Genomic DNA, 52,500 nt, shown 5'->3' with positions numbered 1-52,500 from the left:
GGTAGAGGATGGTGGGCAGACACACTGTTAATAGGTGCGCAGACCATCACTGAGTTAGGTTCGCTTCACACGAGACCCATTTCTTTTTATTTATCTATTTTTCTCTTTTTTTGTACAGTTCACTTGCAGCATGACCCACAAAAAAAGTGACACCAGGAATAACACACTTTCCCTGCCTTAGGTGAACCATGGATAGCGCACGGGGGGGAAAATAATTACCCACCTGCAGTGCTTCATAGATGTCCATAATGGTTTAGACTGCACACGTTCGCCAGTTGGTAGTGCATGCAACGGGTGAATGATTCTCTACCGTTTGGGAATAGGGTCGCTTGGGCACTGTGTGAACGGTCTCCTCGTAATTAGATTTGATTGATTTCATTAGTTTTGTCATGAAAAAGTTGTGTGAAGGTAATCTTAGCAATTACCGCTGTGCCTGTCCACCATTTTTTATCATTATTTCCCTTTTCCTTCTCTTCTATTTCCTTACCTTCCTCTCCTTTCATTTCCTCTTTTTTTCTCTCTATCGTTTTGTTCTCTTCTCTTCCTTCCCCTTTCCTTCCTTCTGATCCCTTTTCTTGTTTTCCTATTCTCTATCTCATCTTCCCTTTTATATATTTTTTTGTTTCCTTTTCTTCCCTTCCCTTCCCTTCTCTCCCCCAATCCTTCCACCGCCGCCGCTCCCTGCCGCCCTAATTGTCCTTGATTACAGGGTGCGCAGACCAGTCCATTAGCTGCAAATTTTAATCTTGGGACAGCATGATGAGGCACGTGATAACCTTTTTTTATAATCTGTAATAGTTTTCGCTGCAATTTATGACGGGGCTGGGGAGTTGGGGGAAGGGGGGAACTGGGCAAACTGCATCGCTACAGCCTAAATATTATGCGTGTAATTATACCGTAATAAATCTGAAGGGCCTCATTTTTTACTCACAATTAACATTATTTTAAACAAGAGGTGGACAAGACTAATGGTTGTCATAATAGTTTTCATAATAGTTCCAAGAATGTTTATTACACCAACAAATCAGGTTCATAAAAATACACACACACACACACACACATATATATATATATATATATATATATATATATATATATATATATATATATATATATATATATATATATATATATATATATATAATTTCTTAAACAAGCAACAGTATAATCTTTTGAGCTCCTTTGGTATCGTGCTTATGAAAACAAGCTCAATGTAATTACATATTTAATTGTTCGTTCGTGCGTTGTTACCTTTGACTTTTTTTTTTACACTATTGCCTTTTCAGCATGACTATTTTGTACTTTTTTTTTTTTTGTTTCATCCAAATGGAATTAAGTTAGAGCTTGTCTGTGTGTGTGTGTGTGTGTGTGTGTGTGTGTGTGTGTGTGTGTGTGTGTGTGTGTGTGTGTGTGTGTGTGTGTGTGTAATTCACCACGGTTTCCTACTGGTCACCCAGCCAGTCTTCCCCATTACGGAGCGAGCTCAGAGCTCATAGACCGATCTTCGGGTAGGACTGAGACCACAACACACTCCACACACCGGGAAAGCGAGGCCACAACCCCTCGAGTTACATCCCGTACCTATTTACTACTAGGTGAACAGGGGCCACACATTAAGAGGCTTGCCCATTTGCCTCGCCGCCCCGGGACACGAACCTGGTCCTCTCGATTGTGAGTCGAGCGTGCTAACCACTACACTACGCGGTGTGTGTGTGTGTGGTTCCAACATTGATTTTAGCCGCTATGACCTGACTTGACCAGACCTAACCTGACCTGACCTGAACACACAAACAAGCAGTGTTACAGTAGACTGAGGAAAGGAGAGGGCAGCATGGAGGTCTGTCTGTTGTAGGAGCAAACAGACGAGAGTGAATTACTACCGTCAGGCTATTAGGGAAGCAGCAGGGGGGTGTATTTTTAGAGGAGGAAGATAAGTGTCCGACATTGGGGCGCGAAGGGAAAGGAAGGAAATGGAAAGTGAAGAGGGGAAAGGAACTTGAAGAGGAAGTAAACATTAGTATCGAGTACTTTATTGACACACGCTAATAAAAGACAATAACAACCAACACTCACACAACAGCTGTTCAATCCTTTTTCTCTCGATCTGAGTCTGACCTGCTTGTTTGGGAACTGTTAACTCCAAGTGTTTACACAGAACCCTTATGGCACATACCTTTGGAATTCTGCTTCTTGATGTGGTTAAACAGTGACTGAGTCGAAGTTAAGAGATAGATATTTAAAGTCAGGCCAAGGGCGATGCAATGCGTTACGTGGGTGAAACGAGGCGAGCAGGTGATGGAGGTGATGTACAGTAAGCAGTTAATGATTTATCGCAAGTCAAAAAACTGTATTTACAAAACGTTTTAGTGTTTAATTTCGGCAGCTTTCTACAGGTTCTAGTGGAAGCTAATATACATTTTTTTTCATGAATATTTACGTGATTTCATTAAATTAGCAATGATTCTGCACCATCAATCGGAAAATTACCAGTGGAGGCCTGATTTGTCCTTCTTGTGACGTATGGAAAGAGTAATAATGAAGGTCATACGCAAATCTAATCTCCAACTCCACTCTTGGCTCCCCATCCTTTGTCTATCGTAATCCATATTTACAGAAGATATTTGAGATTATATTAATTATGTTTTATCTCCTTCCGACTTGCTTGTTATTTTCCCCCTGTCCTTTTTATTTCCTTTTTCTTTCTTTCCTTCCCTCCTGTTTTGTGCCATCCTTTTCTTCTTATTTTATTTTTTTAACCCCCTTCCTTGTTTTATTCTCTCTCTCTCTCTCTCTCTCTCTCTCTCTCTCTCTCTCTCTCTCTCTCTCTGATGTTTCTTCTTAACTGTTTTGTGTATTTATTTCCTTGTTATCTTGTTTACTTGTTTCTTTCTTTATTTCTTTTTCGCTCTTTTTCTATTTTTCCCTAATAACTACCATCATGCTCACAGCTCCCATCTTCGTCAGGCTCTCCAGTGCATGGGTGGTGGTTATGGTGGTGGGGTGGCATAGGAAACATCGCAGGTTAAGTGATGATGCTTTGAGTGCTACACATGCGCTAATATTACCTTCCGGTCATGTAATAGGTAGATAGTAGTGATCAATGATGACTATTGCCCTTAATAAGAAATTTATAACGCCTTGAAGGGAGAGGAACATGGTGTCAGAGTTATCAAATAGTGAATTAGCCGTTAGAAGAGGCCTCCGCCACATCACTGCCTGCCAAAGTGAGGGTTTGCATTGGTTCTTTAAATAAGGCAAGCACTGGTCTGAGGAGAACTATTGTTTGTATCATGCAGATGTCAATTGATTCCCTAACCTGTAAGTTATTGCCTCACACTACTACGGTGACAGTGAGGTTTTGGGCAAGATTGTGTGTTTGCAATAACAATGATATAACATTTCGGTTTATCTATCTTGCAGTCTTAGCGCTGAAAATCTACGATACAATCCGCTTATGCACTAATATACATATTATATCTTATTTATACGCTCATTCCTATGGAGATACATTACGCTTTGATATCATGACTGGTAGATGGCACCAGATCAATCCAGTAATTGGCCTAAAATGGTGAAGTCATTCATTCTAATATGATTTCAGATGTGTGATGGTCTAAAAGCATTTATGTTTCTTGACGATTTACTCTTCTTAACAAATCATGCGTGGATATTTCTAATTATTAATCCGTGTTACTTCAGTGTGTGTGTGTGTGTGTGTGTGTGTGTGTGTGTGTAAATGGATAGATGAATGGATGGATAGAAAACTAAGTTTCAAGCAAAACAGAAGAAGTGTAGGAAACCTATTGTAAATGGTGTGAAGATTGAGCGTGTCCTTAACTATAAATATCTGGGCGTACAATTAGGTTACAGGAATGCGAATTATTGTATTGAATATGTTAAAAATATGTGTGTAACTAGACTAGCACCTCTCAAAGTTCTAGCGAAAAAAGGGTCAGGTATTGGTGTGCCTGTTCTTAGAATGTTTTATATATATGTGATCAGATCTCTTATAGACTATGCTTCCCTTGTGTTGGTTCAATTCAATTCTCAGCAGCTTAGATGTCTAGAAGTTATACAAAACAAAGCCATGAGAATAATTTTAGGATGTGCTACTACAACTAAGATAGAGGTATTAAGGAGAGAATTGAGTCTACCCAGTGTTGTTAAGAGAATAGAAGAAATAACGTGCCGTACAGTATGTCGTATAGTGTGTAATGGTACAAACTCTCTCCAAAGAGATATAGTGACTTTATGTAATGGTGATGATGTAACCAACAACCCATACCTTCGAAAAATTTGTAGGGTTTTGCAGAACTTTGATGTTATGGATGAATTTAAGGTGCTTATAAAAAGAAATTGCTGTACTGCTTGGAGTTCATATAATGTTAATATTGATATTGAAAAGCTAAGTAAACCAAAAGAACAGTGGTGTAAATATGAGCTTAAAGCACACTTTCTTGAAAAGTTGTTGCAGTACCCACGTAGAAGGGTGGTACATGTGTATTGTGATGGCTCAGTTGAGGGTACCAAGACAGGATGTGGGGTGTTTGTACGGGAATTTTCTACTCCTGATGAATTTAAAGACTATGAATTTTCAAAGAGATTGCCTAATAACCTGTCATCAACCAGAACCGAACTATATGCTATCCTGGAAGGCCTTGATATTGTTTCATGCATGGATAAAAATATTTATTTTTTCATTGATAGTCAGAGTGCATTGTATGAGCTTGTGTCTTCCTCCCCTGCAGACTGTGATATTACAAACAGGTGTTTAACTGTTATACATAATCTGGAGAAAACAATATACATGTATATTTTATATGGGTTCCATCCCATATAGGCTTATATCTTAATGAAAAAGCAGATAGTCTTGCTCGAAGAGCAGTTAGAGATGATGACAGCGTACCTGATAGTGAATGTACATATAGTCGTCTAAGGTCAATCCTTAGAACTAATGTTTTGCTACCATTGATAATGATCTTGATAAATGTTGTGAGATGGGTAGTGCAAGTAGTAGGCATTATAAGCAGATTTTAAATAATTCAAAGGAGTATACATATGGCAGACACAGTCACATGATGGACTTAATTACTATGAGACTTAGACTTGGATATAAATATTATTGGGAGGTTTGTAGAGGAGCTGAACCTGAGCCTTGTGCTTTATGTGCAAGGCCGGGAGGTCACTCACTACAGCACTATGTACAATACTGCCCACTAATAGAAGAGTTCAGACCGCAGGGACACTGGAACCATTATGATATGATCATTTATTTCATAGATAATAATGTCATACCCAAAATCATTAAAAAACATCCATTGTTTGCCTATATATGGTAAATAATGTGATACTGCAATAACATTTGTATTTTCTGTAAACTTTTCTTTATTTTGTTAAAATTGTACTGTACAATATTGTAATACTAACGGTTTAGGGAATAGTTGGCAAGATCCGACTTTTTCCTTTGTTGTAAAACATCAATAAAACTATTGAATTGAATTGAATTGAATGGATGGATAGATGTATGGTTGTTGAAATTAGAGCATTGTAGTTCTTAATTCCTCATGAACTGGCACTCAGCTTCTTTTTTTTCTCTCTCTCAGTTTTGTGTTAGGTACCCTTAGCTAATGATTCTCTTACATTTTTTCTTTATCAAAAAATGTTATATCAATCATTTCTAAAACTTAGCGATAAACAAATAAACAGTTAAGTGATAAAGAATTACTGAGATGGCTTTAAAGTGAATTCGAAGTATGTCTTCGAAGCAAGCAAAACCACGATACACATGAGCGAGCCGGTAGACGATATCGTGGAAGGGAGAGCATCGGACGTGCGGCTGTGAGGTCGTATCTCCTGCTTGTGGTTCCTCTTCATTTTGTTAATAGGTTAGTGAATGATCTCGAAATGTTGAGCACGTCATGGTTGAAGGTTGAGGTAACGAGGAGTGCCTCTGGATTCCGTGTGTAGCAGAAAATGGATGGTACGAGTATATTCGATCAGTTCTTCAGCCAATGTGATAAATCATTCATACGTGTGGAGGAAAAGTCTAGATTTGGTGTTGGAACAACATTTGTATCAGTATGTGAAATGAGGCTCTCATTTATAAAGGAATTGTCGTCTCAATTGTAATTCAACAGCATCCGCAGATTAACAAAAAAAAAAAAAATAAAATAAATAAAATAAATGGCAATAAGAACCTATGAAAACGAGTTATTTCGAGTGGTAATTACTTCTACAGTACCATAGTAGTTTGCTGGTTCCTAAGTTCTCAAATGCTAATACATAATGTGATTTAAATCCATGTATCTCAAATTCATTCGACAGTACTGGTAACGAGAAATATTGAATTTAATGGTTTTTAGTCTTCTGTTAGCAAGGAGAGACTTCACGAGAGTAGGTACTTGTCCAGCTAGGGGGCACAATGATCCAGATGTAGTACTTACAACTCAGTTATTCACCACGGTCGTCTGCTGGTTACCCAGCCAGCCTTACCCCTACGGAAAGAGTTCTGAGCCCGTATAGTAACCGATCTTCGGGTAGGACTCTGTGTGGTGGGAGGGGGGGATGCAAAGTGTGATTTGCATTAGTGTTGATTTCGTAGTACAGGTGAATATAAATTAATTGAAAAAAAAAATTAGCTGTTAAGTTAGTCATGTGGATACATGGGTCAATTTACAGTTTTACCCAACCAACGATTTTCTGATGTGGCTTATGTGTTTCTGGTGAGATGTAGTGAATTGATTGATTGATCTACATCACTTCCGTCACAAATGCGTTAGGTTAGGTTGGGTTTGCGACGGAAGTGATGTAGAACATCAATCAATTCACTTCCGTCGCAAACCCAACCTAACCTAACACATTTGCGACGGAAGTGTAGAACATCAATCAATTCACTACGTATCTCACCAGAAACACACAAGCCACATCAGAAAATCCTTGGTTGGGTGAAACTGTAAATTGTCCGATACATGTACCGGGAGTGCGTGTGATAACATTTCGAAGGGGCCAAATATTTAGAATTAGTATATAATGTATTGTGTACTCGTAAGTGTATCTTTAAGTACTGATGACGAGGTCGCTGTGCGACTGATACAGGATAACCTAGATGGGCCCTGGTGGCCCATTGTTATCCTATTATTTGTTATGTTATGTAAACTATTTTCGGTCCCCGATGATACAACATTGCCACACAGAACACCCACACTAGTCCTATGAAAGGCACGCCCAAAAAACTAGGCACACATCATGTAAGTGTAGGCTATTATAGTGCCTTTCTATTCACGTCAGTTACACGTGTAGCACTAAACACCCCACTCACTAACACGCTGAAATCTCAAACATCCCCATGCTTATCATAAATAGGCACTTGTATGCAACAATCATGGATTGACTCACTCTGATTCAGTTGTTCAAATGGCACACCAACAACAATACAGATAAACGTATAACGAAACACACCATACTTCTCCCGTTACTTGTTTGTGGATATATGGGTGCTATGCTCAATTCCTGTTCTTATTGCACCTTGTACCCTTACCAGCTGTGTAGAAAGGCAGTGAGATGAGGGCAGAGGGCCCATTCAGTGATTCTAGGCTTGTATCTTCCTCTCCTCCCTCTGATAATTTCATGCCTTCAATTAAAATTCTTTGTAATGATGTTTTCCATGTCTTCACTGGTCTAAACCCTTGAAAGGCTTATGGTCCTGATTGGGTCCTATTGTTCTCAAAAACTGTGCCTCCGTGCTAGCACCTTCTCTGGAAAAACTCGTCCAACTCTACTTATCAACTTATACTTTTCCTTCTTGCTAGAAGTTTGCCTTCATTCAGCATGTTCCTAAAAAGGATGGCCTTTCTAATCAATCAAACTTTAAGCTTCAATCTCTTGCATGTCTAAAGTCTTTAAATCTATCCTCAATAGGAAGATTCTTAAACCTTTTTCAATTCACAATCTTTTATCTCATTCCCAGTATGGCATCTGTCAAGGCCACTCTGATAATCTTCTGGATTTCCTTACTGAGTCTTGGTCATCCTCTTTTAGAGATTTCGGTGAAACGTTTGCAGTTGCATTAGATATATCAAGGTTTTGTTAGTCTGGCACAAAACTTTGCTCTCAAAACTGCCCTCCTACAGTTTCTATTCGTCTCACTGCAACTTTAACTCAAGGTCTTTTCCAAACTGTTCAGTTGCTGCTCTGGTAGACAGGCATTGTTCTTCTCCTAATGCTATTAACAGCTAGTGGTGTTCCTCAGGATTCTGTCGTGTCACTCACTTTCTTCCTATTATACAGTAATGATCTAAACCAAACTTCTTGCCCTATCTACTCCTACACTGATGATACCACCCTACACCTTTCTACGACGTCTTTACAGAGACAACCAACCCTTCAGGAAGTTAAGTTTCAGCAGGGATGCCATAGAACACTTGACCTCTGATCTTCCTAAGTTTCTGATTGGGGCAAAGGAAACTTAGTAGTGTTCAAAAACTATTCCTTCATGTAAACTTGCACAACCTTCCAAACAACTATCCCTTTTCTTGAATACCTCAACTGTCCCCATCTTCTACACTGAAAATTCTCTGTCCTTTACTCATAATCTAAACTGCAAACTTCACATCTCATCTCGCTAAAAAGTTAGATGTTCTGAGGCATTTCTGCCAGTTTTTCTCACCACATAACTGCTAACTCTGTACAAGGGCCTTATCTGCCCATGTATGGAGGTGTATATATGTGATGGTTCCATTCACACCATGTTATTAGAAAGGGTGGAATAAAAAACTTTTCGCCTTATCAACCCCCTTCTTCTGACCCTGTTTCTCACAACTGGAATGTTGCATCTCTTGTTATCTTCTACCACTATTTTCATGCTAATTGCCTTGTGATCTTACTAAGTGCATGTTCCCTCCTCACTGCATAAGACTTTCTTCTTTATCTCATGCTTACTCTATCCAACTATCTAATGCAATAGTTAACCAGAACTGTCAACCATTCATACCTTTCTCTGATAAATTCTAGAACACCCTACCTACTTCTGTATTTCGAACTTACTATGACTTGACATCATTTAAGAGAGAGGTTTCAAGACATTTACTTCTTTCTTTCGGATAACTCTCTTAAGACCTGCAAGAGGAATGTCAATTAAGTGGGATTGTTTTACCTTCTACAAAAAATAAACACCATAAATAAAATGACTAAATAAACCTTCCCCTCTCGAGCTCCAAACACTCAACACCTTGTAACACTCATAGCCAAGCTCCATCTTTTTCACCCAGCTCCATCAATACACACACATGGATGCACGCCCTCTGCACCCGACTTGATTACTCCTTACCAACACAGAAGCATTGATAGAATTGACTCCCCTCCCTCAACTAGCCATGCTTCTTCCTCTTTTCATATTCTTTCCCTTCCCTCCTCTTTTGAATTCCCATCCCTTACTCCATCCTCCTCCTCTTGTATCGCTCTACCACCATCATCCACTACACCCCACACATTCCACATCATAACCCCAATTTTCTTATATAACTAACAATAAGTTTTCACAGTATAAAAATAAAACAACCCAGTTATACTACCTTAAAGAAACCCATAATCCTGACATAATAGTAGCAACTGAGACATGGTTGACACCTAACATTGACAGTAATTAAATATTCCCACCTCCCTTTAATATGACCGTTTTCTGTAAAGACTGTCCAACAGATCTAGGTTAAAGTGTTCTCGTTGCCACCAAGCCAGGTCTTTGTTTTAAGACTGAAGTCATCCAAGTCCAGCTACAAATCTCAAACTGTAAATGTCCTTGTTGCTTTCTACGGAACACCTCCTACTAATATTGATTACCTACACAACCTTCAACATTCTTTCATGTACGTATACATGCATAAAAACACATCTGAATTTCAGGCGTTTTTAAACCTTCCTGACGTTGATTGGACTGCCATTTCCCCAATTGATTTTTTTTTTTTTTTTTTTTTTTTTTCTCGAATGTAGGAGGCAAGACTGGCCAAGGGCAACAAATGTGATTAAAGGATTAAAGGCCCACTGAGGTGCTGGTCCTCAAACAAGTTTAATAGAAAAACGTTACTTAGAAGGGTGCTCATTAGAAGATATGTTATTTATTTTTATTCTAAAATATTGTATAAATGTATGTTTGTGTAGTTAGATGGATGTTTTGTGTGAAGGAAGAGAGTTGTCTTTAGAGAGCAGGCAGTGCTTGCCCCCTTGTGTTGTGAGACACAGAAATGTTCAGTAAGGTCACAGCTGGCTTAATGATTAGTTCATAGCATTCCCTGAACCACTGCTACTAGACCTCACTATGAGTAATTGTTCATGATGCTGACACCCTCAGCCCCATCATTCCCCACACAAACAGGCTCCAATTACATAACACATTCATTGACATCATGAATACTGTAATGTTCCCTGCAACACCACTGTTACAGTGTCCTCACTGACACCACTGTAACGCCACCCCCAATGTCCTTAATCAGCTTCCACAGCTGCGTCAGTAAACTCACTTACCCTCAGCAGCAGCCGAGAACAGCACGGGACGGGGACGACAGTATACACAGGGATAACTTCGGCGAAGGTCCATGGCTAGCGAGGGGAAGTGAGATACTCTCTCTATCTTTCTAAGGCAGGAATTAATCAGTATTTTCAATCCTTTATTTCTCTGATAAACACTGGAACTCTCCTTCTGCTTATGTATTTTCATCTTCCTTCAAGACCCTTGTCCTGTATTTTTACTAACAATTTTTATTTTGTTCACGAACTGGCACCTCAAGGGTCCTTATTTCTTATTGCAGTTTTTCCAGCTGTTAGTTGGTTCCCCTCTACTACACACACACACACACACACACACACACACACACACACACACACACACACACACACACACACACACACACACACACACAAAAGTTTATGTAAACGACATTCACTTTGGGATAAACAGCTATATGAATTTATTCACTGATGATGCAAAGTTGCTAAAAGTTATCAAAACCAGAGAGGACTGTATATTGCTACAGGAAGATTTAAACAAGATCTATGAATAGAGCAAGAAGTGGAAATTGGAGTTTAATGCCAAGAAATGTCACATAATGGAACTAGGAAAGAGTAAGAGAAGATCAGCATGGAACTATTTAATGGGACGAGCAAATAACGAAGACAAAAGGGGAAAAAGATCTTGGAGTGATCATACAAGAAAATCTGAGCCCTGATAAGCACATAAACAAGATATTTGGACTATCATATAAAATGTTGACTAATAGGAGTGGTATTTCATTACATGGATAAAGATATGATGAAAAAAATCATCACAAGCATGATACGCCCCAGGCTGGAATATGCAGCAGTGGTATGGTCTCCGAGCTTCTAAAAAAGATACAGGTGTCCCTCGGTTAACGATCGACTACTTAACGATATTTCGCTCATACGATCCCTCCAAATTAATCCCTATTTTTTGGTTAACGATCGCCAAAATTCGGTTAACGATCGGATTGACCAATCGCAATCGCGATCGCAATCGCGATCGCAGCGCCTCCATCCACCCGCGGCCCGTGCAGTAAACACACCACAGTCTTTCCCGCTGTTTTGATTGTGCAACAACAACTCTATCACGCTCGCTCTAAACTTCTTTTTGTGCTTATTTGTGATCAAGTGAACTTAGTGATGGCTTCCAAGCGACCCAACGATTGTTCTCCACCGGGAGATAAGGCTAAAAATCGAGAAAGAGCATTGGCCTTGATATTAAGTTGAACATTGTGACTCGTCATGAGGGTGGTGAAGGGGTAAACTCTATTGCTCGTGCCCTTGGTTTATCTCAATCAACTGTATCAACAGTTCTCCAGAAAAAGTACAAGTGAAGCAGCAGGCCAACCAAGTCACAAACCTGCACAAACACACAACAACTCGTAACAGGGAACCGATTATGGAAAAATTGGAACGTTTGCTGAGGCTATGGATTGAAGACCACACACACCGCCGCATGCCTCTTTCTACCCAACTCGTTACTACTAAGGCACTGAGCCTGTGGGAGGACCTGAAACCAGAATTCAACATAGGCGAGACAGTGTCCTTCAAGGCCAGTAAGGGGTGGTTTGAACGTTTCAAACATCGTGGGAGTCTACACAACCTCAAGGTTAGTGGGGAGGCAGCGAGTTCGGATCAACCCGCTGCAAACGCCTTCAAGCCTTTGCTTAAAGAGCGCATCGAGGAAGGAGGTTATTCAGCCAAGCAGGTTCTAAACTTTGACGAGACAGGCCTGTATTGGAAGAAGATGTCATCGAGAACGTTTATAGCAAAGGAGGAGAAGTCGGCACCAGGATTCAAGGCATCTAAAGACAGGTTAACATTATTGGTGGGGGGGAATGCCGCTGGTGATCTTAAGCTTAAACCATGCCTTATTTACCATTCCCAAAACCCAAGAGCTCTGTCTGGCTATATTAAGGAATATTTGCCCGTAGTATGGAAGGCAAACAAAAAGGGGTGGATGACGACTGTTATCATGCAAAGTTACGTGACAGGATACCTCTCCAAATTCCTAAAAGAATATGCTGCCCAAAACAACATTGCTAACAGATTTCTCTTGCTGTGTGACAACGCCCCAGCCACCCAGAGAGCATGAATGACTGGGCAGATAATATTGAGGTCATGTTTATGCCCCCAAACACAACTGCCCTCATCCAGCCGATGGACCAAGGAGTCATCGCTACTTTCAAGGCCTATTACCAGCGGCGCACCATGAAACAGCTGTTGGCCTGCATTGACACCCCTGACAAGCCGACCATGAAACAATTTTGGAAGGATTATAACATTAAAAAGGGGATCGACAACATCGACGAGTCATGGAAGGAGGTGTCCAAGTCGGCAATGAATGGATGTTGGCGTAATTTGTGGCCTGAGTGCGTGGAACGTAAACAGGAAGTCCCTGTCGATGTTACAGCAGTAAGGAAAGACATCGTTCATATCTCCCATAAGGCAGGCTTCAATGAGGTGGACGAGAATGACGTACAAGAACTGCTGGACAGTCATTCTGAGCCTCTCTCAACGACGACCTCATGGAGTTGGAGAAACAAAATACTTTGGAGGAAATGGAGGAGGACAAGGAGCCTGAAAGAACCCTCTCCGTCAAGATTTTCGAGGAGATTTTTAATCATATTAACCAGGCCATACATCTTCTCCAGGAGAATGACCCCAACCCAAACCGAAGTAATGGCGTGACTAATGCTATAGAAAATGACATGAAAGTGTATAAAGAACTATTTGAGGCAAAGAAAAGGATGGCAAAACAGACAGTCATCTCATCTTTCTTCAAACCACTCACCGCCCAAGCAACCCCATCCACATCCCAAGCAACCCCATCTACCGATCAAGCAACTCCATCCACCTCCCAAGCTACCCCATCCACCTCAAAAGCAATCCCATCTACTTCCATAGGAGTCATCTCGTCGTACTTCAAAGTTCGTCCTGCTACCTCGAAAAAAACTCCACCCACTTCCAAAACAACTCCATCCACCTCCAAAACAACTCCACCCACATCCAATCTATCCTTCACATCCACCGTAACCTTGAGTGACGATGAGGAGAGCCTGGATGACCCACCCCCACTGGAAAACGTATTCTCTCAAGAATTTGAAGGGTTTGAAGCAGCTGACCGAGTTTGGGTCGGTGTGGGCATGATGAGATTTAATCCTCCAAGGCCCTGTGTCCCTCGGGGCACAAAACAACACACTACGCATATCACATCCACTCCTCAAGGTAAGTACTACCAATTCTAAAGGTGTAAATAACAACTAACAACATAGAAAGTGTCGTTTATTTACGCATCGCGAAATACATGTATGTAGTTGATAATTTCAAATCCCTCAGTTAGCGATCGTTTCGGTTAGCGATCTGTTTTTGGGAAACGTAACCCTATCGTTAACCAAGGGATACCTGTATAAGAAAACTGGAAAGGATACTGAAGATTGCTACAAAGATGGTGCCGGAATTAAAGAACCTCACATTTGAAGAACGACTGAAGGAAATGGGACTGCCAACCTTACAGGATAGAAGAGAACGTGGGGACCTAATAACAATGTACAAGATAGTAAATGATATTGAAAAAATAGACAAAGAAGACCTGGTGCTGTTGGCGGAAGAAGATGGAAGGACAAGAGGACATGAAATGAAGATCAGGATGAGGCAGTGTGTGAAGGATGTTGGAAAATACAGTTTTCCACACAGAATGGTGGAAAAATGGAATGCATAGGATAAGGAAATTGTTGCAGCACATAGTGTGCATAACTTTAAAGAAAAACTAGATAAATGGAGATATGACACTGAGCCCCACTTGAACCCTGTACAATACAACTAGGTAAATACACACACATATGAAAGAGATTAAAGTAACCAAGTTTGAAATAAGAGATGATGAAGGAACTGGATGAAGAGAAGGCAGTGGGACCAGATGAAGTCTCACGAAGAATACTGAAAGAATGTAGGGAAGAACTAAGAAGTCCTATATACATCATAAAATACTCAATAGAAAATGGCACAGTACCAGTAGAATGGAAAAGAACTGAGGTGGTTCCCATATATGAGAGCGGTAGGAAGGAAGAACCTTTAAATTACAGACCAGTATCACTAACTAGTGTAATATGCAAGATGTGTGAGAGAGTAATAAAGAAACAATGGATTGAGTTCCTTGAAGACAACAAATTATCAAATAGCCAATTTGGTTTTAGAAAAAGTCAGTCGTGTGTAACAAATTTACTGAGTTTCTACTCTAGAATTGTTGGAGTACAAGAGAGAGGGATGGGTTGACTATTTATTTGGATTTAAAAAAAGGCATTTGATAGATAAAGTGCCACATGCAAGATTACTGTGGAAGTTAGAGGAGAGGGGTTGACTAAAGGGAAGCACATTGAAATGGATAGAAAATTATTTGAGGGGGAGGGAAATAAGAACGGTAGTTAAGATATGAAGTCCAACTGGAGAGCAGTAGAGAGCATAGTGCCAGGGGTCAGTATTGGTTCCAGTACTTTTTCTCATATATATAAATGACATGACAGAGGGAGTGAACAGTTACATAAATCTGTTTGCAGATAAGAAACCATTATTCATTCATAGTTTTGAATTTTGATAAATGTTCATTGTTGATGAGAATCCCAATTCATTTTACTGCAGGTGCTTCATGCAGCGAGTCACATCAAACTTATTTCAACAGAAGAAATTGGTGAAGTGCTGCCACACTGCTGACTACAATGGGTGGGATGAGAATAACCAACACAAGGACTGAAGAGATCAAGGGAAGCTGGGGTGATGTATACAGCCTGCACACAATGGTGAAACTGCATCCTTGTTCTATGAGCTGTACTTAGGTGTTTAGTTTTGCCCTTTTTACCACTAAGTTATGTTCATAGATTTTTTTTCCTACAATTTGCATTGTTCTATGCTTTCTTATCCAAATGAATATCAGATTCCTTCTGTAGAAAAACAAGCTGCCTTGATGTGCAGACTGGACAATTAAGACTAAATTGTCAACTTTAAAAAAAAAAATGAGAGGTGGTACTAACATGGAGGTAAGGAAACACAGTTTTGAAGCTTTCATTCAGTATTTCACACAGTTCTTCTCTGCTTGGTATGTCTCCCCTCTGTTAAAGATTTTTTCCATAGTTTCCTTGTTCTTCATTTTGCCATTTATAAATTTGTAGAAAAGCTTGGGTTCATCTTTGCTTTTATACACCACTTCTTTCTCAGTCTCTTTCTTCCTCTCTCCTTACTATAATATATTAATTTCTTGCATCCTTATACTGCTATCTGTTATTGTCATTTCTCTGCTTTGAGTTTCTTCCAAGCTTTATCTTTTGCCTTTTTTAGCTTCTGTGCATCCAGCACTGTACCAAGTGTGTATATTTTTCTTAACTCTATAAAAAGGTAGGTAAATATTTCTTTACTCCTTCGTTATACAGTGATATTTCAACATACGATTTTAATTCGTTCCATGACATTCGTCGTATATAAAAAAAATTGTATATCAAATCAGTTTTTTCCATAAAAATTCATGGAAATAGAATTAATTCGTTCTTGTGATTATGAATTTATCCCACATCCCCCCCCAAAAAAAAAATTAACATGCTTTAAATACCAATCAAATATAGATTTAATTTAAGATAAATACAATGTTTTTTGTATGCATGATATAAATTAACTATAATGCTTTAAATAACAACTTAACCCGCAAAACTCAGAACACATCGATAGACGTTCTTCACGGAAGACTGGGGCACGTCAATAGACGTTTAGGCTTTTTATGGCAATATTTTGGCTATTTCCTTCCCGTTTTCTTTGCTTGTGGGCTGGCAACACTCATCAAGAGTAAACATATGCTTTACATCACTGTCACCAACGATGAATGGTAGCAACGACAGTGATTTCATTGTGTCTGATTCCGCCACCTCTCCCGCGCTCCTTCTATACCTCGGGTCTCTCGCCATGTTACGGGGAGACAACTTTTGAATGAGAGTGGTATCAGAACAGATGACAGAGAGAGGGAGAGAGAGAGAGAGAGAGAGAGAGGAGAGAGAGAGAGAGATATAAGGGGCCCATTTTCTCTCGCTCCAGCCAAGGCAGCTGAACCTGATCGGACGCAAGGCCACGTAAACCAATGATAGTACCTCATTCAACCTGTGATATTTTGGTAACCATGACATCTAGAGAATTGTTTTTTTTGCATTGCAAAGAGCAAGAGTTGCTTGTGGGCAGAAAACCATTTGTACTCACTTGTGTATTTAATTTCTAAGTGTAATCAGTATGTGAATACAGGCTATTTTGTGTGTTTCTCACCAAACTTTTACTTTTGGGACCCATGATCATGGGGTCTTGAGTTCACAAAGCTTAAAAAAAAATAAACACTGCCGAGGAGCACAGACGCATAGTCAACCCTCGGCTATCGCGACTTCGGCTATCGCGTTTTATTGCTATCGCACACCCATGAAAAGCTGCTAATATTTCATTATTGCGACCTCAGTTGCCTGCTATCACGCGCCTCGCCATGATGTAATGGAATATCTGAGCACTCATTGGCCAAAACCACCTTCCCGCCAAGATCAATTCGGCTATCGCGTTTTCGGCTATAGCGCAGCTATTTCAGCCCCAATTGGGCGCGATAGCCGAGGGTTAAGTGTACATGCACAAAGGATGAACAACGATACACAACGCAGGCTAAAAGTTCAGGTGGACGCGGGTAGCCGAGCAATCGCTGCGCCACCTACCAATTGCTATTTATATCTTTAAAATATCATTATATTTCAAGGCGTAAATTATATAAAGTTTTTCGTCGTATATCAAAAAAAATTACGTTAGGGTGATTATATCTCAAAGTACCACTGTATTTCTGTACAAATATTTTATTTCCCTTGTATTGTCCCTTCATACATAATGTTTCTCCATTCAATATCAGCAAAAAATTTCCTTAATTTTTCAAAATCTGCTTTTGCATAATTTAATTTTTTTTGTAGTCATCTCTATCTTATTCCATCCTCCTTTATTTCCATCGCTAATGTCACATGATCACTTCTTGCCATTGAACTAAGGTATTGAATTGTATGCTGGGAGGGAGCTCTGGTTACTTTGTGAATACTAGGTCAAGAAATGATGATTCTTCTTCCCCCCCTGTACCTTGTTGACTCATTGACCCACAGGTCCATTGTATTTACCTTAGTCAACTGTAATACCTCCTCGCTCCATTGTCCAGCATTATCCATTACTTCTATCTCCCTCCAGTTTATGTTTTTACAGTTAAAGTCTCCAGCTAAAAGTATCCTTCCATCTCTTTTTATCATATTATCTAAGCACTTAATCACCTCTCTTTGCATATCGTTGTATTCCCTAGTTCCCCATGTATTTGTCTTACGTGGCACATGTGTAACTATGATTTTTTTTGTTTTTCAATTCCTATGATTTGATTGTTACTCCCATTACTTCCACCTTGTCGTCACCATTTTGCGCATCCTCCATACATATATTATCACAAATCATTATTAGCAGACCTCCTCCCCCTTTACCCTTCCTATCTCTTCTCCAGCTATTATACCCCTCCTCTTTAAAGTTAACATGGATCTCCGCTTTTAGTTTTGTTTCAACGATGCACATTACATACAGCTTTTTCTTTCAAATCATCCCTAACCTCCAACACACTGGATAACAACCCATCTATATTAGTACAAGTCACTCTTAATTTCTTTCTTCCTCCATGACCTTCTCCTCCTTCTGTAGATACCACATCTTTAGTCTAGTATCTAGAACCCTCCAGTAGAAATTATCTTTGTCGATCTCCGTCCTTTTCTCTTTTTTTTCCTTGGGTTCAATTTTTAGTATTTTCTTTTTCCCTCTACTTTAGGTTCATCATGTCTTCCCAACCTAATCACTTCCTCCACCTAGTCCAACTCCTGTGTGCTGTCCTGGACCTGTTTGATAATAGTTAAGGCCAATTCTCTCTTCATGCTCTCTCATGAACTTGTTTGGATTTCTTTTCTTTCATCCCAAAAATCAAGAAGCATTTCCTCTTATCCACTGTATTTCTCACTAGATCTTTTTTCCTTAATTACTTGTATAACAGCATCTTTTGTTTTTCCTGGATTTGTCTCTTTATTACCTCTGAAAATTTAACTTTCCTCCTCTTGTTCTTGTTTTCATGCATACCGTAATTTCTTCAGCTTGTTTTCACCAATTCCATTTTCTACTCTGTCCTCAATCTCATTCTGTACTTTTTTTCTGTAGGCACCTTAAGGATTCTCCATAGTCATGACCACATGCTTTTAGTATACCACTTTTCTTTTATCTCCTGTATCTCCTCCTTTAATCCCTGATTGATTATACTGACTTTCTCACATTCAACTTATCTCAATCTCAGCTCTGTTTTCTGTTATCAATCTGTCCTGCGTGACCATTAAACTCGACATCACTTCCTTCATGTACCATACATAACTCTCTTTCCACGTTTATCAATCGCCTCATGTTGCCTCTGTCTCTAAATCCAGAAAACTCCTTATCCATATCATCCTTATTCAATCTCCTCAGTCCATGAAGTGGGATTGAAATATACATAACTCAGGCAAGTGATGTTTATCTATTAAATTTCCTTGATGACATGTTGCTTGAGGTAAAAGGGTTGGAAGGCTTTGATTAAGAAGTAGGAAGCTGTCTTTACACCAGATTTATACATTTAACACAAATTTGTTTTTTTCAGTTTGAAAATATCATCCAGAACTTTCCACACAATGGAAATGTGGAAGACACGAAGGGAGAGATTGTAAGTTTGCAGACCCAAGCAAGACAACAAAAGGAAAAAAAAATAACACAAAGGAATTAAGTCGAGTTTTACTTATGTTGTGAAACATTATTACAGTATACAACTTGATATTGTAGCAACTATTACTGTAATACAGTAGGTACAGTATATAATTAGTAATATGTATTGGTGTTTTGTTTTAATTTAGTATAAGATTAGGATTTGAATTTCTTTTCCATTTACAGCTTGCAAGAAAACTAACAAAAAAAAAAAAAGAAGAGGCTACAAGGGGAGTGTCACCACTACTGTCAGTCATGTCTACAGCCAGAGGAAGAGTAGAAGCTGTCTTCCATAGACTTCCTAGCTTACATTGAAGAGGACAGAAGTAGCCCAAGAAAATGTGGTCTGGATTTTCAACAGTTGATATAACCAAGTCGAAAATACTCCAAAGACTCTTCTTCGGAGATTTTTCAGTAGTGTAGGAATTAAAAAATAGAAGCATTTGTTCTCCCTGGAAATCTTTATTACTTTTATTTAATTCTTAATAATTACATTATTATCTCTGGAGAGTCTTAAGAGTATTTCCAACTTGGTACTGTTCAGTAAAAGCATCCTGCTTGGTAAGACACTAAACTGTTGAATCCAGCCACTTTTGAAGGTAGGGCAGGCAGAGTATTTAACTGGTGGTGCATGGGAACTTAAGGAGCTGTTCATCAGACCAGTTTCTTTTAAGCCAATGGGGAGCCACTTCCATCCTCCTCTGCAGTGGTAAAAACAGTTGTAGTAGTAAGAAGTGAATTTGGAATTAATGAAGTGATTGACTAATTGAGAATAAGAACTTCATGCAGATGGAAGTTGTATTGTAGAAAACTGAAAGGTAATAAAAATAATTATACCAGCCATCATTGCAGAAGTGCTTAACTACTTAAACATTAATATGTCTAGGGGAGGACTAGTACCTTAACTCATTGTCTGTCATGAAATTCATCTTTATGCTGTGGAATGTTAATGCCTGTCTGGCTATGAAATCCACTGCAAATCAAAGTACAATACATTAATAATTTTCTGCAGCCACAAGAAACTAGCTTTAGCAATTTTTCAGGAGCAACTGAGTATGGGGTTTGTTTTCCTTCTTACAGGAAGGGTGGGACTCACATCTGCAGCACTGAATGTAGGTGGCAGAGACTAACCTGAAAGTAGTAGAAAGCTGTGAACCTCTTTAAGCCCAGTAGCAAAGGTAGGACAACCTCTCAATACAAGTAACACTCAATTCATACAATAGATGCATTCCAAGAAACATGGCATATTTCAAAATTCGTGTAAAACAAATTTGTAATTCTCGTCAGAAACAATAGATAATAGGGGGCACGCGGGATGTGGTCCAAATCGTATATAAGTAAATCGATTGTACAAATTTAATTAATTATAATATTTTTTTCGGTCGCGTATTAACAAAAACAAATCGAGTTACCTGTTCTTGTGTTCCATACAGATGTGCTGTAAAATTTTTCTCTTGTTGTACAGGACAGATGTAGTGCCATAGCCAGTGAAGCAATGCAGGAATAAATCATGATGGATTTTTACCATTACAGATTAGTTGTAGGATGGATCTGCAAGAGTGATGAACATAACAACTATTGTTAAGTTTATCATTGCCCACCAGCAATAGATAAAGCCAGTAAAGGAAAAAGTCCTGTGGTCCTGTTGAGTAATGATACAGACTTGCTCGTTATGTTCATCACTCTTGCAGATCCACCCTACATCTCTGTAATAGTAAAAACTGATCCAGTGGTGAGCTCCAAGAAAAAAGTATAAGAAATCCCGTGATCTATTCCTCCATTGCTTCTTCATTGGCTGACACTTCATCTGCCCTGTACAAGGGAAAAAAAAACTTCAGTGAAATGTTCGAGGAACTGAAAGTTTTAACTGAAAAGAGCTTGAGTAGAGTGTAGATGAATATTGCCTGTGTGGAAGAAAAATTTACAGCACATGTATGGAACACAATTAAGGCCTGTCCACACGATAGGGCAGTGCCCTCGAACACAAGCGAGTGGTCTACCCGATGACGGACTTCTCGCTTTAGTCCGCTGAACAAATAGTAGAATATAGCTGTTCGAAATCACCGAGCACTGCCCGATCCCGGGAGTACGATGTCGCTGCCAGACACACACAGCTTCAGTAGGAGGCAAGGGTCTCTGGTTATCTATCACTGTTGGGCTAGTAAAAAGCGACACGTCTGTCTCTGTACCCGCCAGAGAGCAGTAGTCGAGAACGGCGATTATTCATTTAATAGAGCTGTATCATCAAAACCCATGTCTATGGAATGTGAGACTAGTCACATATAAAGACAGGAACAAGCGAGCAGCTGCCCTCGAGACCATATGTGATGAAATAGAGTTTGCCCGATAGCGGGCTGTGTTCGACGAACTTTGCCCTATCGTGTGGATGGGCCTTTACTGACAGGTTGTCCTACCATATATTGGAATACAATTACTGACAGGTTGTCCTACCTTTACTACTGCAACAAGACCTTTGAGGTTCACAGCTTTCAACTATGTTGAAGTTAGTCTCTGCCACCTACATCAGCATCACTTCAGATGTGAGTCCCATCCTTCCTGCAACTGATTAGGGATGAATGAAGAAGGAAAACATACAAATGCCAGTATTTACTAAGAATCCAGTTGCTCCTGAAAAATTGCTAAAGCTAGTTTCTTGTGGCTGCAGAAAATTATTAATGTATTGTACTGTGATCTGCAGTGGATTTCATGCCTAGACATAAATTAATATTAAACAGCATGAAGATGAATTTCATGACAGAATGAGTTTAGGTACTAGTCCTCCTCTAGAAATATTAATGTTTCAGTAGTTAGTTAAGCACTTCTGCAATTATGTTTGGTATAATTATTTTTGTTACCTTTCAGTTTTCTACAATACAACTTCCATCTGCATGAAGTTCATATTTTCAATTAGTCAATCAATTATTAATTCCAAATACACTTTCCTTCTTAAACTTAAAATGATAGTCTAGGAAATTAGTTTAATGAATTTCCTATAGATAAAAAAAAATCCAACTTATATTTGAGGCGTCTAAAGCCAGAGTAACTCAAGCGACACTCCAGCCAAAATAACAATTTCTAATTGCATTGTCTTCCCCCACTGTGGTGGGAAGCAAAGTAGAAAGTCAGAATGGACACACCACAATTCGGTCAAAAACTCACCCAAATACAGTTAGTTATATATAGACCTTTCATGTCCCTCTCAGAGCAAAGCAATGATGAGCTGCTAGCACTGAGATGAAGTAACTCCCTCCTAGCAGCCAGTGGGGCAATGACAGCACACGTTTAGCGTCACATGACACGACTGACAGCAGCCTGCCTCCCCCACACCTCCTCACACTCAGATACTCGTGCACCCTCTGCCAGCTCGCCAACACTGAATTTGACACTGATTTCATCATTATGGCAGATAACATAACCCTTGAAGAGCTAGAACCCTCTAAGGGAAGAAGTGTGCATAATCCTGCAGAGTGGAAGAAAATCTTAGTGAAGAGACAAAGGAATATAGGAGAAGCATATGTAAGTAGGTCTACAGGCTGCCATGTACAGGCACAGGTAATGGGGCCTCCCCATGCTGATATCAGGTTGCTATGATAAAATTACATTGCTGATAGCCACAGTCTTGCAAAGGGGATTTTGGGACAATGGTAATTTTGCACTACAGACTGCCTACATACAGAAGCATGCGTGTGTATAAAGCCTGTCAAACATCGCCTCCTTGTGCAAAAACCCAACAAGGCTAGATGGCAGAGTTGCACCCTTGAGTACATACACACTTGCATACATTGACCAAACCTACATCATTGGTAAAGAGGCTTTTCTTGGCACATTGGGTTAGCTAGCATACTCTCGTGGCTGTCTTCTTTCCTATTCAGTTATAAATTTATAATCGATTATTTTCCGAGTTTTGTAAGTTGTTTGTTTCTATTTTCCGGCATTAAAAGGACAGTTATTTTTCTATCATTTATCATTCTCCCGTTATTAGTTGTCCAGATTAGAAAGTACGTGCGTGAGTGCCGCTTACGTTTTGCTTAGTAAGCGAGATTAATATACGTGAACCAAGAATGGCTTCAATGGTGATGAATATCAATAATAAACTATACATGCTGTAGCAACAACTTCAAACAGTAAAAGGAATAAACTATGCATGCATGTTTGATAAACAGAATATTGCATTTGTTGTTTTTATCCACAAATAAAAAAAAACGTTATCTTGTTAGCCTTTAAGAATGCTTTAATTTCATTGATTGAATACCCAGGTATATAGGCTGCAAACCACATGCAATAACAAACATTTTGAAGCCAAGCCCTAATTCCTGACTCAATTAATTGAAGAGGTGCATTTTAAGCGTTGCAAAACTTTGATCGCTTTTTCTCTATTTTCTATTTCTGGCTCTAGGCACTCTGGCTCTAGGCACCTTATATCAATGCAACATATTATAGAACCAGGAAAACAGTAAAAGGCAACATTTCTAACAAAAATTAGCTATAATTAAATCCAAAGAGGATGAATATTTATTGGTCTTAAGCCGTGTCCACACTATCGAGCATGCTTGACAGGCAAACAGTGATACCAGATCCCGTTCCAATACATAAGCAAGGAGGGTGAGTGGCAGGCACGAAGGTGACGTCAAAAGCGAGGAGACTGCGGGCAAATGAGCGGGCAACTGTCTGCGAGTGAGTTTGCACATATGCTCACCCTCAAGTGGGTATCTTGTTTTGTTATGTATGGTTCCACTTTTACTAGGAGTGTGTGGAAACTATTTACATCCATTCTTATATACTGGATAAAACCATCTTCAGGCTTGTCGTGGAGTTTGTGATATATAAGTTGCATGACTTCCCAACTCTTCCTCTTCTCCTCAACCAGTCCTTGCATCACACACGCCTCTGAGCTCTGGCTTGTAAAAACAAGCTTTTTCATACACATGCCAAGAATTATCCCACACGAGGCTATTTCCTTCCTCTCGACGGTGTTCGGCATGGTGAGACAGGTCCTGCACCCCACTCTTCAGCAGGGTCAAAGTTGAAACTGAACCATGAACCTGTATTTGACACGACTCATCAGTTTACAACTTTGCCTGCCAGTCTTTGCCTGGTGAAGGAGTAGATATTGTGGGCTAAACTACATCTGGTAGCACTGTTTGTTGCCAGATCCCTGCCTGTGGTTTTCCCGCTTCTGACATCATCAACCCTCATTCTCACTACCTATTGTGATCTGGTATCACTGTTTGCCCATCGAGCATGCTCGATAGTGTGGACACGACTTTAGGTGTCTGAAAATGAAATTAAATCCAAAAAATGGTGAATAATTAGTCTTAGATGTCTGAAAATTATCTTATTAAGAGTCCTTGGGTTAAAAACATATAATTAGATCTAATTATTTAGATTTTTCCTAACTGACCTTTCATGCCCTATTGACCAATGTTTTTGATGGTTTGTATACGAGGGCAGTTGAGGACTTTTGATATGTTTTTTTCTGGTCACTTCAGGTACTTACACTGAAAATTTCAGCTTGTCACAAATCTCTTCCATGTATTAGCCAAATTTCCCAGGACTATAAGGGAGGATTACCTTGTACAGCAGAAGACTGGTGAATCTGCACCACACCCATGCAGACAGTGCTGGCAATACACCCCAGCCTATAAAGGAAGTGCCATAATCCATGAAAGTAGATTTCTAAAATTTATAAAGCACCTTAAAATACACTATTTTCTTCCATTGGGATACCTGACAAAATCACAATACAGCCTAGCTTCCATCAACCTTGCCATCTCATCACAGGCATAACAGAACATTCCACTACAACTTCCAGTCCATATTTCTTTAATATAAAGAGGTTTATTAGACTCTACAACTGGAACAAGTTAGAATGATGCCTATGCTTGGTGGGAAAGGGCAAGAAAGACAGTTGAAAGCATGCCAGGTCATCAGATGGGTGGGTCTAGCACTGACAATTACATAGATGTCTATGTAGGGAAAAGAGACCAAGTTAATAGTACAGTGCTTGTGATCAATGGGAAAATGGTGTGACTTGAAAATACAGCCAGTTGATACATGGGGCTTATCTCTCTTGGCATAACAATGAAGATTACAGCCATTAATATAACTAAGGGAGAGCTGTAGGCCAATAGTGATCATTACAAGTTATCATATGTTTGTGAATTCTTGACTTTTACAATATCAAGTTGTCTAGAAATATATGAATTAGGAAATTCATATGAATATTTTACTAGGAATATATGATGCAGTAGATGAATATCTTATTATTAATACTATCAATGTTGAATGAGAACACAGAGAGAGAGAGAGAGAGAGAGAGAGAGAGAGAGAGAGAGAGAGAGAGAGAGAGAGAGAGAGAGAGAGAGAGAGAGAGATTGCATAAAAGTTTATTTTGACACAATAATCTGAATTCTCCCTCACATTAAGTCAAAACAACTCTCTATTAAAATACAGACAAGTTGGTGAAAGCCATGTTAGTAATATTTATACCTGCTTAAAAATCTGAACTTCAAGAACACTGAGCACATAGTAAAAAAATAAATAAATAAAAAGCACAGCAGATCTGAGCTAGGATGCCTTTTAGGTGTTCTGCAGGTCAACGCATCAAAGTAACAACCTAAGTGACAAAGCTGGAAGATAAAAGAAGGAAAGTAAGATGGAGTTGAGACAAAAAATATACAGTGGATAGGAAGAGGATGGAGCAGCTCATTGTAACAGGACTGGGACGTATATGTTGGTGACAAAAAGTAGAAAAAGTTATGTGGTATAGTATAGCTGCATACATGACAATGAAACGAGAATTTCCTTAAACAAGAAAACAAGGTAATGGAGAAAATAAATAAACCAGGAAAGTTCTTGGTAAATAGAATGAGAGGCCAAGCAAATGTACCTCACGCAGGAAGAGTTATAAACAGTGACTGTGTGAGTGGGGAAACAACAAAAACAAAATATTCTTTTGTTCTTATGTTCTTAAATGTTCCTGCTTGGGCAGTGTGCGAGCAGGAAGAAAATAACCAAAATATAACCGTAAAAAGCCTAAACGTCTATCGACATGCCCTGTGCCTTGCGTGATGAACGTCTATCGATGTGTCCTGAGTTTTGCAGGTTAAATTGTTATTTTACGCAATATAGTTAATTTATATCATGCATACAATAAACATTGTATTTATCTTATATTAAATCTATATTTGGTTGGTATTTAAAGCATGTTATTTTTCCTTTATTTGGGGGTGGGGAGTAAATTCATATCACAAGAATGAATGAATTGTATTTCCATTAATTTCTATGGGAAAAATTGATTTCATATACAATTTTTTTTTTATATACAATGATCATCACGGAACTAATTAAAATCGTATGTCGAAGTACCACTGTATATTTCATCTAGTGTTGTATTTGGGCTATTTGAGTTGATTGTTGTAATGCAAAAATATATGATACAGTGAAGACTCAATACTCAAATGTCTAAATACTCACTTTTTAATACTCGAATGCAAAAGTTTGATTTAATACAAGGTGGAGCGCAGATACTTCCTGATTTGAGAATGAAATAAAAACCTGTCCACACTTCACAATTCTTTATTCTTCTTTTATCCCTTTCACACAACATGGGAGATTTACTTTTACACTGTTTTAAAGACAATATCTTTTAAATGTCCACCTCCATTGTCAATACACTGATTCAGACGATTTCAGAAACTTTGGTTTACTCTCTCCAGCATGTTGAACAGTATATTGGCTATTTCAGTTTGGATGGCGTTCTGTAGGTCTTCCAGGATCTGTGGACAGTCGTTATAAACCAGGGATTTGAGATATCCCCACAGGAAATAATCACAGGGGGCTAAATCAGTGTGTGCCCACACTAAACGCATTTCAATGGGATTCCTGAGAGAAGCTTTTCCTGACCGACTGATTTCCCTGAGAGGAGACTTAAACTGGCCTGCATGCTCACCTGATTTAGCCCCCTGTGATTATTTCCTGTGGGGATATCTCAAATCCCTGGTTTATAACGACCGTTCACAGACCCTGGAAGACCTACAGAACGCCATCTGAACTGAAATAGCCAATATACCGTTCAACATGCTGGAGAGAGTAGACCAAAGCTTCTGAAATCATCTGAATCAGTGTATTGACAATGGCAGTGGACATTTAAAAGATATTGTCTTTAAAACAGTGTAAAAGTAAATCTCCCATGTTGTGTGAAAGGCATAAAAGAAGAATAAAGAATTGTGAAGTGTGAACAGGTTTTTATTTCATTCTCAAATCGGGAAGTATCTGAGCCCCACCCAGTACTTGAAAAATACGTAACAGTCAAACGTCCACTCACATGGTTGTAAACAAAGGCTCCCTTCCTCCTCCACCAGTTGTGACTTGTGCTGCTGCTGTCATGAGTATAACATTCTTCTGCATTGTATCTGTAGTTTTTCATTTATAAACTTACATTAACACCAAAGGCTTACTAGGGGTGAAAATATCTGGTAATCAAATGGCTGTACATTTGGTTGTATACTAAGCTCTGTCATCTCCCTTATCGCAGCCACCACTGTACCGTTCTGATACCATATTACTGGTAATACTGGTATTACTGTAATACTAGTATACTGGATGCCAGTGCACATCCCTAGTCCTGCCGCATTCTTGAGAAAAACAACATTCTTCTGCGTTGTCAGTAGTTTTTCATTCAGAAACTTGCAATGGCACCAAAGAGGCTTATTAGTGATGAAAATAAAGAATCTGGTGATATTGCAAGTGCTAAAGAGCCACAGCACTCCATTAGTGGATTCACAAGAATTACACCAAAAGAAAAGTTACACAGACATTTTCATGGATGGTGACTCATCTTCTGGCGACCTCCCTCCTCCTCCCCACCCTTTTCCCCTCCTCTTCTAAGTTATCCATCACCAGCCTTCACTTATGGTATGTACAAATCAAAATTGTAAAAAAAAAATACATTGAAATTTTTATAAACTTGTGGTTTTGCTAAGATTAGAACAAATTACCTGATTTATATGTATCAATAGTCAAACTTTTTTAATACTTGAACAGCCATTTGGAAATAATTAAGTTCGAGTAAAGAGTCTCCACTGTATGTTTTCCAGTAAAGAGGACAAAAATCTTTGTGAGTAAATTACATGTTTGTTTTATGCATGAATATTGCAGTCATTTTCATATTTAGTGTTTATTTGAAGAGTGTTAATTGCCGGAGACATATCGGATGTTTTATGTATTATGTATTAGTATTAATTATTAAGTAAACAAAGAAAATGTACACAAGTTTCTATAACCAGTAGCCTGAGGAGTATGCAACAATGTGCAACATTATGCAAAAAATTGGATCATGACAGGTATGTATAAGGTATACTTGCCAGTATATATATTATGTGATGCACTTAGGAGTATAAGTTACATGATGTGTGAATAACAGGCAAGCAGAGGACACTGCAGGGTAGGGTAAAACCTGAAGTAGAACAAGAAAGATAGGAGACATGAATTACAGGTGATCTTAAAATGGACAAATTCTGCTTATTTACTGTACATATTCTGTATCTTAAAATTTCATGTATTGTTGGCTTATATACTTCTATGTATAATCTGTATCAATCACTGAATAATATGCAGTGAGTTTATTGTGTATGGATGGACACTTTGGCAAGGAGGAATGAGTGTCAATTAAGCATTGCATATAAACCACATATAAATTTTGTGGAAGTGAGGCAGATGTCCATTAGAGGAATAGATGTGTAAAAGTACTGCAGATAGAGACCATATCTAAATTTTGTGGTCATGTGATTGGCGTGAGATTAAGTACACCAGATGTGAAGGAGGAGGATGATAACATGAGATTCAGTACACCAGATGTGAAGTAGGAGGATGATAACATGGAGTAAGTATTGCAGATTAGACATAGCTTAAATACTGCAGGTGTGTGACAGAAGTAAAAGATCACAATTATATCTTGTAGGAGTGAAAGAGGTGCATATTCAAGTACTGTAAGTGAGGGGAAAACAATATGGATAGACCATAATTGAATATAGTGAAACAAAGGCAATTTTAAGCTTAACTACAGACATGGAACTAAGATAGGCACCCACACAGACCTGAGATGCTTGCAAGGTAAATGCTAACCTGCCACTGATGTGATGATGATGCGGTGTCACAGGAGGTTCTTGGTTATAAGAGAACAGATATCTGGTGTTGTGGTGCTCTTCACTATCCATGAAAATGTAGATTCCTGAAAGTTATGAAGTGACATTAAAATACACGTTTTCTTTTCTTGATGAATCATGACAAAAATATAACAAAAGCAAGTTTCCACCATGTAATCTAACCACAGGCATAACAAAACACTGCACTACAACTTCCAATCCATATTCCTTCAATGTAAGTGAGGCACTAACCAAACATCTCACTGGACTGGGAGTTAAGTATAATAATGACCATGCTGGGTGGGAAAGGGCAAGACTGTTGGAAGCATGATAGGTCATCAGATGGGTGGGGCTTGTTTCTCTAGGTCTTGCAATAACTATAAACAGATCTACATAGGGAACTAAGACAAAATTAATAGAGCAGTGCTTGTGATCAATGGCTATGATTTCGAAGAACATCCTGTCAACTCAAAGGTCTCTCTCTCTCTCTCTCTCTCTCTCTCTCTCTCTCTCTCTCTTTTCACTATGGCCTATAGCACCTATAGTTATATTTGAAGAGTTTGTATAAGAAACACTGTTCAGCTTCCACCCATTAGTGGCACAGGCAATTTCTTTTATAGTGGTGCCCATATTAGGGCCCACATCACCACCCAAGTGCATCTCTGGTGTAACCACCAAGAACCTGGGCATCATGGTGAAACATAGATCATTTTAAACTACTCAACAAATGGCATAGTTTCAATGTGGTACGTGGTTGGTGGGATTTGAACCTACATGTGGATGTCTGCCCAATCCCACACTCACCCCTTTATCCACTACACCACTGCCTGCCTAGTAAAGTAGATCACACTACAGGAATTATGATAACTAAGTAAACACTGCAAGTCAATAGTGATCACTACAAGGTATATATTTATGAATTCTAAACTTTTATAATATGCTAAAGTTGTCCATAAATACTTGATGTAGGAAACAAATATTCCACTATCGAAACTAAATAAAGAACATCACTGACCACAACATATTTTTGTATGAGAGAGAGAGAGAGAGAGAGAGAGAGAGAGAGAGAGAGAGAGAGAGAGAGAGAGAGGTGGGAGGGAGGGAATGAGCAATCTACACCTATATATAAAGAACTGGTCAGCAAAACCCATATACAGGCAACCCCCATTTAACGAAGGGGTTACGTTCCTAAAAAAAACACTTCGTTAAGCGAAACTTCGTTAAGCGAACCGATTATAACAAGTTTAACCCGATTTGAACTTCCATTGAGAGTAAGCAAAGCGAGAGTGCATCATAGTACAGTAAAAGTTTTAATGAAAGTAAGAATTATGAAGTTAAACATTTAGGTAGTTTAATTTAAGTCATTATAATGTACATTACTGTATGTATGTATGTAACTTTATAATGTTGATGATCTTAACTTTATGAAGGGAGGAAGAGTGAAACGGGAAAGACACTAACCGGCAACCTGTGGACTGTAAACAAAGTGCGCATCATTGTACTGCATACAAAACTTATGTACCACATTTCCACAAGGCTTTCCATTTTATCCATTGTAGAGTCACGAGTTAAGGTGGTTCTTCTAGCTTGTAAGGAAGATACGGTCTCACCAGCCTACTTAATAGAGTCTGCTGACTTGAAAATAGAGACAGTATAATATGGAGTCAAGATGGTGGCCAGCACTGCTATAGTTTTCTGGCCTCTCGTGTCTGTGAATAATATCTAGCTTCATTTGGAGAGTAAGAGTCTTCCTGGTCTTCTTACGAACACTAGGCCAATTGCAGGGCATTTTGGTGGTAAGTTGAGCTAGGGAAGACAAGCTGCTGCTGAGGCTGTTATGTCTTGACTGGGGAGTGAGTGTTGCGCGTGTTGTCCACAAGAGGCTTGATCTTGATCTTGATCTTTATTCTATAGGTGTCCCAGGATTTTTCCTGAGGCAGGCCTTAGTACCAGCAGCTCCTGGTGTATTCAAAATCCTGTCACCTTGCGTGATATGGTGGGGCTTTCAAATTTGGAAAAAAATTACCTAGATAAAACTTCGTTAAAGCGAGTTTGGTGTTCGTTAAACGAGCAGATGGTAGTAAAATGAAACCTTCGTTGTAGCGATATTTCATTGTGTGAACCTTCGTTAAACGGGGGTTGCCTGTATTTCCTGAGTACCTGAAACACTTTATATGAACACTGAAGCACTGCTAAAAAACTTGGAGCTTCCGCTCCTCCTCCTCACACTGCACACAGCGAATGTGGCTTGCATCTCCTGCTCCTGATCCCACTCACAGCCAGCACCATGCCTTCAATATTGGCTCTGAGGAGTAAAGGCAGGTAGGTTAGCAACAAAAGCCACTATCAATTTTTGGGAACAGTTAAGAGGTAGGTGCACTATATAGTATATGTTAAAAACACCATCACTACAAACCAGCTGAAATGTTTGTTTTTAGAAAATATTTTACATTTGACAGAGTGCCATTTAAATTATGTGAAAAGATGACCATAAAATACCAACTCCCCCTGTAGCTATCCAGACTGAATGGGTCCACAGTCTCTCTTAATAGAAATAACACTAATGGGGGAAAAAAAAATATCAAGAAGTGCCTAAACATAGTAGCTTGAACAAAATACTGAGAAATACTAAAAGCTACGGTATTAATATCCCCCTTTCCCATCCAATCCCCATCCTCACCAGCAGAGCAGGAGTAGGTGACAACAGGCCCATCCCTTTCCTGTGCTCAGGGATCACGATAATGGCCAAGATTAATTTTGGTGGCAGTTTCTAACCAATAATTCAGATAAATGGGACAATGAATGCATTCTTTGCTTACATTCTTACTATTACAAATTTAAAATAATGCATAAAACTGATGCTCTACAGGTAAATAGCAAGTGAAAAATTCAACAATGTTGATGACCATGAAGATCATTCATAGATGTCCCAGGCTGGCTGGGCTGCCAGTATGAGAGGCCACTTGTGACACTCGGTTGTTTATACATTTATGAACACCATTGAATAATATTTCCCAAGTCACCTCAGTAGACCTTTTTTTTATTATTACAGTTTTGTTGGACTTGGATGGTGCCACACACACTGCAGTTAAGATATGCTAAATTTTACAGACTGTGTGTGTGTGTGTGTTTTTTTTTGAGGAGCTGCACACCATTGTCTGATAGGATGTTCTCCATAGTCACAATGTCTCATGAATCTAGCTGTTGGGCAAAATCTTCTCCAATTTATCATGTTTCTTTTGTTTCGATACTCCATCTAACTATTCCCAAATGTAGTTATATGATACCAAAATAATTTAGATATAAAGAAAATTTCTTTCTATATATTTAAATTTAACAAATTGTGAGCCTTAAGAGTCAGTGGAGTTATGATCAGTAACTCTGAGAGGTATGACAATAACTATGTAGAAAATGGCCCCAGGTGTCACCAGGTGTCACCAGGTGTTCCTCATGTGTACTAATCCCTCAAACTACTGTCCTATAGCCTTAATCTTTTGCTTGTCTAGTTTTTTAATCTATCCTGAATAGGAAGATTCTCAAACATGTCACTTTACAATCTTCTATCTGATCGCCAGTACGGCTTTTGTCAAGGTCACTATACTGGTGATCTAGCTTTCCGTACTGAGTCTTGGTCATCCTCTTTTAGAGATTTCGGTGAAACTTTTGCTGTAGCGTTAGACATATGAAAAACCTTTGATAGAGTCTGGCATAAAGCTTTGATCTCAAAACTACCATCCTATGGCTTCTATCCTTCTCTCTGACACTTTATCTCAAGTTTCCTTCCCGACCGTTCTATTGCTGCTGTGGTAGATGGCCACTGTTCTTCTCCTAAATCTATTAATAGTAGAGTTCCTCAGGGTTCTGTCCTGTCACCCACTCTCTTTCTATTATTCATTAATGACCTTCTTAACTAAACTTCTTGCCCTATCCACTCCTATGCTGATGATACCACCCTGCATCTTTCCATGTCCATTCAGAGACAACCAACCCTTCAGGAAGTCAACAGATCACGCAGGGGCGCCACAGAAGCCCTGACTTACGATCTTTCTAGGATTACCAATTGGGACAGAGAAAACCTAGTAGTTTTCAATGCCTCAAAAACTCAATTCCTCCATCTATCAACTCAACACAACCTTCCAGACAACTATCTCTCTTCTTCAATGACACTCAACTGTCTCTCTCTTCCACACTGAATATCCTTGGTTTGGTCCTTTACTCATAATCTTAACTGGAAACTTCACATCTCATTTCTTGCTGAAACAACTTCTATGAAGTTAGGCGTTCTGAGGCGTCTCCGCCAGTTTTCTTGCCCTTCCAATTGCTTACTCTGTATAAGGGCCTTATCTGCCCCTGTATGGTGTACTCTTCAGAAGGTTTGGGGGGGAGCGGTTCCAGTCACACAGTTTTACTAGATAAGGTGGAATCAAAAGCTTTTCGTCTCATCAACTCCCCTCCTCTGACTAACTGTCTTCAGCCTCTTTCTCACTGCCAAAATGTTGCATCTCTTTCTATTTTTTATTGCTATTTTCGTGCTAACTGTTCAACTGATCTTACTAACTGCATGCCTCCCCTCCTCCTGCAGCCTCACTGCACAAGGCTTTCTTCTTCCTCTCATCCCTATTCTGTCCAACTCTCTAATGCATACTCTCAATCATTTATACCTTTCACTGGTAAACTTTGGAACTCCCTCACTGCATCTGTATTCCTGACTTCCTATGACTTGTCTTCTTTTAAGAGGGAGGTATCGAGGCATTTGCTCCCTAATTTTGACTGATGCTTTTCCTCTTTGTAGAGAGCCAGCACTCAAGTGGGCCTTTTTTTTTTTTTTTTTTTGCCCTTTGCTGGCCCTCTTCCTTACATAAAAAAAAAAAAAAATATAAAAAAATAATGTCAGCTGAATACAATTCTCCAGACTTGGTATGTGCTATAGATTAGTTCAGTCATCATGTTCACTTTGTGTGATTTTTACAGGAACATATCCCTTGCACAATTTGAGAAACTCCTGTACCTAACAGCAAAAAGAAGTATTTAATAGCAATAGTGAATAGTCTTACCTCACTGTATTAAACATACTGTAACATCCCTGAGTCTCACCAGGCTTCAGCAACCATTGTGATGATGTGAGAGAACTTAGCACCCACTCCACTTAAGTGAAGGAGTCAGCTCAACACTCACTGAAGTCTGTACATGTAGGCTGCCTGGTACACACTTCATCTGATGACAGAGACTACAATTACTACAGAAATAAAATAACACATTATTAGACAATGTACATAAAAGAATACATACAGCATACTAACAAACAAAAATGGTTTGAGTTTGAGGTTACATTTGCATTTTCCGATTTAGTGCCTCACTGTGGCTATATAATACTAAGCAAGTTTTGCGCAGCAGTAAACTTGATGCCTGGATATAGGGTTCCACCCACACCCACACACACACACACACAAAGAGGAAGAGACACAGCTTGGAATAGATGGATAAAGAGAAAAAGGATCTTTAGTGTGGGATGAGTATAAAAAGGCAAGGAATGAGTACACAAGAATAAGGAGAGAAGAGGCCAGAAAGTATGAGAGGGACATTGTGAAAAAATGTAAGGATGAGCCAAGATTATTCTATAAATTTGTTAATGGGAAATTAAAAAATAAGAAAGAAATAAGCAAACTGAAAGTTGATGGAGAATTCATTGAAGAGGGAAAAACTCATGGCTGAAGAGTTGAATAAGTGTTTCCAAAAAGTTTTTACCAATTAAATAACCTTTAATGAACCAAAGATCGAACCGACAGAAGAAGGCCTGGGTGTAATTGAAGTGTTGGAGGATGAAGTGTGTGAAATACTGGAAAGATTGGATGTAAGGAAAGCACAAGGGCCTGATGTAGTATCAAATTGGGTGTTGAGGGGAATGTAAGGATCAACTAGCAAAAAAGATTTGTGGCCTCATATCGAAATCTCTGCAGCAGGGGCAGGTGCCAAAGGACTGGAAAAAAGCAGATATACTACCCATATTTAGGAGTGGAAACAAGGAAAATCCGTCAAACTACAGGCCAGTGTCATTAACAAGTGTTGTGGTTAAACTGTGTGAGTCAGTAATAAAGAAAAGATGGAATGATTATCTAGAAAGGAAGAAAATATTGACTAATGGGCAGTTTGGATTTCGGAAAGGCAGATCATGTGCAACAAATTTATTGTGCTTCTACTCTCAGGTCATAGATGTAGTACAAGAAAGGGCAGGATGGGTGGATGGAATTTATCTAGACTTGAAGAAAGCATTTGATAAAGTCCCTCATAAGAGATTGATCTGGAAAGTGAGAGAACATGTCAGGCTGAGGGGTAGGCTTTTGGAATGGATCAGTGATTTCCTGACTGGAAGAGAGATGAGAACAGTAATAAGAGATAGGAAATCAGCTTGGAGGGAAGTGAATAGTGGAGTACCTCAGGGTCAGTTTTGGCACCGTTACTGTTTGCTGTTTACATAAATGATATGACGAAAGGAGTGAATAGCTATATGAGTTTGTTTGCGGATGATGCCAAATTAATGAGGCAAATAACTAAGAAAGAAGACTGTGAGGCATTGCAGAGGGACTTAGACAAGATCTGGGAGTGGAGCAGAGAGTGGCAAATGGAATTTAATATCAAGAAGTGTGGAGTGATGAATTTTGGTAAGAGCAGTATGAGACCAGTGTACAGATATAAGATGGGGGATGAGGAATTGGAAATAAAGACTGAAGAGAGAGATCTGGGAATAACTGTGACGGAGGGGCTCTCATCAGAGGTTCATGTAGAGAGAAAATCTGGTGAAGCGTACAATTTAGTGAGGAACATAAGAACTGCATTCTGCTACATGGATGAAGAGATGATCAAGAAGTTGATTGTTACAATGATTAGACCCAGGTTGGAGTATGCAGCAGTACTTTAGTCTCCAAGAATGGCAAGGGATAAGAGGAAGCTGGAACGCATGCAGAAGGCTACGATGAAGCTGCCCCAAACCTTGGTGAATCTGTCTTATGAGCAGAGACTGGAAAAATTGAGTCTGCCGACACTGGAAAAAAGAAGGGAGAGAGGAGACCTTATCACTATGTATAGGATTCTGTCTGGCATTGAGAAGTTGGACCGTGATGATCTGGTGGTGAGGGATATGAGAAGTGGGAGGAAGCATGGGAGAAAAGTGAAGATGAGTGTGTGTACAAAGGACATAAAGAAATACAGTTTTCCACAAAGAATTGTGGGGATCTGGAATGGGCTGGAGAAAGAAGTGGTTGAAGCAAAAACAATTCACGGATTTAAGGAAAAGTTAGATAAGAGTAAATATAGAGACAGGACAGCACGAGTTTAAACTCCTCCTCCCGTAAACAACAACTAGGTAAATACAACTAGGTAAAATACACACACACACACACACACACACATTCCTTCACACATGCACAAAAACTTCACTCAGCAACTCTTACAACTTGTATTATAATCCACTTGTTTCCACAGGTTAGTTAGCAGCATTAACTTAGAACAAGAAAAAAGCATACATAGATAATGGTCAGTGAGTGACTGGTTTGTTCACTTGTGCATTGTTGCAAAGACTTCTTACTCTCACTGCAATTGTCCATGGCTCACCAGTATCCATGCATCCAAACAAGTGAAACATGCATATACTACTTCTATTTATGAAAAAAAAGTACCTTTTCCTTGTCAAGTGTCATCTGATGAATAAATAAGCTTGTCTAATTAACATTACCTAACAAATTAAGATGTTCAACACATCACTTCTTGAAATTATCTATATTCTTGTACTCTTTCACCATTCTTTACATGGCTTTTCTTATCCATCTCATTGGATACAGCTTCTCACTCTGAGAAATTTGAATCCAATATATGTGTATTCACCTAGTTGTAATTTTTACAGGGCCTGGGTATTATACTCGTGTGGCCCCGTCTCCATATCTATACACATCCAACTTTCCTTTAAAACTATGCACACTCCTCGCTGACACCACCTCCTCACTCAAACTATTCCACACCTCCACACATCTCTGTGGGAAACTATATTTCTTCACATCTTTCAAGCATATTCCCTTGGCTATCTTTTTACTATGCGATCTCGTAGTTCTATTTAAATTTTCCTCTCTCAACATCATTTGCTCATTATCCACTTCATCCAAACTGCTCAACAGTTTATAAACCTGTATTAAATCTCCTCTTTCTCTTCTTTGTTCCAAGGTAAGCAAATTCATTTCTTTTAATCTCTCCTCATAGGTCATTTCTGCCAATTCCGGAACCATTTTGTCGCCATTCTCTGCAATCTCTCCAGCTTCCTTATATGCTTCTTTTTATAAGGGGACCAAACCACCCAGCATATTCCAATCTTGGTCTAATTACAGTACTAATTAATTTCTTCATCATATCTTTATCCATATAATGAAAGGCTAATCCAATATTTCTAATCAAATTATATATTTCTCCAAACATCTTGTCAATATGAGCCTCAAACTGCCCATGGTCTTGTATTATCACTCCCAAATCCTTTTCCTTTTCCACCTTTTTCAACACTACTCCTTCACCCATCTTATATGACCCTCTTGGCCGTCTTCCACTCTTCCCCATCTCCATTACATGACTTTTGCTCAGATTAAATTCCATCTCCCACCTCTTGCTCCACTCCCAAATCCTATCTAGATCTGCCTGTAAAATTTCACAATCTTCTTCACTCTTCACACACCTACACAACTTTGCATCATCCGCAAACAAATTAATATAACTGTTTACTCCCTCTGGCATATCATTAATATAGACAAGGAAAAGTATTAGTGCCAGCACTGAACCTTGTGGGACTCCACTCTCCACCACCAACCAGTCCGACTTTGCATCCCTTATTACCGTTCTCATCTCTCTCCATCTCAAATAGTTTTCTATCCATTTTAACAATTTTCCCTTCAGTCCTCCATAAATCTCTAATCTGTGTGTGTGTGTGTGTGTGTGTGTGTGTGTGTGTGTGTGTGTGTGTGTGTGTGTGTGTGTGTGTGTGTGTGTGTGTGTGTGTGTGTGTGTATACCCATGCAAATTATTCTTGATTCTGACAATAATTTCTAGATTTAACTGTTTCCAGAGAAGCAAACTAACTCACTCCTGTGACAACACTCAGAAATGACACACCCACAAGTATGAGAGATAGGCACATTTGAATGAGGCCATTAGGTATGAGGTACATACTCCCATATAAAACTTTAGAGAGTATCAAAGGGAAGCAAAAAGCAACCTTCATACAAGACCATGCTCAAAGAGGCCAATCACATTAAAGCTGCTGAACCATCAACCAAAAGAACCCAAAATGTTGGGTGCTGAATTCCAAAACTTGCCTCCACTTTGACTCCTATCCTTGCTGCAATCGAGGAGGAGGAGGAGGAGATTACAATGAGCATGGTGCCACCTTCACCTCTACAAGATCTGCTGTGCTTGTTAACTGAAGTGGTTGTGAAACTCATGCAAACTGGGAATATTGGTTCCTTTGAATGTTGAAGCAGTCCACAACCAAGTAGAAACGTGAAGTCCTACAGTGCCCCTGCGGACATTGGCTAGGGGAAGCCAGACAACTCCAACGTCTAGTTCTAAATGCTGTATGAGGTGACAGGAGTATGTCCTTTTCCAGAAGGCAAGAATGAGGGATTGAGGCCAAGTGGCAAGGAGGGCGACTGCTGGCCTGAGTCCATCCATGGATAAGATGGACTAGCCATAGGTAACACTATAATTCTGGAAGGCCTTGTTCCAACAACAAAGCCCTGAGAGGCCAAGTCAGTCTCTTCTAGTAGTACATCCAGGGCTTGATGAAAAAAATTACTGGCCTCAATCATAGGGGAAGAGATTCAGACAGTGATGGGTGCTACTAAGGCTGGGACAGCACCGGGCCAGACGGATGCAAGAAAATGAATGTCATGGTAATAGGAATGGATCAATACGGTGAGCATTCAGTTCCCTATTTTGGATTGGTAATCTGCCATTCCCTTGGGTGAAGTACCATACTGTCTTAATACAAAAAAAGTATAAGTACCAAGAGACCCCTCAGAATTCTGATCTTTGACCATTGGCCTTATCCTGATGAGGAACCCAGCAGGGTTTTGTCAAAGTGGATAGCAACTGAGGCACCAACCCCAGTTGGGCAAAGGGGATCTAAGAAAAAAGAGGATTGTGCAGCAAACTTGTTGCCATTAGATTACACCCTATGGCAAGCCGAGGCTGGTTCTAAGTCTCTCCATTGCCTTTACAGACTTCAAAGCAGCATCTGACACTGTTGGGTATCCCTCCATTGAGATAGTATGCCAAAGGTGGGGAACAGGTAGTCATTTTGCTTCATATGTTACTAACATTTAGTCATACCAGTACTGAATTGATGCCACTCCTGCAGATTTAAGCAGGTGTGTAATGCAGGGGTACCCTTTGTCTCTAATAACATTCAACATGACTCTTGAATGAGCTCTAGGTACCCTACCTAAAGAAGTTTGAGAGGACGTGGGTGGAACAAGGCACAAGTACAGGTTGGACCTCCCAAATCCAATATTCTTTAATTCAGCAAATCCTATAATCTGACAATTTTAATTTGCAGGAGTGATTTAAATTTTTTGGAATAACGTAAGTTTGCTGGAACACTGCTATGGTGTGGTGGTGCTGTCTTTTTTTTTTTTCTACTTTTACCAGTACCAGTGCTTGTCTTGCTGTAAAATTTAACTTGTATTCCTTTAACATGTGTTTTTCTGTATTCTTCTGCATACATATTTACTTGTACAGCCAACAAATATTATATTAAAACAACATTACAGTTATAATGCAGGCTGACTTAAGACTATGCAGGGTATTTTAGGGTGTTTACTTGAGGACCACCTGTGGTCTGGAATTTTCTATAATCTGGCAAGCTTCGGGTCCAGCAGTTGCCAGCTTTGGGAGGTTCAACCCGTACCTTGCTTTCCCTGACGATGTAGCACTGCTTGCAACCATACCAATGGGGCTGAAGCATGCAGTTGCAGACCTAGTGGAAGCTGCTGCAAGACTGGAACTAGAGGTGGGAGTGGTAAAATGTACAACAATCAGGATAAGGGCAGATGGCTCCAGGACAAGATGAAACTCAGTTGGCAACCAGTCCATTCACTCTCTTAGTCCCGGACAGTTTTACCGCTTTCTGGGGATGAGAGATGGCTTGTCCTAGGCAGGAGGTCCATCCTATCTTCTGGTGCACCACAGCACCAAGCTAGACTTGCAGCAGCAGTGTCCAGCCAAACCATAACAAAAACTTTAGGCTCTAGTCAATGTGATGGCTGCACAATTGCTGTACCTGCTGCTTCACTCAAAAGCAAAAAAGGAATCCACAAGCACATGGACATAGAGATACAGAGGTTTGTCTCGAAGGCATGCCATTTACCCCATGACACTCCAGTGTTTCTCCACATGGTGGTTGTGGTGGAAGGCAGTCTGGAGATTCCTTTGATAGTCGCCAGGGTCCCTCACATGAGGGGGGATTTGATGGAGTGCCTCACGCACTCACTTGAGTCTTCCGTCAGTGAAGTGGCAGGTACAACAGTTGACTGCCAGCAATAAATCCTCAAGACAGACGTAGGAGAAGAAGCATTGCAGCAACTCCTTATATGAAGCAGTGGACACAAAAGAATTGAAGGATACAAGGCTCACACCCATCTCCTCATTCTGGGTCAGTGATGGTAAGGTCATTATGAGGAAAGGAGACTTTGTTAATGCAGTAAAGGTCGGTTGTGGATTACTGAAGACACAACTACAGTCTTCTAGAGACAATCCACAGCCTGAAGTTTACCAGTTGAGTGAGACCTTGTTATAACCACCAAAAAGAGTCACTAGCACATGTGCAACAAGATTGTCCAGCGGTAGCAGGGGGAAAGAGCAGCAACAGGCTGTTGGCCAGTACCGTCACTTAGCCGAAACACAAGGATTGAGTGTCGGGAACACCTTATCCCTGCAGGGCTGTGATACCCGAACATCGTGTGCTGTAGTGAAGATCGCTCTATAGTGACTGATATCCAGGTGGTAGCTGATGCTGCCACGGGTAGCCTGGATGGAAGTCACCATATGGGAAAATACAACGTTCCAGCAATTCAAGACTTTGTGGCCTAATACACCAGAATAACCCCTGTGTTTTCAATATTTACAGTGTCTTGAAGAGATGCAGTGGGATCTGCTTCACTCAACACATGTGTCTCCCTGGAGCTTTCCAAGACCAGTGTGAAACTCATGGCAATGAAGACCATAAAGGGGAGATTGAAGATATACAAGTCACACAAGAGAAGTGGTGCATGTGTGTGGGGTGGTAGCCATCTGAGAGAGTGCAGTGTAGGGGATTGTCACCCCATGGACCTCAGTGAAAGTATCTAGGCCTTGGAAAAGACTAAAGAGGGAGTGCCATTCATCCTGTCTTATTCCCTATGCTATGAGTGTCCTTCCTATCCTGGTGACCTCAATCTGTACACAATGCATTGTGTAAATCTTGTTACTGTACATATGTATACATATGTATCCATCAGTTTACAATCACAAAATATTTGTTAATTGCTTCTGATAAATTTATATGCACTTTTACCAAATCTTTGTCAAGACCAATTGTTACTGTATGATTATCATAATTTGCAACACCTAATTATGATCACCTTTTCATACATTATATGTGTGTTTGAGCAAAGTCTATTTTATTTTGTTAGCTACTGTCCTAAACTTATCTGTATCCATTCTGTGTTTCCTAATTGCTGACTTGTTTCCCATCAAATTAATTCAGCAAAAACACTCAGTGTGGTATGGGAGGGAGTGGTGTCCATGAATGACTAGTGTGAAAAATGGGCAGATTTAGTTTTCATTCTTTTCAGTTCCAGCCTAGCACTTGGTGAGATAGTGGTGACTCTCTTAAGATGTGCTCATTTGTGCATGCAGTTGTCACTTCAGCTAGATAAGCACAAGATCAGCAACAGTGATTGGTTCTTATGTATAAAAAAAAAGAAGAGATGCTGTCCAATAAAAAAAAAAAAGAAGAGATGCTGTCTAATCAAAAAATAAATCTTATATCATCCTAAGGAGGGACACGTAGCTCAAACTGAAACATATGAATTAATTTGAGGAAGACGTCTGTCTGCGGTGGATGTTGTCCTGATTACAGTATTTCCAATATATTACCATATTTTATATGCATAAATATGGAAACAGCTTTGTATTCTTTTCTTTGCCTTGTCAGTTAGGTTATATACATTAAGTTAGGTTTGTTAGGTTAGGTTAGCTTAGGGAATGAGTTTAACTACAACTTCCTTACAGGTTACCATTGTGCACAAAGAAACATCCTGCCCCAGATTCTAAGAGTGTACAGCTTGTTGAAAAGAATTGGGTGGAACGCAATGTAGAAGACTTTGAAAAAAAAAAGTATCATCTAGATCAACGTTGAGGACTAAATCTAAACAGCTTGCACAATGATAAATATTTACAAAGGGTCTTTCCTTTCGCCAACTATGGTGGTTTGTCTCCTTAGACTTTTAAACCAAACCAAACCAAACCAAACCAAACTAACCTAACCTAATATAAATCGGTTTCTCATACAAAGTGTTAATTTTAAAACAATACCAACATGTTAATAATAGCCAGCCGTGCGAAAAAAAAAAGAAAAAACGTGAAATGCAGTACTAAATATTCAACCCAAAATACCAACAGTCCTGGACTCACTAATTACAGCTGCAAATCTAAATGGCTGACATTTCTTCTTCTTGGAGATTTGTTGGGGCCGTGCAGGCTGTGTCACAGCCTTTAGTGCCGCAAAGGTGCAATATGCGGTGTTGTGTTCTGGCTATATGCGATGGAGCTGATTGGTTTTCTGTAGGAAGGTCCTGGTGAGGTTGAAAGTCTTGAAAGCCTGAGCGGGATTTGTGCAGCCACCCAGGAGGTTGGTCAGTGTTGGCTTGTGTGGGTGAATAGCACAGTGTAGGAGGGCCACACGGTGTGAGTGGTGACGAGGGCAGTGTAGGAGCAGATGTTCTAGGGTGTCAGGCTGTGTAGGGCACCAGGGGCAGTGGGGAGAGTTGGTCATGCCCAGCCTGTGCAGGTGGGCATTGCGGCAGTCTGCAGCCATATTAGATGCTTCTGAAGAGGAATGGAGCCTTACTCAGAAGGATTTACCACTGCTAAGTAACACTTCCGGCGGTGCTGAGTCCCGGGGAATCATTGCAGTGCTGCTTGTCCCGAAGCTTTATCTCCATGATTTCTTTCGACCTGTTGCGCGTTGAAAAACTTAAGTTAGGTCTCACTTCTTCCTCTTCACACTTGGTAAAAAACGTTTCCATGTGGCTCACTATTTTTCTAGTGGTCTCTTCGTCTATTGTTACTCCTAGCACTGACTGACAGCTTAGTGGTAAAGGTCAGCTTCAAGATTTAAACACCACGTTCAACCTTGTTAGTGTAGCTGCCCATGCAGTCAGCTGGAGAGGCTCAGATAGAAGTAAAAAACATGATGGGAGAAAGATGAGGGAGCACAAGCGCACCGGTATCAGTTTTCTGTTTTGCACTAATACCTTTCTTAAACATTTCGTAAGTGACTTAATTTACACGTCATAACTAATTACATTAACCTGTTAAAGTTAAAGTGAGCTGACATATCGCTTTAACTAAAAATAATAGTAAGAAAGCTGCTTCTTCAATTATTATGGACCGACACTACATCGCTATTCTTTTCTTGCATATTCATATTATCTTATAAGAATCCCTCAGAATTGAGGTCTTTTTTTTTTTGGGGGGGGGAGAGTAATAGCAGCTAAGATAATATTCCTTGCCCTTTACCGTACCAATCTCCTATAAAATTATTCAGAAGAGATATATATTAGTTAATGCTAAAATTTGTTTAATTTTCTTAAATACTAAATTAGAAAATGTTATATTTCATGGGAGACAAAAAAAAAAAAAGAGAAATACATCTGGAAAAATTGCACCAAGTAATGTCGCGAAAACTGATGGCAGGACGCCTTATCACAAAGGCAAAACACCAATAATATTTCCTAAAGAAATACATAAAACAGCAGGGTTAAAAAAATATAAGCAAAGAACTGAGGCAGACCAATTAGTTACAATCTCCCTTAGACGCTAGAAGTCTGAAGGCGGGTTCACACGTGTCAATGTGCGACTGAAATTGCAAATTTGTAAGTCACTAAAAGTACAGACAGAGGCCTTCTAGTCGGAACACGTTCACGCATAGCGACTGGGAAGTATCGGCTGGTTGGCAGGAAGTTGAATGTAAACAAACAGGTACCCAACACGATGCCTTCCTCCGGTGACGACCAAATTATATCATCACAACTGTTCAGTCCTCACCTCCAACAACACCCTGCACAGAGGAAAACAGTTACTGGAGAGGGGCAGCTATTTCATCAAACATCGATTTGCGTAAGTTTTTTTTTATTTAATTAATTAATTAATTTATTTATTTATTTATTTATTAATTTTTATTATTTTTCTTATTTCAATTTTTTTCTTTTTTGTCTGTATAATTAATTTTTAGGTTCCCAGATGTGCCCTTTTCCCCTCACCAACTCAAACATCTACACATCTGGGCACCATATTTTTAAACCATTCTCCGTGATCTCACAATGTAGACAAAATCGCAATTCGACTGAACAAGACCAACATGTTGGTTTTGGTTTTGTTTTGCTCTGGTTTGTTCAGTCGCTAGGCACCGATATTCAGTCGGAAACTCTACCCACTTGCAATTTCAGTCATATACTGACAAGTGTGAACCCGCCTTTATAGCTATACGTGTTGGCTTTGAATGGAACTTTTCATTAAGCACTCAGTTTTATTCTTAAAATACTGTTTCCTCATATAATGACTATTCAAAAAACTTTTTTAGCTTTTCTGTGACCTTCCTTTCCCTGAACAGTGGTTCCTGAGTATTGCCTGGGGAAGAAAGGAATGGAGGCCTTTCCTTCCTTGCTTCATAAGTATTCCATTGGAAGAGTAAGACATTAGCTTCTTCAATAAAGAAATGTATGGAAGGAAAATGTTTGACTTGTCAGTAAACCTAGACAGAGGTGCTATTGGTTATACAACCTATCATAGAAAACTTGGGAAGGTTGAGCGTGTACCGCCGTTGTGTTCTTTATTACCTTCCTACAATTCTTTTATCACTCTTTTCCCGTTTTCATAGTCACGTATACATGGTTTCTTTAGACCATCTAAACAGTGCTTCTCACTCTCTCCTGTCTTCTGGAAACATTAATAATATTAAAACTTCGCACTCGAGTAACTCTTATCTAGAATATGTATAAAGTGATGGACTTCAAATCAGAGGCTTAATGACAATATAAATGAACGACTCCCAGTCTAATGATGCTACAGTAATAACGATCAGACCAAAAACTGAATGTGAAGCACCACACACCGTCATGAAACTCCCCAAGACGCAGTACAATCTTAAGTTATATCGGAACTTCTTTCTTTCATATTCTTACTACCTTATCAGAAACCTTTCTTATTTATCTTTTTTTTTTGTGTGTGTTTGTGATATATATATATATATATATATATATATATATATATATATATATATATATATATATATATATATATATATATATATATATATATATATATATATAATATAAAAAAATTGGGAAATGAAGACGTTGATAATTTCAATTTCTCCACGGGGATTTTCCTATACAAAAAATATACAAGTAGTATGATAATGAAGTTCATGTGTGTTGTGAGTGTGCTAACTGTGGTCCTTCACTGTTAAGATTCCCACGACTTTAAGAAACAGAAGAGAGTGGGAATTTAACTTCATCTCTTTCTGCTCAGAAATCAACAAACTATACTATAAAAATAAGTTACAAGTGATTGTGAAAAAAAAGAAAAAATGCTTTACAATGAAAAGGCTAAGGAATAATCAAAAGTATTGTTGTATATCCGCAGAGTTTTTCATTCATGTACGCGCTCTCTCTCTCTCTCTCTCTCTCTCTCTCTCTCTCTCTCTCTCTCTCTCTCTCTCTCTATATATATATATATATATATATATATATATATATATATATATATATATATATATATATATATATATATATATATATATATATATATAATGTGCTTACCATAATCTTCTTCATGCAAGACCAGTAAAGGTGACGATGGATGTAAAGGCTGAGGTGACGGTGATTTGGGTGCCTCAGGTAATGGATTTGTTGGCAGAGGCACATCACGACAGGAACTGTCATACTGGAACTCTGCCAATTCAAGTTCCTCTGAAATCAGATTTGCCGTTGCCTCCAACAAAGGACTTAATTTGGGTGGTGAAGGTGGAGGACCACCTCCAGTTGCAAACTTTTTCTTCGTATAACTTGCATATTCCACCTTCACCCTGAAAGAAATCAAAGAAAGAAAACTTAAATGTGTGCATATATATATATATATATATATATATATATATATATATATATATATATATATATATATATATATATATATACACTTTTCTCTATATTCCCTATGTCATGTTAGGTTAGGGTATCTTTGCTTTTAAAAGAGCTCTTCATTAAGCAAGTTATTTTGTGAGCCAAGGTTTAAAAAGCTAAGTCTTAACCAACAGCTGTATATTTTTACGATTTGTTCCTTCATCAACTAATTGAATGTTTCCCTCTACTGGCAGAGCACTCATACGGGTTTGTTTGGCTAGATTATTGTTTGGTTGGTTAGATTAGTTTCTAGTACACATTCAGTAATGTGAAATACATCTGTGAATGCCTTCTGATGTGCTAACGAGTGCCTAATGACTAGTGTAGAATGTATATTATAATTACTTACTTATTTCTGAGGTATCCCCAGGCTCTCTTCAGCTGCAGTGAAGTTTTTTTCTCAGCGAAGGGATGCACTGCATTGAATTTCTTGGTGATTGTCTCCCAAGCTTCCTGTTTTTTTGCAATCATTGAGTAATTGCCACTTTTATCAAGTACAACACTGAACTGGTTGATTAGATCAACCAGCGTGCTTTTCTGGTCGCTGGTTAGCGACGTGGACTTCTCTCTTCCTTGAGACATGTTATCAGCTGATGAACGAAATTGTTTACGTTTTCACCAGGTTTTCACTCACACGCTTACCAACCACAGCTATGCGGGGCTACCAACCATTCCGACGCTTTATATCCTTTTGGTAAGCCAGACAACTAGGTTGGCGAGCGCTCCAAACACAAAACAGCGAATTGTGGAACTGTCATAAATAGTTGGTGCGCGAGCCAAACAACATGGTAAGCGTTTTGGTTTGTTGCCGTACCAAAACATTCAGGAACCGGCTGTAAACACCACGTTCAACCTTGTTAGTGTAGCTGCCCATGCAGTCAGCTGGAGCGGCTCAGATAGAAGTCAAAAAGATGATGGGAGAAAGATGAGAGAGCACAAGCGCACCGGTATCAGTTTTCTGTTTTGCACTAATACCTTTCTTAAACATTTCGTAAGTGACTTAATTTACACGTCATAACTAATTACATTAACCTGTTAAAGTTAAAGTGAGCTGACATATCGCTTTAACTAAAAATAATAGTAAGAAAGCTGCTTCTTCAATTATTATGGACCGACACTACATCGCTATTCTTTTCTTGCATATTCATATTATCTTATAAGAATCCCTCAGAATTGAGGTCTTTTTTTTGGGGAAGAGTAATAGCAGCTAAGATAATATTCCTTGCCCTTTACCGTACCAATCTCCTATAAAATTATTCAGAAGAGATATATATTAGTTAATGCTAAAATTTGTTTAATTTTCTTAAATACTAAATTAGAAAATGTTATATTTCATGGGAGACAAAAAAAAAAAAAGAGAAATACATCTGGAAAAATTGCACCAAGTAATGTCGCGAAAACTGATGGCAGGACGCCTTATCACAAAGGCAAAACACCAATAATATTTCCTAAAGAAATACATAAAACAGCAGGGTTAAAAAAATATAAGCAAAGAACTGAGGCAGACCAATTAGTTACAATCTCCTTAGACGCTAGAAGTCTGAAGGCGGGTTCACACGTGTCAATGTGCGACTGAAATTGCAAATTTGTAAGTCACTAAAAGTACAGACAGAGGCCTTCTAGTCGGAACACGTTCACGCATAGCGACTGGGAAGTATCGGCTGGTTGGCAGGAAGTTGAATGTAAACAAACAGGTACCCAACACGATGCCTTCCTCCGGTGACGACCAAATTATATCATCACAACTGTTCAGTCCTCACCTCCAACATCACCCTGCACAGAGGAAAACAGTTACTGGAGAGGGGCAGCTATTTCATCAAACGTCGATTTGCGTAAGTTTTTTTTTTATTTAATTAATTAATTAATTTATTTATTTATTTATTTATTAATTTTTATTATTTTTCTTATTTCAATTTTTTTCTTTTTTGTCTGTATAATTAATTTTTAGGTTCCCAGATGTGCCCTTTTCCCCTCACCAACTCAAACATCTACACATCTGGGCACCATATTTTTAAACCATTCTCCGTGATCTCACAATGTAGACAAAATCGCAATTCGACTGAACAAGACCAACATGTTGGTTTTGGTTTTGTTTTGCTCTGGTTTGTTCAGTCGCTAGGCACCGATATTCAGTCGGAAACTCTACCCACTTGCAATTTCAGTCATATACTGACAAGTGTGAACCCGCCTTTATAGCTATACGTGTTGGCTTTGAATGGAACTTTTCATTAAGCACTCAGTTTTATTCTTAAAATACTGTTTCCTCATATAATGACTATTCAAAAAACTTTTTTAGCTTTTCTGTGACCTTCCTTTCCCTGAACAGTGGTTCCTGAGTATTGCCTGGGGAAGAAAGGAATGGAGACCTTTCCTTCCTTGCTTCATAAGTATTCCATTGGAAGAGTAAGACATTAGCTTCTTCAATAAAGAAATGTATGGAAGGAAAATGTTTGACTTGTCAGTAAACCTAGACAGAGGTGCTATTGGTTATACAACCTATCATAGAAAACTTGGGAAGGTTGAGCGTGTACCGCCGTTGTGTTCTTTATTACCTTCCTACAATTCTTTTATCACTCTTTTCCCGTTTTCATAGTCACGTATACATGGTTTCTTTAGAGCATCTAAACAGTGCTTCTCACTCTCTCCTGTCTTCTGGAAACATTAATAATATTAAAAACTTCGCACTCGAGTAACTCTTATCTAGAATATGTATAAAGTGATGGACTTCAAATCAGAGGCTTAATGACAATATAAATGAACGACTCCCAGTCTAATGATGCTACAGTAATAACGATCAGACCAAAAACTGAATGTGAAGCACCACACACCGTCATGAAACTCCCCAAGACGCAGTACAATCTTAAGTTATATCGGAACTTCTTTCTTTCATATTCTTACTACCTTATCAGAAACCTTTCTTATTTATCTTTTTTTTTGTGTGTGTGTGTTTGTGAGATATATATATATATATATATATATATATATATATATATATATATATATATATATATATATATATATATATATATATATATATATATATATATAATATAAAAAAATTGGGAAATGAAGACGTTGATAATTTCAATTTCTCCACGGGGATTTTCCTATACAAAAAATATACAAGTAGTATGATAATGAAGTTCATGTGTGTTGTGAGTGTGCTAACTGTGGTCCTTCACTGTTAAGATTCCCACGACTTTAAGAAACAGAAGAGAATGGGAATTTAACTTCATCTCTTTCTGCTCAGAAATCAACAAACTATACTATAAAAATAAGTTACAAGTGATTGTGAAAAAAAAGAAAAACTGCTTTACAATGAAAAAGCTAAGGAATAATCAAAAGTATTGTTGTATATCCGCAGAGTTTTTCATTCATGTACGCGCGCGCGCTCTCTCTCTCTCTCTCTCTCTCTCTCTCTCTCTCTCTCTCTCTCTCTCTCTCTCTCTCTCTATATATATATATATATATATATATATATATATATATATAATATAATGTGGTGTGTGTGTGTGTGTGTGTGTGTGTGTGTAATTCACCTCCTCGGTCGTCTGCTGGTCACCCAGCCAGTCTTCCCCATTACGAAGCGAGCTCAGAGGTCATAGACCGATTTTCGGGTAGGACTGAGACCACAACACACTCTACACACCGGGAAAGCGAGGCCACAACCCCTCGAATTACATCCCGTGCCTATTTGCTGGTAGGTGAACAGGGAAATACACATTAAGAGGCTTGCCCATTTGCCTCGCCGCGCCGGGATTCGAACCCGGCCCTCTCGATTGTGAGTCGAGCGTGCTAACCACTACACTACGCGGTGTGTGTGTGTGTGTGTGTGTGTGTGTGTGTGTGTGTGTGTGCATCCATTGATTAGAAGTGAATTATTTTCATGCTCCAGGTTTAAATAAAAGTTCAATTTAGTTCCATAATGCTGTTTATAGAGCAAAATATCTGACAACTAGAGAAGTGTTTCCATGTACTACTACTACTACTACTACTACTACTACTACTACTACTACTACTACTACTATTACTACTACTACTACTACTACTACTAATAATAATAATAATAGTGATAATAATAATAAAAGTAATGATGATAATGATAACAACGTCAGCTTGCACTTGCCATAAACATTACGGTCACTACATTCGAATATACAGTATAGTTTTCTTTTTCTTTCTGTCTAAACACTTAATTTTCATTCAGCACAATTCCCTTTTATCATGATGGCTTGGAATGAACAGCTCGTGATACTAAAAATCCATAGGCTTATATTTTCTTCTTAGTGACATTCTATATGATTTTGGTAATTATTCTTAGCGTTTTGTTCCCTTGTCAGGACATGGACTATTTTTCAAAGGGCACACAATTGATAAGTCGATATCGCACGTGTGTTTTTTTCATATTGAAGATGTAAAATTCCAGTTAAATTATTGCAAGGTACATGAAAACATTTTTAATAATCTCAGTCACATTTAAGAGTGTGTATTTGAGACGAAGAAACATTTAGAAATACGGAATGGACCAGATCGTGAAGTGCTTGAGAAAATTGAGCATCTATTCAAGAACGCCTACTATATGCATACAAAAATAGACCGTAGACACAATACAAATCTTCCCATTATCATACCTATCATCCGTATACATTATTGCCACCCATCTCATTGTCTTTAATTAGTTGCGTATGCATCCAGATGATTCATTACAACCATCATCATCGGTACTAACAAGGGCGAAGCGAAAAGAGAAAGAAACGGATGAGGAAGGAGGAAAAGAATCATTGCTCACCAACCCGGAGATAAACATGCCCACGGTAAGAGGGAATGGGAGGAGTCATAAATCCAGGTTGCGGTGTAGGGCGAAGAACATCCCGGAGTGAGGATTGGCCACACGGCGTCTTTGGTGGCCACGATACCATCTCAGACTACGAACGTACCCCCTCTCCTTCCGCCCCCACGACCCCAACACCAGCTCCACCCCCTGCTTGCGTTGTCCGGGTGACTCTATGGGGCTTTGGTGGCCACTGAGGTTACCTGAGGGTTACCTACACACACCGCTGCCTCACTTGTGCCCATGACCACTTAACTCTCTCTCTCTCTCTCTCTCTCTCTCTCTCTCTCTCTCTCGGCACACCCTCAGACACTCAGCAATTGGGCGCCGTTAAGCGTTGAGAAATTACCATGCAAATAGGTCCACTTTTTCATTCATTCGTTCATTCATTCATCTCTCTCTCTCTCTCTCTCTCTCTCTCTCTCTCTCTCTCTCTCTCTCTCTCCAACACACACACGAACGCGCGCACGCACAGTACAAGATAACTTACTGACGGAATGCAGACTCTTGTATATCATAAAGTGTGTAGTGATTTTTTTTTTTTTTTACATACACGTAATCAAGTACTAATACCTCTCCTCCTCCTCCTCCTCCTCCTCCTCCTCCTCCTCCTCCTCCTCCTCCTCCTCCTTCCCTTCCATTTTTCCCTTCACTGGTCTCTCAGTAATGGCTTTTTACCTCCGCAAGAACTTCCTGCTTGAAGAAAGAATGTTGGCTGGGA

The 52,500-nt window shown here is 39.2% G+C and overlaps 1 protein-coding gene and 1 long non-coding RNA gene across 5 annotated transcripts; both read right to left on the bottom strand.

Annotated features, from left to right (window-relative positions):
* Positions 1-19,343: 19,343 nt before the first annotated feature.
* LOC123514640 lies at positions 19,344-43,927 on the bottom strand. Of its 4 annotated transcripts, none has more exons than XR_006677662.1 (6): positions 43,179-43,927; positions 34,529-34,688; positions 31,635-31,779; positions 29,455-29,560; positions 24,827-24,968; positions 19,344-21,891 (listed from the first exon to the last, which is right to left on the bottom strand). It is a non-coding gene; the product is annotated as an uncharacterized LOC123514640 (long non-coding RNA). The 4 variants fall into 4 exon arrangements; XR_006677661.1 differs by having other exon boundaries at positions 24,901-24,968; XR_006677659.1 differs by having other exon boundaries at positions 19,344-20,030; positions 24,901-24,968.
* A 658-nt stretch (positions 43,928-44,585) lies between these two features.
* LOC123514676 lies at positions 44,586-47,775 on the bottom strand. The gene is made up of 3 exons (XM_045272717.1): positions 47,298-47,775; positions 46,589-46,854; positions 44,586-44,593 (listed from the first exon to the last, which is right to left on the bottom strand). The coding sequence occupies exons 1-3, from the start codon at positions 47,528-47,530 to the stop codon at positions 44,586-44,588; spliced, it is 507 nt and encodes a 168-aa protein (XP_045128652.1). The 5' UTR covers positions 47,531-47,775.
* Between the last annotated feature and the right edge of the window lie 4,725 nt (positions 47,776-52,500).

The sequence above is a fragment of the Portunus trituberculatus genome, chromosome 38 (assembly GCF_017591435.1).
Source record: "Portunus trituberculatus isolate SZX2019 chromosome 38, ASM1759143v1, whole genome shotgun sequence".
Lineage (NCBI taxonomy): Eukaryota > Metazoa > Arthropoda > Malacostraca > Decapoda > Portunidae > Portunus > Portunus trituberculatus.
This window is presented reverse-complemented; position numbering and strand designations above follow the sequence as displayed.

What these genes read in the sequence shown, in the direction of transcription:
- LOC123514676 (XM_045272717.1), bottom strand. Translation starts at nt 47,530, where the DNA reads ATGTCTCAAGGAAGAGAGAAGTCCACGTCGCTAACCAGCGACCAGAAA. An exon ending in TGGGGATACCTCAGAAATAA is followed by an intron (nt 46,855 to 47,297) that starts GTAAGTAATTAT and finishes GATTTCTTTCAG; the next exon opens with GGTGAAGGTGGAATATGCAA.